Source organism: Bos mutus, chromosome 5 (assembly GCF_027580195.1).
Source record: "Bos mutus isolate GX-2022 chromosome 5, NWIPB_WYAK_1.1, whole genome shotgun sequence".
Classification (NCBI taxonomy): domain Eukaryota; kingdom Metazoa; phylum Chordata; class Mammalia; order Artiodactyla; family Bovidae; genus Bos; species Bos mutus.
The window spans coordinates 51,185,272-51,257,360 of NC_091621.1; positions in this window are offsets into that span (position 1 = coordinate 51,185,272).

Consider the following 72,089-nt stretch of genomic DNA (forward strand, 5'->3'; position numbering starts at 1 on the left):
TGCCTTTAATAGTAGGTAGAATCTGCAGCAGTGTAAGAACGAAAGGAAGGAAAAAATAAGGAAGGATCAGCTCAGTTCAGTTCAGTCGCTCAGTCGTGTCCGACTCTTTGCGATCCCATGGACTGCAGCATGCCAGGCCTCCCTGTCCATCACCAACTCCCGGAGTTCACTCAGACACTCTCCATCAAGCCATCTCATCCTCTGTCGTCCCCTTCTCCTCCTGCCCCAATCCCTCCCAGCATCAGAGTCTTTTCCAATGAGTCAACTCTTCTCATGAAGTGGCCAAAGTACTGGAGTTTCAGCTTTAGCATCATTCCTTCCAAAGAAATCCCAGGGCTGATCTCCTTCAGAATGGACTGCTTGAATTTCCTTGCAGTCCAGGGGACTCTCAAGAGTCTTCTCCAACACCACAGTTCAAAAGCATCAATTCTTCGGCACTCAGCCTTCTTCACAGTCCAACTCTCACACCCATACATGACCACAGGAAAAACCATAGCCTTGACTAGACGGACCTTAGTTGGCAAAGTAATGTCTCTGCTTTTGAATATGCTATCTAGGTTGGTCAGAACTTTCCTTCCAAGGAGTAAGTGTCTTTTAATTTCACGGCTACAGTCACCATCTGCAGTGATTTTGGAGCCCAGAAAAATAAAGTCTGACACTGTTTCTACTGTTTCCCCATCTATTTCCCACGAAGTGATGAGACCGGATGCCATGATCTTCGTTTTCTGAATGTTGAGCTTTAAGCCAACTTTTTCACTCTCCACTTTCATTTCATCAAGAGACTTTTTAGTTCCTCTTCACTTTCTGCCATAAGGGTGGTGTCATCTGCATGTCTGAGGTTATTGATATTTCTCCCGGCAATCTTGATTCCAGCTTGTGCTTCTTCCAGTCCAGCGTTTCTCATGATGTACTCTGCATATTAGGAATAGGAAAAAAGAATGAGGGAAAACTTCTACCCTGTTAAAAAATGGATACCCTTCCCTAGGCAGCTGCTGCTGCTGCTGCTGTCACTTCAGTCGTGTCCGACTCTGTGCAGCCCACCAGGCTCCCCTATCCCTGGGATTCTCCAGGCAAGAATACTGGAGCGGGTTGCCATTTCCTTCTCCAAAGCATGAAAGTGAAAAGTGAAATTGAAGCTGCTCAGTCATGTCCAACTCTTAGCAACCCCATGGACTGCAGCCTACCAGGCTCCTCCATCCATGGGATTTTCTAGGCAAGAGTACTGGAGTGGGGTGCATTGCCTTCTCCACCCTAGGCAGCTAGCTGTTCTCAACTCATCGTCCCCATTGTCTTCTCCTCTCATTTACACATTTGGTCTAGTAGCTTCTTCTGCCCACCCTACCCATCTCCCAACCCTTTCTGGAAGAAGTGGTTGAGAACATTAGCCCTGAAGCCAGAATACTTGGGTCTAAATTCTGCCTCTATCAACTGAGTCTATGTGTAGGTGACTAGATTGCTTTGTTCTCATAAACTCGGCATGAAAGTAAAACCTATCTCTGAGTTGTTGCGAAAGGAGGTAATACATGTAGAGTTGAATAATCCACTACCTTATTACTCTTCTCCAACTCAGAGATCAAGGCAGAAGGTAATCAGAAGCTTTTGCACTCACTCCATGCCGGGCTCTGATGCTAGGTACCTCACCACCCTGTAGCGCTGTTTCAATGAGGACCTGATTCTGAGTTCTAAGCAACTTACACATGAACTCTTGGGAAAGAACCTCATAAGCATGAGATTGCCTATGGATCAGAAACAATTTATACTGCACTTGTCATTCTCATGCTTTGTTGCTGAAGCTGATTATATCTGAGAGTAAAAATCTGGCATAAGCCATTTGCTCATGCATTTTTAATTTATGGACTCAAGAGTTTGGAATAACATTCAAAGTCACAGATGCTTATCTGAACCAAACCCAAAATATTTTGAGGTTTTCATATCAGTCATAACCATCAGAGCACTATAAAAAAGAAAAAAAAAATCTTCTACAAAAAAAAACGGACTATAATTTACTTTTAATATTTATGTTGAGAAAAACTACCTTTAAATCTACAAACTATACTGTATCACATGTACAGATAGGTTTATAAATTACTGTGCTTTGATGAAACTTGGGGAGAATAATGAATAGTCCCCTTAAAAGGGTTCACTCAATTATTTTAGGATACTTATAATCTACAAAATTTTAAAAATTTCTTAAGAGGACATAATCTTTAGGTAACAAAGACAAAACCCCAGGATACTTGGGATGGAACTGAGGATATTGGAAATAAACAGAGGTTTTCCAGGTGTTCTAGAAGATAATTTTGAGTAATTCTGGTGGTAGACCAGAGCAATGGGTAGCATAGAACCCAAAGCTAGCTGTATAAGATAGGTAGATACACATTATGACAAATATGGATTAAAATTAGTGGCAATGCAGTCCACAAAGCTAAATAAATTTTACTGGATAAAGCAAGCAAGAGAGTCCAAAGAATGGGGCTTGATTAAGTACTCTGAAGATTGGTCTGGAAGGCCTGTGGGCTTACCGACAGGTTGTTTTTGTTATTTAGTCACTAAGTCAAGTCCTGCGATCCCCACTGACTGTAGCCTGCCAGGTTACATCTCCAATAATATTTGAAGGTTGCTGCTGCTGCTAAGTCACTTCAGTCAGACACAGAGTCGTGTCTGACTCTGTGCGACCCCATAGACGGCAGCCCATCAGGCTCCACCATCCCTGGGATTCTCCAGGCAAGAACACTGGAGCGGGTTGCCATTTCCTTCTCCAATGCATGAAAGTGAAAAGTGAAAGTGAAGTCGCTCAGTCATGTCCGACTCTTAGCGACCCCATGGACTGTAGCCCACCAGGCTCCTCCATCCATGGGATTTTCCAGGCAAGAGTACTGGAGTGGGGTGCCATTGCCTTCTCTGATTTGAAGGTTAGGAATCATTAACTGAAACTTCCACATATTAAAATAAAATACCATCATGATTTTTCACTTGGTCTTCAGCAAATACATGTTTTAGATTTAAATGTAGATATCATAGCTAAAGTTGACTTGATCTTAGGTGGAAAAACATAAACGACAAACAAACATTAAGACTTGACTAATGTATTAAGGAAGACAGTGCTATCTGTTCTTCATTTAAGATGGGAATTTCAGGAGAAAGAAGCAAAAGACCAAACAAGAAATGATGGAATTTGTATCTGTGGCTACATTAAGCCAAAGTGGTAGTGATGGTGGGAGAGAGCAGTTGATTTAATAAATTCTTTATTGTTTAGTTCATTATAAAAAGATTCCATCAAAATAGATTCTTGTGTAGGCAGAACTATCAATTAACTGGTGAATCTTTAAATTCCTAGTGAGTTGTTTTCAACATGGACAATTCAATGTGCTCTAATTTGTATTTTGCACTAAACCCTCAAAACCAAATCTTTCTGTATCAGCATGCCAACCTCTCCCTCACCGCCTCCATGTCCCACCTCATCCTATTCCCTCTCATCCTGGTCTACAAAGACTTTGCACATGCTGTTTCTTCTGCTTTGAAATCCCTTCCCTCTTCTTAGTCTAATTATTCCTACGTACTCTAATTTTCAATTTAAGTAACTTCTAACTGCAAAGCTTTCCCTGGACTTTCCTCTGACTTTCATCAGAGTTTCATCTATAATTCTTCTAGACTTTATACATAGGTCCATCATCAGTAGACAATGATGTGATTGGTATCTGTTGTACAGGCAACCCTGAGTCCTCCTACCATTGCAATAAATGGTCTAGTTGCTTCCTTCCTTCAATATACGAGGAACCTCCAAGCAATGGCAATTACTAATGTTTCCTGACATGGTGTCTGACATATAGTAGGCCAGGGATGAACAGAAAGTTAGCTTTAGCTCTAATATCAATTCTGTTTTCCTGGTGTGGTTGCCAGGAGCTCTTGTAGAAGAGGATCCTGATGTTGAACTTGTTCTAAGAGGAAAAGAATTCCATGATCAACTGGTGAGGTCTGCCATGGGAGCAGGAAACTGGAAATGGCAGGACATGTGCCTCTTTAGGCATCCTGTAACTATTCAGAGAAGGAACACAGAAGCTAAACAAATTGTAGTAACACCTGGAATTTATCCAGTGACATTATTCAATAGATGAAATATCATTTACCAGCCCTCAGAGCCTCTGGTCTAAATGATACAAAACCCACCGAGTACCTCTTATGTCACTACTTACTCCATTTTAGTTTTGGATACAGGTATTAATTTCCTTTAGAAGGGAATCTGAGTCTGTACAGACAGGATAGGCATGCATAAGACAACTGCTGTCTCCATAGTATCAAATACTCAGGGAGTCTGCTTTCTTCACTGATTTAGTTTTACACAAGCTGAAGATTACATGATCAGTCAGAAGTAGGATTTAGATGCTTTGATATTCGCCCAATAGAGGGACCATATAATTTGTAGTTCATACTGGAACACTTTTGAGAATGAATGAAATGATATTAATAATTACACTGTAATAAGAGATATAAACCAGAACCATTCTGTGAAATCCAGGATGTATAGTTACCCTACCCTATAGAACCATGATTCTCATTCTCTAGTAGGATATACTGACTTATTTGCTTTATATAGACCTAAAATTGTCATTTCCAATGGATTACCTGTGGTTTCATGGGGCACTGTTGAGAAGCCTTCTCAGGCTGCTTCTTGGCTTCACAGAAAATGATGCTCAGATGCACCAGTAACCAAGATGTGTCCTGCTAACCATGTAGCCACCCCTGTGACTCTCTGGACTTCAGATCTGTTACCTACTGCTTCCAGTTCTTAGAGGAGGAAATGGCAACCCATTCCAGTATTCTTGACTGGAAAAATCCAATGGACAGAGGAGCCTGGCGGGCTATAGTCCATGGGGTTGCATAGAGTTGGACATGACCAAGTGACAGAGAACACACACACACACTTCCAGTTCTAGCTGTGCTTCTTAGTATCTAGATTCTTTGTCTAGCCATAATGTCATAATTGTGGACTTCTCTGTTGAGTTACTTACGTGATTTTGTAGCAGCAATTCTGCTAATTGTGGAGAAGGAACTTGGTTAACTATAGAGTGGCTAGGCTTTTGGCCTTGGCGACCATGCCTTGCATAGCCGTGGTTTCTTGTCTTTTACATCCTTTGGCCTTCACCCCTAGTGTCCCAGCCGTGACCACTTTCTCCCTGATACCTTTAACTGATGACATCCTAAGAACTTATGTAACAATTAATCTCAAAATCCAACTTCCAAGTTGGTACTCCTTCTAGAGCCTGTGGTTCTGTTTCCAAAAAGAACAATAAAACATAAGTGCTATAGGTAATTCAGAAAAGAGGAGAACTTGAAAATAAAAAAACCAGAAATATACCTCAAGTATCAATTCTGTTCTGGCATAGAAGAGAGAGCCTGAATGATCACCAAATGCCTCAACTTAGTGTTTATAAACCTTTTAAAATGTTTATTGAATGGAGATTATAACAATGAAAAATCCTTGTGAATGTTTTGAAGAATAACACAAAAAGGAAAATGACTTGCTTTATTAATGCTAAATGATAAACACCTAACTCCTTTATAGGACTTCACTGAAGATCAGATGAAGTAACCAGTAATATCGTTAGAAAATATGAAGTGTGGTTTCTGTATGATTTAAATCTCAGGTATGCAAGAAAGGACTTCTGTGTTATTTTTCTTCAATTAACCCACTTTTAACTCCAAGACCCAATTCCATCATAATGTCAAGGATTTTTGTAGCCTTCTCAAAGTAGTATCAGAAACTGGGGAAGTTTAAATCTCCCTGAACACAAGGAAGAGACTGTCACATCCCAGCTAACATGGTCCCTTTTGATTTTTCTTACTACCCAAGAGATCCCCGTGAGGTCTGATGGCCCTCACATGCTGTCTAATGTTCTCCAGTGGGACTCTCTAAAGAGGCGGGACCCTGGGTGTAGTCACAATTCCCTGTATCCTCCTTACTCTTGGGGGCTTCCAGTATCTAGTGTTGAACTCTGGAGTCATCCTGCCTCTCCAACATTCCTCCAGGACCAGGGCTCTGGTTCCACTGCCCTGAGGCCCATCGTCAATAAGAGTCTCTTCTTAATTATTGGAATAGGCCTGGGAACCAAAGCCAGAGAGGCTTTCCATCTTCTGCTTCTTGCCTTACCACCCTCCTCTCTGAAGAGACGAACCTGAGCCACAGAATCTGTTACTCCTTAGAATGGAAGGCAGGGGTGCAAAACAGAAGGGAAACAAGGGAGGGAAATAACATTTTTAAAACACAATTTATGCAGACGTTCATATAAGGCTTCATATTGATGATAAGTTGAGGAAAGAAAGTGGCTTTACTTTCTGTGAGGGATACTTCTGGCCTGTAAGAAGAGGCGGGAAGGCACTTACTCTGTGCATTTGACCCCAGTGAAAGAATTGCACTGGCAGACAGGGGAGGATTTTTTGCTTTCCTTCTTTTCTCTTCTCTTACAGAGCACCCTGACACAGGGACAGCTGCCAGGGCTGGGGCTTGAGCAACTCAACAGCTGATAGGCACAGGGAGACGAGGCACAGACTGCTCTCCCAGCCTCTTCCACAGCAACCACCCATTCGAAACTACGTGCTGGACACTCCCTCTTGGGTAGTGTAACTACACAGTTGGGGCTGAATTTCTTTAACAGGCTCTGAGCCCACATGATAAAACCAAGACTATAAACCTCACAAAAGTACTGCAAGAGAACAGTACTTTCTAGACACAGAATGCTAAAAACTACATATACACAGTTCTCTGGGGATTTAGTTGTTCAGGAATATAATTTCTAGGTTGATCTTCCCCCATAGGAGACTATTTTAAAGTGAGTACAAAAATGGTATATTACCTCTCTAGTTTTTGCTTTATTTGTTAGGAGAAGAGGATACACCTCTCTGCAAACCTCCTTTCTCCCATCCAGGTTTTATGGCAAAAGATTTATTTAGGCTCCTAAACGCAGTTGGAACCAACAATTAGCAAATGCAATCTTTTAAGACTATGCATTTCCTTAAACAGGTAACTTTTAAAGAAATAATGCTCTCTGATTACACCTGATCACATAATAAAAGTGTAATTCCATTTTACTACGATGTTTGATTTATTTAGGTCTTTTGTGTCACACCAAGAATAAAGGTTAAGCCTTCATTCAATAATCATTTATCAGAAAAGCTATATTGAAGACAAAAATGCATTGAACCTGTGGTTTCTTGGAAAGAGAACAAATGCACAAATAATGTGTTTGCAATCTGTGTTTCCTTGTCAACAATGTTCTGGGCTTAGTAAATAGTACAGGTTTTCTATTCAAGAAGTTAAAGCGTGCATTCTTGTGTATTTCCTACAGCTTGGAGCATCACGCTATCTTTGAATTATCTGCTCAATAAAGCCAGTTTAGAACCTTGAAATGGCTTATGGGTTCCTATATGTTATGTAACATTTCCAGTGGTTACTGTAGCAACACTTTGTCCTGTACATTTCAGTTCCATGTGAAGTAATCTGTATTGCTACAGGATACATGTCCCATGCTGATGATCATAAACCATCCTTAAGGGTTTCAAACACTGACTCCCCACTCCCTTTTGTCCGACCTGAAAGGCATTTACGAAGCCCATTTTTTCCTTTCATTTAGGATTAAACAGAGGAGACGCTAAAGAGGTTCGTCAGCTGTGCAACAGCGACCCCTAGAGGCGAAATGCCTTGCCAGTGGCCAAAACCTCTCAAAGATCAAAGCTTCTGCCTCAAATCGAGTCTCGCTTTATTGTGTTTATCCCAAGAGCTATCACAGTATTAATCCAGAACTGCCTGTATTTTGAGAACAAGAGGTATTTTTGCTGCCTAGAAGTCCAAGTCCAAAGTTTCGAGAGCTTTACTACCTATTCTACATGGCACAAAAATTTTTTTCTTCTCTTTGTGCGATCTAAAGGTATCATGAATGAATTACTTTCTATTTATCAGAAAAATCAGCGTAATGACACATTTGTGCATAGTCAGAACACAACGCCTTTGATTCGCTTTTTCCTTGGGCAGAAAAAAAGCTTGGAAAATAATGTAAAATATCAGAAAGAAAGAAAGAAAAAAAAAGAATCCTAGCACTCTTGCTTTTCTGGGTTTACTGTAGCTCATGCTCCGGGATGATTCATCTCCTGAAAGCCTGAGCGCTCCATTTGTTTTGTAGATTTCACTACCCGCTTTGTTCTGCTTCAAACCTTTCAGAGAGCTGCAATGCATTATTACCTTGTTAAATCTCAACCAAAATCATTTCTGCAGCCTGAAGCTGTTTTGACGTGGGTTGAGCATCTCACACACAAAAGAATTGCTTTTGTTCCCAGAAGCTCTCATTGGCTGGGTGGCCTTTTCACCTAGCCAATCAGAAGCTAGTTGTTAGGCTTGACTGGCTATTTTTAGCCTCACTCTCAAAAATACTTGGTCTTGGAGAGGGTAGGCTGCAGAATGAAAGTAGCATAGTTAAAGCAAACAGCTAAGTACATTTTGCCTGTCGGAACGTGTTTGGCATTTTTCCTTTAATTACTCATACGCTGTTATATTAGCATGTGTTTTGGTAAACAATAAATTTAGGAATAGAACTACATTTTCTAGTTCCAAATTATCCTTTTAATAAAGAGGCATGAACTCAAATAAATAGTCACTACTCCTTTTTTTTTTTTAATCCAAAGCATCTATTTCACAAATACACAAAAATGCCAGTTATCATACACAGAACACTAACACTTTTTTTTTCCTTTGAAGAATTTCTATAAATTATCATTTCAAGTTAATAGAAAATTTAAAGGGCTTGCTCATCATGAGTTTAAAAAGGCATAAAGTCACCCTTTTCCTTTGACCTTTAGAGATGTATATGACTGTCCAGACGAGTATGCACATGGTGTGTAGCAATTAAAATAATAAATATTCAGTGTGTTTTATGCGTGGCAATTAAGCATTCTTTTGATCGTGTTCTTTCATTTGAGCTATTACTCAGTAGGCACAAGAGTATTTTTTCCCAAATGCACTTGAAGTGTTGAAGCATTACAGCACAGATCTTCCTGACCCAGGAATTGAACTGGGGTCTCCTGCATTGCAGGCAGATTCTTTACCAACTGAGTTGTCAGGGAAGCCCAAATAAGTTGTTAATTATGTAATATTATCAGGAAATGAAAATTGTCAAATGAGAAAATTCAGGTTTGAAACCAGTTTTCCATCAGCCATCTATCTAATTAGGCAAGAAGGAGGCAGGGCTAGATTGAACCAAAATTTCATAGCATAAAGCAATTTTATTAACAGGAAAGGAGACTTCCTGAGGGGGGAGGGAGAGCAAATCTATGTCTAATTCTTAAAAATCTGCTGAGGTTGTAGATTTCCCGATATTTATTACTCAGGCTTGGACTGTGAACTCATTTGCTGTTGCTTGCTTGTTTTAAGAAAAATCCCTTTTTACTTCTGGTTGCAAGAGATCAGAATGCCATTAAGACATATAATAACAGGGAATCTGTGATACGAGTATATATATCTGAAAAACTGGAAGACTTCAAGAAGGAGAAAAGATTTAAGATCCAACCCTGGGATTGCATAAGTGATTTATGATGGTCTTCTATGAGCAAGGATGGCCAAGTATGCAGCAGGTATAGGCCAAGTGATGCAAAAAAAAAAATATATATATATATACCAGAATGAATGGAACACAAGACAGTTTTAAAAGTAAACTTTCCTTACTTTAAGTGGTACAGAACACAGTATTGAGGGGATATGTCCCCTGGGTTTATGAAGATGAAACTCAAATAAGGCACTTTGGGAAGGGTTATCTTCTTTTTTCAACATCAATTTGATGCACACTGGGACAGATTTTAAGAAGGCAGCTATACAATGGCTCCCAGGAGTTTAGCTAGGTTTTTGTAGACAACCAGCTGCTAATAGTTTAATATGCAGTCTTAGTAAATTAAAGCAATCTGATAAATTGAGACTCAGTGAGATTCTTATTTGTGTGTCATGGCATAGCATGTGGAAGCCTAGCAGAAATTAAACCATTGTATTGAGAGTTGGACCATAAATAAAGCTGAGTGCCGAAGAACTGATGCTTTTGAACTGTGGAGTTGGAAAATACTCTTGGGAGTCCCTTGGAGAGCAAGGAGATCAAACCAGTCAATCCAAAAGGAAATCAGTTCTGAATATTCATTGGAAGGACTGATTGCTAAAGCTGAAGCTCCAATACCTTGGCCACCTGATGTGAGGAACTGACTCCTTGGAAAAGACCCTGATGCTGGGAATGATTGAAGGCAGGAGGAGAAAGGTACAACAGAGGACGAGATGGTTGGGTGGCATCACTGACTCGACAGACATGAGGTTGAGCAAGCCCTGGAAGTTGTTAATGGACAGGGAAGCCTAGCGTGCTGCAGTCCATGGGGTCGCAGAGTCAGACACAACTGAGCGACTAAACTGAACTGATTTTTCCATTAAGACCTACATTTTATTTTCTCACTTTCTTGTGCCAGGTGTTTTGGCTCCAGACTTGGTCATCTGGGCAATTCCTTAGTTTTATACTTGTCTGCTTAAAAAATAAATACATAAATAAATGTAATAATAACATTATAATCTGTTTATTTCTAATGTTCTCTATGCATTTGTATTTAAACTCCTTTAAAGCAAATTAAATAAAACAAGAATTTGTTACTCCTTTTCTATCATAACCTTCCTACCTAGCATTTGGTTAGTCTTAAACTTGGATGGTATGCATTTTGTTTTCTGTGGGAACTGAGGCACTTGTGGGACTTCCCTCGTAGCTGTTTGTAAAGAATCTGCCTGCAATTCAGAAGACCCAGGTTCGATTCCTGGGTCAGGAAGATCCCCTGGAGAAGGAAATGGCAACCCACTCTAGTATTTTTGCCTGGAGAATCCCAGGGACAGAAGAGTCTGGCAGACTACAGTCCATGGGGTCGCAAGAGACAGACATGACTTAGCAACTAAACCACCATTGTTCCTTGTGGGAGGAGAAACATGCAAGTTTGCATTTAACTGCTTCTCCAGAGGAGTTGTGAGCAGAAAAGGGAAAGGGTCTTGAAAGATACCTAAAGGGCAGAGGAACTATGGACTGACTGAAGGTGAAGTCCCTCAGCCGTGTCCGATTCTTTGCGACCCCATGGATTGTAGCCTACTAGGTTCCTCTGTCCATGGGATTTTTAAGGCAAGAATACTGGAGTGGGTTACCAAAATGTAATATTGCTTATTTTACTTTTCTGTACCTACATGTGATCCTGTTACCTGTGACCATAGTGAATGATTACTCTGTGTGTGTGTGTGTGTGTGTGTGTGTGTGTGTACACGCTCAGTTGTGTTTGACTCTTTGTGACCCCATAGACTCCTCTGTCCATGAAATTTTCCAGGCAAGAATATTGGAGTAGGTTGCTATTTCTTACTCTAGGGCATCTTCCAGACCCAGGGATTGAAACTGTATCTCTAGCAATGCAGTGTGTTCTGCATTGGCAGGAGGATTTTTTACCACCGTGCTAGAGGATTCTTTACCACCGCGCTACTAATTGATAGATAATTGTTGCAATGTTAATTGTGAAAAGCTGAAATAACTGGATTTTACAACTCATGGCTACAAATGTATAGATCCCATAAGCCAAGCACACACAACTATAACAGGTCAAATTCTAGGTTCACCTACAATGAAGTAGATATTTTCTTAGAGTACAGAGTTTCCTGTGTTTTGGTGAAACAGTGAAGTAAGCCAAGTTCCTCACGGGTACTTCTGGCATCTCCTGCTTTCTTCTCACCTCATGAATGCAGTGCTTTCAAGTCTTAATTCTCCCTTCTGTGTAGCCTTACCACAGGCCAAGACTACCCCAGGGCCCCAAACACTCCTTCCCCATCTTCCAAGTTTGCAGGTAGAAGTGAATGGAAAAGCCTTCTTTTTCTCTCATTTAGATTCAATTGAAAATATGGTAGCTGTTTCTAAAATTGTTCTTTTTCAGTTTTGTATGTGTGTCTGTGTATGTTACTGTGCCATTGAACACAAGTTTGTGGAACACAAATGTGTGTGTGTGTGCGTGCACACACATGCCACAGAACACATTCCTTGTGCTCCTGGGTTGTCATCCTTTCAATCTGGTTAATTTGTGGTCTCACAGAAAATCTGTGTGAATTATGTTGGCTGTGTCGAGTCCATTGTGCAGGAAGCTAGTTTATATAAATATACTTTCAGGCTTAACAGTTTCACCATAATAGGCTTAATAGTTGCCTGTCACTTGGCTCTTGATCTTGAAAAAAAATCTTGTGAATGGTTCACTGTTGGGCAGACAATTTGTGCAATATTAATATGAAACCATAAAAGATGAGAAGAAAATTAGAATCATATGTGTGATTTAGTAGATTAGTTGTGAGTGAGGTAACTTTCCACAAAATTTTGAGTATGTTATAGGAAATAGGGATCTTCAGTGACATGAGGGTATCCTAGGTTGGCATCTGGGGAAGTTCGGGGAAATGGTTTAAGTTAAAGTGCAAGGCTGTGCAAGGATGACTGGCATTTGAAAATTTTAGAGGCTGACAGTGCAACAAAGCCTACAAATTGAAACAACAACAATTTTGAAACAAACTGTCTAAATCAACCCTTTAACTTGAATGAGGTAAAATTCTATGGGGAAAATGAAGATTTTATTGTGACAAGTGATATAGGAGCAAATAGATGTCATTAAAATTTTTACAACTCTGAACTGAAGAAAAAGAAAAAAACACTAATCATGGAAACAAGCAAAATATCAAGTTTAAAGTAAAAATAGGACATGTAATTGGAATTTGCTTTGTCTTAATCTTCTGGATTTTATAAAATGATACATTGTATATTGCTAGCATTTACTCAAAATTATATTTCCCAAATGAAAAAATAATTGTATTTACATTACATTGCATATTAGATTTCAAAGGTGGATGTTGAAGAGTGGAAAAACAGACCTCAGAGCAACAGAAAAAAAATCCCAATATTCCTTGTATTTTTAATAAAAACAGAGCTTATCTTTATGGCTTTTTCACTAAGGAAAAATACTGGAAGAAAGTAAATAAAGAAGGTGAGGAGAAACTTAGGTGGGGCAAAATCATGTAAACAATTTTGAAGTAACAATAATTTGAATGAATCTGTAAATAGCAGTTAAACATTCTTTTTCAACAACATCTAAGATCCTTAATCATGTCAAGATTTATCATAGAACTAGATGTGATCGATTCAGAAGGTATGTGACTGGGTGTTGGTCACCCATAAGTATGAATTTGATGAGCCTCAGAGATTACAGAGCTCCTAGGTGAGGTCCTCCTGCCCCTTTGGAAATTGTTCAGAATGAAAGCAGCAGCGTGAATCGACACCATGAATGGTCTTCATGCTAGCTGTATGCCTAAGAGTCTTATTTACAGCTGACCCTTCCAATGGCAGTTCTTTCCTTTCTTGCATTTTGAAAGGCTTTGTAATTTCTAAGTGGGGTTTGTTGGTAGCTACTGACAGAAGTAACAAAAGAATGCTTTTAAAAGACTGTGCCAAGCACGGACTGTTGGGAAAATGCTGTGAAAGTCACTTAAACTTTTTTTTTCTTTTGTTTTTTGTTTTGACTGGAACACCTCTGTCCTTCTGTGGAGTCCCTAAAAGTAGAACGACAACTGTAGCTTGTCTTGACACATAATGACTTAGGTTTGTTTAGAAAAGGGCTTCTGTTAATCTGTTTTCCATTTGGGTGTGAGTACTAACGTCCATGTCAAGGTCCTGCTTTGTTCCTGTGTTTATTTACTGGAATGTCAATGGTCTGCTTCCTTTGATTAAAATAATAAAATGCATGATTGAATATTTTATAGGACCCATCACACTAGGACGGGTGCTTGTGGCGCCAGAATGCAGGCTTCAGATGAGCGCATGAGCTATTCAGCAAATTATTCCTGGAAAGAGACGTATGCCCAGGCTTCTCGAAAATGTCACAGCTGTAGTGCCCAGATGTTGGCTGACATATGCCCCTGGGGTCAGCTTGGGAAAAGGAGTCATGATGCTTTGTGACGGACTCTATATTAAACTTTACATCAGTAGCAAAACACAATTCAAATTGATGATGGATGAGGTGGCTTGAAAGCTGCTGAGAATCACTTTCGTCACCATTGAAAGGAGTTACTCTTTACACAATGGAGAACCCCCATTAACCTTTGGGACTAAATCTCCTTCATTAAAATCATCCCAGACTTTGTGTAAATTTTGCTTTAAAGGTACCCAATTGGTATCAAAAGGCAATGAGACAGCATAGGAAACTGGACACTGAAGTACTTAATGCTGCCTGGCAGAAAATATACAAGGTGTGGTCACTCCACATTCTAAAGGCTGAGAAATGCAAGAAATTAATCTCTAACCTTTCACCTTATGCTAGAATTTGCTGAGCACACTTAGAACTAAGGAAGCTGAAAGAAAAATCATAAGCTTCTAATCCAATCTATTTTAGAATTCTCCTCTTGCCAGTTTATTTTTCTTCATTTAATATAATTTCTCAGGACTCTCAGGAGTCAGGTAGTATGTTCATAATTTGGATTTCATATATTATACTCTCACCAAATAGTATAGTCATAACCCAAGGCTAGCACAGTCCATACAACTTGAAGAACAAGCGAGGAAGGCTGCTCAGAGAGTTATCCTAATACTTAGAACGAATTTGTTTGGCAGGGTGGGTTGGTGGTTTCTAGGAGCAAGTAAAAGGTAAGTCCGTCAGACCACTGGTATGGCTCCTGATAAGGTTAAGTTAGCTAACTTGGGCGGTAAGAAAGATGGCGAATTACCAAGACCATGTAAGGAAATGATAACAGAGCTTTCCCTGCTTAGGAAGGATATCCAATTTCTTGCAAGAGAGGGACATATGAGGATGTTTCTAAACAGAGCCCATGGCGTATGTGTTGCTCCAGATTGGTTTAAGCGCTTGAACTAAAAGGGGGACTCGGAGAACACTCAGAACTAAATATTCCTTCCAGACTATTTCTGACTTCCCTTAGCTTATTTTCAGAACATTCTTTATATGCACTCATTCATTCAACATTGAGGTATCATGTAAAGATGAAAAGGCATAACTGCTATCCTTGAGAATTACCTATGGTTGGGATATAGATTATTGTGGAAATATTTAGAAAATAAAATATCCCATACCTTAATAAACATATGTTTGCTATACACTATGGGCATTAAACGGGAATACTTACATGAGAGAAGATATCGTGAAGCCTTTAAACTAAAACCAGGAAGACAAGTGGATATTTCATAGGGGATAGTTCAGTTGAGTGAGGACAGAAAGGACATCCTGGCAAAGGGAACTCCTTGGGCAAAGGCATTGGTGAAGTATATTCAGAGAAAATACTGTATTAGGAATAGCTGGTGACCTAGACTTGAAAGTGGCTCCACATCCTAAAAAGTCCACTGTGTCGTGCTATGTTTAGGGTGACCAGGTAACTTATAATCTAAACTAGGATGCTTTTGTGAGATATAGAGGGGTGCTATTAGTGTTTCCCCTGATGAGAATGTAAACCGGGAATGTCTTTGTTGAACTGAGACCCATGGTTACCCTAGCTTTAGGCAAAGGGTACCACTGAAGGATTCGAAGAGGAAAATGTTGATATGAGTTGTAATTTTTAGATTGATAACACTCTGATACCAGTGTGAAGGCTGGATTAAATTTCTGGACATTGAGAACTAGCATTTAGAAGGAACTTTTTGCTAGTGACGTGAACCCAAGGGCCCCCTTTTTCCTGGATTGCTAAAGAAAAACTCAGTCGGGTTAGTGAATCCATGAGCCCAGACTTTTCACCCCTTCAGATGCTCAAGAAGTGATATGGCTTTGTTCTTTTACATCCCTCAAAATATAATTTGCTGGTGAGCTAGCTAGTCAGCAGAACAAGGCTTCTTGTCTTGACATTTTACTCAAAGAAAAATATTGGGGAAAGGGCTGAGGAGCTGGCAAATCACTGCTCCTTTTTCTCATTGGTCTCAGACCACTAATATTTGCATAGCTCAGCTGATTCAGCGATGTGAGGCCTGCTGAAGCCCTGCACTACGCTCTCTGCCTTAGTGGGCTGGTGGGGCCACAAAAGGAGGTTGAAAGGGAAGAAGGCGGGCTGCAGGGCACATTAAAATGTCCAGAAAATCACTCTAGTAAAAGTGACTGGGCCTCAAGCAACTGCAGCTGTTTATGCTTTAGCATACAATGTTTTCACAGTCAAACTTTTGGCTTTATTTCCTTTATCTTCTGGACTCTTGATTTGCAATTTGAAATTTTACCAGTGGAGGAATCCTGGGTCATGGAGGCTCGTCCATTTTGTATTAGCTTTTGAGCTCCATTCCCTGTTCCTTAGATAATGACCTGTTTTCCTAATGACTCATTTTCACATCATCTTTCACATTTCTTTTTTTGAGCTATACATTTTACATTTCCCTGAGGCAAAATAACCCTAGTCAAAGTTCTTATAAAACAGTTTTGTGTACATACCAGACCAGTATAAATAACATTAAGCTTTTAGACCCTTAGTCCTTTCTAAATGAGTACTGATTTTCTTGTTTGTGTATTTTAAATTAGCCTTGGTACAACAAGAATTTTTGAGCAAGCTGTTACTCTAAAACATGTGAAGAATTCTCATTTCCATTCATTCATGTATTAAACAGTTATTTGTTGAATATTTATCATGCCCTTGGAACTGTGCAAAATCCTGGGCTCATAGCTATTTGAAAGACAAAATCCTTACTCTTAAAGGGTGTACAATTTATCATAGGTAAATGGGGGAGGTTAATGGAAGGAACCATAAACACAGGCTATTTATCTGTAGCAGTCATTCTCAGAGGGTGGTCTCAGTTCCAGAAGCATCTGTATCACCAGGGAACTTACTAAAAAATGCAGATTATTGAGCCTGTCCCAAATCTGTAAAGCCAGAAACTCTGGGTTGGGGCCCAATGGTCCTTGCTTTAACAAGCCTATGCTTGACTCTGAGGCCCACTCATTTGAGAATCACCAAACTACAATATAATAAGGTATAAGTGTTGGGTGGTATGGGAGAACATGTGCAAAGCGGCTAACTCAATTGTGGAGTCATGGGAAGTTTCCCAAAGAAGTTATTTCTAAATGAAGAATTGATGGATTAGTAGAAAGTGGGCAAGCAAGGGGAAGGTGGGAGAGGGCCGAAATCAAGTCCAAGGAGATATATCCTGAAACAGGCTAGAAGTGAAAAATATCAGAGCTTATTCAGAATTCAGGAGGAATTCAGAGAGGCGGGCACTTCACATAGTAATGGGTTAGGACTGTTTACATCTCTTATCCAAGGGCAGGCAATGCCTACCATCACATCCACAAACAACAGTATAATGAAAATCACAGCTGCTATCAGAGGTAATGGGTTGGTTTTACACATCAGGAAAGTAAGTCAAAATAAAACCAATGAGGAAAGAGGCACAGCCGGGAGCATCGAGTTAGGGAGCCTTTGGGATCTCTCTAGTCAGACAGGAGGAAGGTCAGAAGGAAGGATGATCCAGAAAATATTTGTGAGCTCCAATTAGGACTCCTCAAGTGGATGGCATCTTAGTCCCCAGTGGCTCAGTGGTAAAGAATATGGCTGCAATGCAAGAGCCACAGGAGACATGGGTTCAATCCCTGGGTTGGGAATATTCCCTGGAGGAGGAAATGGCAACGTACTCCAGTATTCTTGCCTGGAGAATCCCATGGACAGAGGAGCCTGGTGGATTATAGTCCATAGCGTAGCAGAGTCCCACACAACTGAAGCAACTAAGCACGCACGCACAGCGTAGCAAAACCCACAAGGCGGCTTAACTAACAGAAATAATGTTCCACAGCTCCACGGGCCAGAAGTCCACGAGCATGGCATTGGCAGGGCTGATTGCTTTGAGGTCCCCCTCCTTGGCTTGCAGACGGCCACCTCCTTTCTGTGTCCTCACAAGATCCTGCCTTGGCACAGACATCCAAGTGTCCTTTTATGCATCCTCATCACCTCTTCTTATAAGGACACTAGTCATGTTGGAAGCCCTAATGGCCTCATTTCAACTGCATTATGTCTTTAAAGACCAGTATCTAAATATAGTCACATTCTGACATACTAGAGGTCAGGGCTGCAACATAAGCATCTTGGAAGGACGCAGTTCAGCCTATAAGAGAGGTCAATAACAAGCAAGACTCAAAGTTCAGAAGAAATGGAGTCCTTTGGAAGTTAATTAAGACATGGATCCAAGAAGGCAGTGTTTGCCAAGAGATGTCACGAGCCTTGTGCCTAGAGTAAACGGGTCCATGTAAGAATATATCCTGGTTTGTCACAACACATCAAGTCCCTATATGGGACTCCTCAAAGTTCCTGCAACTGAAAGGGATTTATTCTGTACCTGGGGCATCATAAACTCACAGGTGTGGAAAATGAAAATGTGATAATATGACATAATAAGTGTGCAGAGAGATGCAAACTGGTTGCCACAGAGGGAAACTGTATAGTAAAATGTCACCACATTTGGAAATCAGAATAGCTGGATTTGAATATGAGATTTGCTGCTTTTCTCTTATGTGATCTTGTTTGAGAAGATCAGGTAACCACTCAATCTTAATTTTCTCAATAGTGAAGGAGGTCTGCTAATACCTACTTCATGGGAGTCAATGAGATAATATGTATTAAAACAACAAAAAATGCAACAGTTTTACAAATGTAAGCTACTGTTATCAACTCCAAATATAACCATAGTTACTTTTTTATTGAGAGTTCTCTATAAATCATATATTTAGATTAATGTCTTCTTATACATGATTTCATTTTGGGAGATTGCCTGGAGCAGGAAATGGCAACCTACTCCAGTATTCTTGCCTGGGAAATCCCATGGACAGAGGAGCCTGATGGGCTACAGTCCATGGGATTGCAAGAGTCGGGCATGACTTAGCAACTAAACTACCAACATATAACTATTATCTGTAAATAAAATCATTCAAACATACCTAAATTCGTAACTTCAAGAGAATTCACAAAAACAAGTATATTCATCCAAAATAATCCTTTCTAAGAAATAGTTTTATCAGTATTAGTTAGCAGGGTGCTTTCTAAGTTCAACATAAGTGATCAGAATTATCCACAGGAACTGTGACTGAAGATGCAGTATTTAAATGGAAAGGAAGCAATATTCCCTTTACAGAAAAATTGTCTTATTTCAAATAATGCAGTGACATAGAGATTAAGTTCTAATGACAATTAGAACAAAGATGGTGGGCCAGAGGTGAAGAAGGGGTTGTAATCATTTGATATGGTTATTGGACTTTCTCTGGCTAACCCACCTACACAGTGGAGGTGACGATATCAGGATGTCAGAGCTGGGAGAATTGGCCAGGAAGGTTGTTCTACAAGGTCTGTCTAGTTTTCTGCACTCCCAAACCACAGTATGTGACTTCTCAGGTGGGCATTTCGACAAAGGGAGAGAGAACAAACCAGCAACAAATGCTGTCTTTTTGTCAGTGAAAACCAAACGGCAGTCTAATCTATTAGACCCCTCTCCTCAATTAAATTCAACCACAAACCTGAAGGACGTGTTGACATAGATTATTCAAAATATGAGAGATTCAAAAATAATTTAAGTATGGGCCTAAAATGTAATGTGAGAAGAGCAATTGTAAAAGTTGGTTCTTAGACTTGCTACTGCCTGTGTAGGCTAGAGGCAAAGACATTACAGAACAGAAGACATCTGAGTTGAGTTACAGAGCTAAACAGGAAGCATTTGTATGAATAAAATAAGAAACATTTAAAGAAGATTCAGATCAAATTATATAAGTTAGAAACCACTGGGGAAGAGTGAGGTCTTCAGGCAGGTTAATCACGTTTGTCCTGAAGCATCCCTATATATCTTGCTTTGTGTCCCACCACCCTCCCCGCTCACCAAGGGGACTGGCATGAAGTAGGCATTGCCGCATCCTAGTCTTCCATCTCCTGTTTGGCATCAGTCTATAGGAAACAGTGGACATCAAGAGCACACTGGGAGAAGGGAGGCAATTAAGCCAGGACTGCAGTCCCCTGAGCCTCTCCCTGCTACTTTTACTACAGGCTGGCTTTATCCCTCTACTAAAGGCCATGACCCCATGGACTGCAGCCTACCAGGCTCCTTCGAGCATGGGATTTTCCAGGCAAGAGTACTGGAGTGGGGTGCCATCGCCTTCTCTGACACTTCTTACCAGACAACCTCAAATCTCTAGATGCTGGTAATGGTTCGTTCTCCATGCTTTACAGAGCCATCGATTTGGGGGTTCCCTTCCCACTGCCCACATTTGAGTAGAGAGTCCCTTTGTAAAACTTCCCTCAATTATCCCACTTAAGCACAACTATATTCTGATGATACCCTGATTGATACACTTATATAACAACATAACTGAGGAAAAATTAGAAGTTCATTGTGCCCAGAGTTGCCAGGCTTAATTGATTTTATTTCCCCCTTGTTTTCTTGTCTCTCCATTCTCATTGAGATGAGTGGCTATTTAATATTACCAAGGATATGCAGAATGACTCTGAAGTTGCCATTTGAAGAATTGGCAACCTTGAAGTGAGGAAATTATTTTACATCAGAATTTTCTTTTATCATAGAATATATTTAATATTCATAAGTCTATGAAAGTCCTCAGAGCTTATCTAATATTGTCCAGTGGTGCCTGAAACTAGTTCATGATCAAAGTCATCAAGGCAGCTCTCTATATTTTTATTTCTCTCTATATATATTTACTTCTATTTATTTTCCAAGCTGACCAGGGTCTCCTACATCAGAATCTCTAGGGGCAGCATCTGGATTTCTATTTTATTTTTATCTTTTTTACTATGAGCTTTCTGGGGCCTATGATTTCCATGTAAGGAGTGGTAAAATTAAGGACTATTGGCATCTTATAACTTTCTCAAGCTCAGATAACAAGACAGAGACACAACCAGAATGAGACCCACTATTCTTCTTCTTAGTTATTGAGAGCAAGGGAATTAAGAAATGGGGAAAATCAACAGGAACTTCAGAGAGAAAATTAATGCCCTAATTTGGACAAAAGTATAACAACATAAATTAAAGGAAAAAAGCTTGTTCCCCAAGCTCCAAGATTTTACATTCACTAAGCATTTGGTTGAACCTCATGTGGCTTTTAGGATTCCCACCATTTCGGTATGGACCTTTCAGGAGTGATGTTTCTTACAACGACTGTGATAACCAGAAGTTCCCCCATCCTATTTACATGCTAGGATTATAGTTCCACAGGAAGGACTCAGTGTTCTGATAAGTGATGGAAATAGTCATTTCATAAATCAGAAGATAACCCTGAGCCTTCCTTTGAAGTCTCACTGTTGTTTCCTGACTCATTTCCTAAGGATAGAAAACCTGCCAAAGTCTTCCACGAAGATAAACAATATTTAGCCAGCAGAAATACGGAGGCTGAAGACAACTGATCAGATATTTTCTACCAAGAAATCATACAAAAATCCTTCAGTTTATAAAAGAGTTTCTCCTCCCACAACTCTTTTCAGCAATAATCCAGTCTCTTCACTGAAGAAGTAAGAACAGACTGGAAAAAGAGAAGCAAACCATTCATTTCACTTTGGATGAACTTCTTTGCCCTCTGATGTCTTACAAAAGATATTTGTTGAATTCTTCAGCTATCAAAAACCAGAGAAGGAAGAAGATTTTCCCACAGCAAAATTAGGAACTAGCCAATTTATCTTATCTTCGGCTGCTTTTCTCTTCATCAGTTTAGGCTGTCTGAGCGTGGCTGACAATGTTGAAGACACATTCCAGGGACTTTCCAGAGCACACAGGGTGGTATAGTCACTTTGCCTTTGGTGAGTGTCTTAAGACCTGAGGTGTCCTTCATCAGTATTGACCAACCTCGCTGTGACCAGTTAGGGCTAATGCTGTTATTCACACTCACACTGTTTTATGAGTTTGGGGTATTGGTTTCTTCTTAGACATGATTTTCAGGTTCACTGGCAACTTCACAACTTATTTGTACAAATGTCTGTCTGGATTTGTCGAAGAACCATGACAACAGATCTTATGAGAACATTGCAATTGCAAAATACTTTGGTTAAAAGAACATAGAAAAATAGAGCATTTTAGGTCAGTGTTTAGCAATGAGCTATTCTGAATATTTGGTTATAGGGTAGCATTTTTTTAAACTTATTTTTACCTACTTATGAAAGAACATAGAAGTTGGAAATCATGTACATTAGTAAACTAAGACCTTAATTTCCTCTTATTTAATTTTCTCAATTTTTACAACTTTGAAATCCCATACCTTTTTGGAATTATCTCAGATACTCATTCTCAAAGACTTTGAGTGGCTTTCTAAGCAATTTTTAATTTTAGTCTTTTAATAAAAAGATATTTGAGTGCTGAAGTCTTATACAGTACATCAGCAGAGGCTGACACAGTGTATAAACCACGTATACTCCCCAAAAAAGAAAATCTGTATACATTAGGATAGCAGATATATCTGTCATTTTTATTTAAGAGTTTGATCAAAAGTTCCCTTGCTGGCCACTTAGAGTCACTAATGTTTTCTCAAAACTTGGGAAATTTGAGGCTTCAATCTTCGGGATTGATAGGGAGGAGATATAGAAAGTATTTTCCCTAAACCATAAAAACACTGAGAAATTTAATGGGCTATTTTAGATGGCAAATTCCAATTCTATGTCATTATGGATCTGGGATAAATGTAATGGGAATGCTTTAACATTTTGCATTCATAGTTTTTCTACAATTTGTCTATTCAAATGACAAGAAGATTTTAAAGTTGTTCTAGGATTCCAAGTTTTAAATGCTTTTCCTCTGGCATTGAAACTGAATCCTAATTTTTATTCTTTGAATCCATTTCTTTCAAATATAAAATCAATCATTAATAATCTCCTTTCTTCAGTGTTTTAGACTGGGTTTCCTGGGAGCAGAACTGGAGACAGGAATTCAGATGGGGGTATTTAATCAACAAACAGCCTTCAAGAGAAGGGAGTTGAGAGAAGCAGGACAGGCCGGAGGAGGAGCTAAACACGGGACACTCGGCTGCAGATACTCCAGCCAGCTCCTACTGGATCTCCGAAGCCTAAATCATACCTCACATTGAGGCAAGCACTCTATCACTTTTATCCCTGGTTGGTCTCAGACACAGGTTTGATCCCTGAGTCAGGAAATTCCCCTGGAGAAGGAGATGGCAACCCACTCCAGTAGTCTTGCCTGGGAAACCCCATAGGCAGAGGAGCTTGGCGGGCTACAGTCCACAGGGTCACAAAGAGTCAGACACGACTTGGCGACAAAATAACAGCAGTCTGTCATTGGCTATGGGTTGCAAAAGGGTAGAGTGGGGTGGGCATAGCCTCTCAGGCTAGGCAGTATGGGATTAAAGAGAAAAATTCTCCAGAGAAGGGGACAACTGTGAGCAGCTACCATCTCAGGACATGAGGCTGAGATAGAGGTGCCACTGCTGGTGAGTGGATCAGAATGTGGTAACACACCACTCAGACACACAGAACTCTTACTTGTTCTGGGCTAAATGAAAAAGTAACCATTTTATCAGTTTAATAGAGTACTGATGGCAAAGCTATTTTTCTCTTTAGTTAATTATTACTCAAATTAAAAGAAGAGCTCATTTTTGCCTGACAGTATGGGGCTGAATTTGACTCCTAGCTCTTTCTACAATGCCCCCAAATCAGTAACTTGACTCTCCTAGGTTTCATTCTTCTAATATATAAGTTAAATGATGTCAATTTTCAAAAGTATAAGAATTAGTGGTTTGTTTCTGATGTGCAACATGGTGATTTGATGTTGGTATATATTGCAAAATGGTCACCACAGTAAGTCTAATTACCATCCAATTAGCTTACAAAGGGGGCTTCCCTGATAGCTCAGTTGGTAAAGAATCTGCCTGCAATGAAGAAGACCCCAGTTCAATTCCTGGGTCAGGAAGATCCCCTGGAGAAGGGCTAGGTTACCCACTCCAGTATTCTTGGACTTTCCTTGTGGCTCAGATGGTGAAGAATACACCTGCAATGTGGGAGACCTGGGTTCGATCCCTGTGTTGGGAAGATCCTCTGGAGAAGGGAAAGGCTACAGATTCCAGTATTCTGGCCTAGAGCATCCCATGGACTGGAGAGTCGGTGGGGTCTCAAAGAGTCGGATATGACTTTCAATTACCATATAAAGTTAATATACAATATTATTGACTGTATTTCTCAAACTGTACATTATATCTGTACACCTTATTTATTTTATAACTAGAAGTTCGAGACTCAAAAAAAAAAAAGGAATTAATTTGATCTCCTTAAATATGAAGAGATAATAACACCAGAAAAGACCCTGATGCTGGGAAAGCTTGAAGGCAAAAGGAGAAGAGGGTGGCAGAAGATGAGATGGTTAGATAGCATCACTGACTCAATGAACATAAATTTGAGCAAACTCCAGGAGATTGTGAAGGACATGGGAAGACTGGCATGGACTGGCATGCTGCAGTCCATGAGGTCGCAGAGTCAGACTTAACTTAGCAACCGAACAACAACGACAGTTAATGTTTTAGGAATTACCAGTTCTGTAAATGGTACTGAGTTAGTCTCCATTTTTTTTGTAGTACAGAAATTCAAAACTACTGGGGCAGAATTGACTGGAGCATTTGCATTTTGCAAGGCGCACTCTTGGCTCTTTACACGTGAAATCACTTTTAACACTCTCAACATATCTGCTAGGTAGAGATTGTGATCCCACGTTCTAAAAGGGAAATTGAGGCTCAGAAATTTTGAGTGACTCACCTGAAATTGCTCAGCTAGCAGGAAGAGCCGAGATGTGAACACAAAGCTGAAACTTCCCACTTGAATCAGGCATCTTGCTCTTTTTCAGTATTCTAATCAGTAAAGTACTTTCCTAATTTAGATAAATTGTTTACAATTAGAAGACTTTCTGGGCACATTCATCTTGGTAACAAGACAGGCATATGTCATATGCCTAAACTTACGGACTTAGAGAAAGTGTCAAAGGAGTATAATGGTAAACGTCCTTTCAGATGTTCATACTTCTGGTTAATAATTGGGTATCATTGGCCCAAATCCTAGTACTCTCTAGAAATTCAATTCCTCTGATTTTTTTTTTTTTTTTCTTAAGACTGCACAGGACCCTAAAAGAATCGTACTTTTAGACACAGGGAGAAGGAACTTGCTTCTCTGCTCATGTCCTCCTTCACTGAATTTTTTTATTTGTTCATTTTTCGTCCTTTTATTCCCCCGGTGGTTGATGATCTCTTCACCTTTTCTCTGGGTTCTCAATATCAGGGGCTAAAAATGAGACCTCATTTCACTTAGCGTGTGTGCCCAGCATGAATGGAAAAAGACACAGGTACAATAGCCTAAAAAGGAAGGATTCTGCTTGAAATGCAAACACTGCCTCTCACTGCCATTTACTTTATGACTCATTAAGAACCCCAGGTCTGTTATTTTCCACATTTCATTACCAGTGTTTTTCCTACTGCTTGTCTTCTTTGTATGCATTTTTCAATTGCTATATTTTACTTCTTCATGCATTCCTCAGGCCTCTTTAATTACTCTTGCCAGGATTATGCTGAGGAAGAGGGTTCAGTTCAGTTCAGTTCAGTTCAGTCTCTCAGTCGTGTCCGACTCTTTGCGACCCCATGAATCGCAGCACGCCAGGCCTCCCTGTCCATCACCAACTCCCGGAGTTCACTCAAACTCACGTCCATAGACTCGGTGATGCCATCCAGCCATCTCATCCTCTGTTGTCCCCTTCTCTTCCTGCCCCCAATCCCTCCCAGCATCAGAGTCTTTTCCAATGAGTCAACTCTTCGCATGAGGTGGCCAAAGTACTGAAATTTCAGCTTCAGCATCATTCCCTCCAAAGAAATCCCAGGGCTGATCTCCTTCAGAATGGACTGGGTGGATCTCCTTGCAGACCAAGGGACTCTCAAGAGTCTTCTCCAACACTACAGTTCAAGAGCATCAATTCTTCGGCGCTCAGCCTTCTTCACAGTCCAACTCTCACATCCATACATGACCACAGGAAAAACCATAGCCTTGACTAGACAGACTTTTGTTGGCAAAGTAATGTCTCTGCTTTTGAATAAAACGGAGTGCAGAGAGGGTTTGGCCGTCTCTTTAAATGCCCTGTCAGTGGTATTGGGCCCCAGGTGTGGATACATAGTTACCTGATGTTTTCTTTTAGTGCGGATACATAATACCTCTTGTTCCTCAGCTTCAGGTTCTAGCAATCAACCCTAGAGCAACAGAAAACATCACAAAATTTTGTCATAAACATATTACCATATTTAACTTCCCTCAAATCTATTTTTCACTGGAAAACTGTAGCTCAGAAAGTTTAAGCAGTTTGTTTAAAGTCACACAGATGGTGCTGGTAGATTTGGTATTCAGGTTTAGGCCTGACTGACTCCAGGCAACAAACACGTTCAACAACTCTGTCTCCAGAGAGGCATACGATTTCCTGGGGCTGCATCTTGGGTAACGTTCCTGTGGATTTTAGTATAATTGGTTAGGTGAGACACCAGAATATAAAATATGCAAAGACATCCAGGTCTGCCCCTATATTTCAGGAGACAGAACTAAGATCACACAGGGACATTTAACCATGCCTTGTCCCCCTTTCCTTCCAAACTTGGCTCTTGAGGTTACACCGTAAGGGATCACTGGCCGTTTCTTAGGCCAGTGATCGTGCCCTTGTACTCATGCTCAGCTGCGTCTGACTCTTTGCAACCTCATGGACTCTACCCCCACCAGGCTCCTCTGTCCATTGAGTTTTCTAGGCAAGAATACTGTAGTGGGTTGCCATTTCCTCCTCCAGAGGATCTTCCTGACCCAGGGATCAAATGTCTCCTGCATTGGCAGGCAGATTCTTTACCACTAAGCCACCTGGGAAGCCCTTCTTAGGTCTGGGGTCCTCTCAATAGGAAGGATCTGGGAAGGGGATTTATGCAAACCCCATAAGCAATGTCAGGGAATTCCAGCAGGGAAATTCAGGGTCCTAAGTAACTGGAGAAAAGTCTAGAAAGATAGGGGATGTGGGTAACAGGTGTCCGGTACACCTTTGCTGCATAAACTCCTATCTGTAGAGAGAAGTGGAGCTAGCAGAGCAGCAGGACAAGCCAGGCCGGCAGCTCCAGAACCTGGGCTCCCGGGCAGGACTGAGTCTGGCGCCACAGGACGCCTGCCTGTGGTCACAGAGCAGCACAGTTTGTGTACTTAGTGAGCCATCAAAATCACAACGCGGCCACAAATTCACTTTTATGAAGCACACCTGACTGTGTGAATGATCCTTCCTCTGTTTGCTGCTGCAAATGTGTGGCCAGGAAAGGATGGCCTCATCAGGGGGTTGGCATTCTAAGAAAGTGCATAGTTAATTAAAAAGGAAAAGAAAAGTGTTCAGAGCATTCTTTTCAGCTGCTAGCTATTACGTGTCTTTAAATGTTTACTCAGCCACTTTGTGCTAGAAACCGGAGTTACATTGGAAACAATAATAAAGAGGGTGATATTAATAGCAGTGTAAAGAAGATAATGTGCTGTGTATTGTGTTCTAGGTACCAGGTACACTTGCAGATACCAAGGTTGCCAACCTAACTGATTTCTGCCCTTATAGAAACTTTCACACATTTAGAATGACTTCTGCATGTAAAAAATTACAGTTGTGATAAGTGCAGTTGAGAAATTTTGGGGTGCTGGGAAGGTTTATGTTATGAGCTGAATTGTGTCTCTTCATTCATGTGTTGAGGTCCTTACTCTCTGTACTTCAGAATGTGATTGTATTTGGGGATAAAGTCTTTCAAGAAGAAAATAGGTTAAACGGAGGTCATTAGCGTGGAATCTAATCCAGTATGACTGGTGTTCTTATAAGAAGAGAACATTTGGATACAGACATGTACAGAGAAAAGACAATGTGATGATACAGGAAGAAGATGACCATCTATTAGTCACGGAGAGAGGTCTGGAAAAACCATCGCTTCAGATATCTTGTTCTTGAAGTTGCATTAACAGTTTCCAGAGAGTCTGTAATCCTTTGTTATGGCTGCTGTAGCAAATTAATATAGCATGTAACTCAGAATCCTTATCTAGTGAGGGACGGCTAAAATCAGACATTGTTGAGGATGCCTTCTAAATACAGAGCCAAAGAAGAGATAAGTCTTTACCCAGATGTAAATCGAAGAAAATAGAAGAAATCTGAATCATGGATGAACTGGGGGAAAACATCAAGGAAGTTGAACCACAATGAGAAAGAGGTGGAGTGACCTTTAAACAGTTACTGGAGTTGGTGCAAACTGAAGGCAGTTGAGATAGAGTGGAAAGTTCACATTCTTAGCCCAGTCTTTGGCCAGCTCTAGAGCCAGCTTCCTTGTTAATGCATGGGCATGAAGACTCTTGAGAGTCCCTTGGACTACAAGGAGAGCAAAGCAATCAATTCTAAAGGAAATCAACCCTGAATATTCATTGGAAGGGCTGATGCTGAAGCTCCAGTACTTTGGCTACCTGGTGCGAAGAGCCGACTCATTGGAAAACACCCTGATGCTGGGAAAGATTGAAGGCAAAAGGAGAAGGGGATGAGATGGTTAGATAGCATCACTGACTCAATGGACATGAGTTTGGGCAAACTCTGGAAGATAGTGGAGGGCAGGGTAGCCTGCCGTGCTGAAGTCCATGCGGCTACAAAGAGTGGGATGTGACTTAGCGACTGAACAACAACAATGCCTTATAAAGTTATAGTGAGAATTCAGGTAGAAGTTTTGTTCTTTGTTTCCTGATATGAAGGAAGAAGGAGAGAGGGAGAGAGAGAGGTCGATTAGGGAGAAAAGAAAAGAAGGAAGGGAGGGAGGAAGAAAGAAAGATTGTGAATATATGATTTACTTGATAGATAAGTGTTAGATAGTTGAGAACTTTTGAATAACTGACTGAGCACATTACTTTGTTTATATAAATATTTGTCATGCCTTAATATTACTTTTACAAAAAAATTTTACATCAGTTATCAGAATCTAGGCATCTGAGGCCTTGTTTTTTCAGTGTCTATTTATTGACCCCTAGTGGCAGGATTCTGCATAGTTCTAGGAAACTTGAAAAATGAGTTGCTCACACAATAGAGATTTCAAGTCATTCTAAACATGCATTTATTCACTTGTTTGTCCTATTTATTGAATCTATTTTATGTATCCAGCACTGTTTTGTGGGCAACTCAACTAAATTGAGCTCTATATCCTAATTTACACTAATTCAATCATTTCAATAGCCATGATTTCTTGAGCACTTAGTATATATTAATACTAATCACCAGCCTGGGCAGTTTTGTACATTATTTCATTTGACATTGACAAGCATTGTTCAGAGTTGTTATTCTTTCCCTCAGGTCAGTAAACTGAGGCTCAAAATTAAAAGATATTTTTCCCAAACTTAGTCAGTTAGTTGAAGAACTGCAGTTCAACCCTTACTTGCTTGGTTGAAAAGTTCATGTTTATTTTACTGTATCACACGGCATCTTAAACAAATCATTCATGAATTTATTTATTTAACATATCTTAACCTGCACTTTCCCCTTTCATGCATTGGAGAAGGAAATGGCAACCCACTCCAGTGTTCTTGCCTGGAGAATCCCAGGGATGGGGGAGCCTGGTGGGCTACCGTCTATGGGGTCACACAGAGTCGGACACGACTGAAGCGACTTAGCAGCAGCAGCAGCAAGATGTATATGCACATATGTTTGTATATAAATGTGTGTGTATTATATACATGCCAGGGACATTATTAGATAAAGATGCATCTATTCATCCGTGGAATATTTATTGAGCAGCTACAGGTTTGCCATGCATTATGTAGTGTGCTGGCAATACAGTGTTTGCCAAAAAGATGTGATCCCTGTTCTCAGTGTGTTTAGGGCCAGATAGAACAGAGGGACATGAATCACACAATTGCACTAATAATAATGTATGCACAATTATAATCTCGGCTTCACTCTGTTAAGAATGACAGTTCAAGTATGTGTATATGTACATTAGAATCTAAATGCTCTTAAAAGTTAATAAAATGGTTTTCCCCAAGGATACACCTTTCAGCTGAGATCTGAAGAATAAACACCTTGAATATATATGTGTTAGAGGAGAAAGTGGCAGGGGCAAGTGGATAGGTGACAGGAGTACTCCAGACATCAGGGACAGCGTGTGTAAATGGCCTGTGACAGAAAAGGGAAATGCAGTTAGAGAAACGTAGCGTGGAGTCAGGTGAGACTGGGGAAGTAGAGGAGTCGGTAGGTAAGAGAGGTGACCACTCTGTTTATGATGCAGTGTATTTTCACCAACATCATGAAGCAGGAACTCTTCATCTGTATATGGCTATTGTAAAGGGAATCCTCCTCCAATGCTGGAGGGAAGAAGTTAGTATAGACCCAGGGCAGATTCTGTGTATGGTCCTTACTGGGGGTGAGGCTGGGTAGTTGGCCATATGCTGAATCAGTTTCCCTACAACCCCTGGGAATACAAACAATGTCCTTCATGGGTATCCCTGTGCTCTGGCACTTTACATTCTGCCAGTGTGGCCCCTACACATGCAATCCCATAAACAGAACCCCAACATTATCAGTCTTTTCATCTCTGCCCTCTTTGTCTTTCCTTCTCTTCTACTATCTGGGAAAATGTTTTCTAAACAAGTGCTCTCCCAATGACAGAAAGAAATGCTTGGTATCTTTCTTACGTTAAAGACACCTCTTTTTCCCTCTAGTTTCTGCCTGATCATACTTTTCTCTAGAAACAGTGGGTTCAACTCCACATGGAGGAGAGAAGAGCAGGAAAATGAATTATTAAGAAAGAAATAAATAGTATGAGGTATTTCAAAATATTATCCCTGCGTATCTCCTGAAAAACAGCACCCCTGCAAAATAGTACAGAGTTCTCTAGATGCTCAACTTTCATTGAGAGTAGGAAAATGTCTTGAATTGGTTTCTCCCAGACAAGGGGGCTTCCCTGATGGCTCAGTTGGTAAAGAATTGCCTGCCATGCAGAAGATGTGGGTTCGATACCTGGGTTGGGAAGATTCCCTGGAAAAGGAAATGGCAACCCACTCCAGTATCCTTGCCTGGAAAATCCCATGGACAAAGGTGCCTGGCAGGCTATAGTCTATGCATTCACAGAGTTGGACACTACTTAGAGACTAAACCGCCACTCCAAGACAATAAATTCCTCTCTCAGAGAAACTTCAAACAGTGTGAGCCCTGTTTCCCCTCTGTTCTCCCAGAATCAGGTGATTGAATGTGAATTGCTCCTTTGAGGATAACTTCTTATTTCCCCAGGCACATTCCTAGGCTAAAGCACCCTCTCCCAGAGTGTTTGTTTGTTTGTTTTTTTTCCCTGCCTTGTCTTCCAGATCAGCACTCTGCAGTGGGATTTGACATCTGGCCATAGGCAGGCCTGCGTCACCTCCTTACAGATAATGCGCCCATCTTCTACTACTTCACTTGGCTTACTAATTCCTTGGTACAGAAGAGTCAAAGGTTCCCATTTTCTTTCCATCGAGCTTCCTTTCAACTCTCTCAGTGAGAACAGTTTATCGTCTAAATAATTTTATTCAGGAAAATTCACCCCCACTCCAGTGAAATTCCTTTACTTGGTCAGATCTATTTTTCTCCTGCAGTTTGACCCTTGGCTAGAAATTAGAAAGGAGGTAGGATTCCCACTGGCAGCTATTTGTCTTTAATCCGGAAGTCCTCAGTGTACAGCAATACTCTGCCCTCTCCTTGCAAAACTGGACACTTTACCCTGCCATCAGAGTGTTGACTGCTGTGGTCTGCATTGCATTAAACTGTGTTAGAGCTTAGAAAGTTCCGTTTCTGTAATACATTCTTAAAGCAAATTGAACACCGAAAAGGATGCTCACATATCACTCTTCTGTCACCCACCTCGAAGCAGAAATCAAAAGCAAACCACCTGAATGGTAACATATAAGATTTTCTTGAATGGCAAAATTGAAGAAGGAAATCTTGTGGCATAATTCCTGGACTCCTTATGAAGATATGCTAAGAGAGCCAGGTGCCCAGAGGAAAATCCCATGGACAGAGGAGCCCAATGGGCTACGATCCATGGGGTCTCAAAGAGTTGGACATGACCAAAGCAACTTACCACACACACACTCTGTCTATCATTGCCATTTGGGAAATTAAGCATTGGTATTTTTGCATGCATATGAATTGTTGTTATGCTATAATTCAAAAGCTCCACCAACATAACTTTCTGTAATGGAAAGATTTTAGGCTAGAAATATTAATCTGAGAAGAGGATAGTATGTCTGATGTTAAAAAAAAAAAAAAATTCCAGATGGTGAAGACTGTTGGCATGCCCACGCTTCTCCTCTGAACTGAAAGCTGCTGCTGCTAAGTCGCTTCAGTCGTGTCTGACTCTTTGCCACCGTAGCCTGCCAGGCTCCTCTATCCATGGGATTCTCCAGGCAAGAATACTGGAGTGGGTTGCCGTGCCCTCCTCCAGGGGATCTTCTGACCCAGGGATTGATCCTGCGTCTCTAGTGTCAGCAGGCAGGTTCTTTACCCCTAGTGCCACCTGGGAAGCCCGAGACTGAAAGCAACTGAAGAACACAGGATTAGTACAGAAGCTTCAGGGAGAGGGGAGAGAAGGAGAAGCGAGCTCCAGCTGTACCTCACCGTTCTTCTTCTGTGAACCCCATGCCCCAGCTTGACTCATAATTGAGAGAAGTCTGAAACCTCCTATAGGAGCCACAACCCCTCTCCCCACATGGAAAACATTTTGTTCCCTTTGATTCATGGGACCAAGCACATTGCTGGACACTGATTTTTTTTTTCCTGATGTAGTGATTTCTCCTTGTTGGAATATTAGACGTACAGTGTTCTTCACAGAGCTTTGCCTGAATTGTCAATCACCAAGGGACAATTTTAAGCCTTCAATTTCAAGGCAGCTGGCACCTTGAGTCCTTTCAGAGTTCTGCCAAGACCAATTATGTCACTAAGTAGGCTAACACGACAAAGTAATTCATATTCCCCAGTAATCTTTTCTGTTAATTAATGAACACTGACAGTGGTCAAACAGCTCACTATGAGCATCCTTTTAAGACTGAGAGAATCCCACGGGGTATATATGTAAACAATTTGCTTGCTTTTGTTCTCCCCTCATTAGTCATACATATTGATAATATCCAGTTTTCAGGATCAGCCTGACAACCAGTTGGTTTGAAAGACCCTGTCCAAGGCCATTTGGCCTCAGGGTACAGTTCCTGGTCAATGTCAGTGAAATTATTCGGTGTAGGAAGATCTCAAATATGTCTGTATTTTGTCATCTTTTTTATGAACCACCATGATGGAGATGCCTGAAAGCTACTGGGTGAAGAACCCAGGCAGTGAATCAGTGTCTGCTGATCAAATCTCACAAATCCTTGATTCCACGCAATACGGTCTTTCTGAGATCCAGCTGGGAACTGGCAAATTATTCCTCTGCATTGTACTGGCCGGAGAAAGTCACAAAGCTAACCCAGATTCAAAGGATGGGGAAATAGACTCAATGGAAAGTGGTCCAAAGTTTCATTTTAAAGAACATGAAAGAGGGTGGCATGAACAACTGGGGCCATGCTTGCAATCAATCCGCCGCAGTGAGACCGTACAAGGTGCCGAGGGAGTGGAAAGAATGTGAATATATTTAGGGAAAAGAAGTCAGGGGATATTTCCCAGAGGATGTGAGTTCCAGGACTCATCTGGAATGAGAGTTGTCACTGAAAAAGTGGAAAGTCAGGGGAGAGGATGGCACTTCAAGCAGAAAGATTGACCTAAGAGAGCATGAAATCAGGACACAGCACCTTGTTGGAAATGATGCTGTTTGTGGTGGGCAAATGAAGAAGAGAGGTTCAAAACCAGATTTTAAAACACAGTTTTTTTGTGTGCAATTTGGAAATGTCCTATTTCCTTGTATGTGTGTGTGTGTGCTCAGTCACGTCCAACTCTTTGCGACCCCCTGACTGTAGCCCTCCAGGATCCTCTGTCCATGGGATTTTCCAGGCAAGAGTACTGGAGTGGGTCACCATTTCCTAATCCAGGGGATCTTCCTGACTCAGGGATTGAAACCTCGTCTCTTGCGTCTCCTACACTGGCAGACAAATTCTTTACCAACTGTGCCACCTAGGAAGCCCCTATTCCCTTAATCAAAGGAAATTGCTTTCTTTCTCTTTTGATCATTTTGTGACATTGATGTTTATTTAATAAAAAAAAATATTTTTTTTTTTTAATGGTTCTCTTTGACATGCAGAAGTGTAGGAAAACCCACCTCTGAAGAATGTAATTGTAGACTTTCACTGTACATGGAAATGTCTTTTTGACAGACTTGTCCTTATTGATAAGTTTTGAAGGACTAATCAACACTTCTTACCCTGAAAGGGCCCAGAAGGGAGGCATTTGGAATGAATGATGTGTGGATAGATGACTGTCAATCAATCTGTCTAGATAGCAATTCTCTGAATGTGAGGAGATGGTGAGGAAGACTAGGAGAGATTTGAAAAGAGAAAGTATGACTCCTAGGCCATTAAGATTTTTTTTTCAAATATTCAGCATGATGAGAGAGAGGGAGGAAAAAAATCCCAACAGCCATGAACACATAGAACTGAAGGACAGATATACAATATAGAAACCAATGAATGATTAGTCTAGATGAACTTTCATGAAATCATGCAGTTCTCATAATTTTCTATTGGCTCTTTAGATTATATTCTATTTCACAATTAAAAATAATCTTTGTTTTCATAACTGCAAACAATGTATCAAATTTTGTTATGTTATGAAACATTGGCTCCAAACCAGATTAATTTGTCGTTCGTTTGGATCCCACCTAAGAGTTATGAAGACATATGTACCAGAACTGGAATGTTTTCATGGCTGTAGGATGATACTGTTCTTTTAAAAATTTTTTTCAGGGTGTTCATATTCCACATCTAGGATTTCTACCTCTCACCTATCCCCATCTATTTCTCTGGAATACCTCTAGTGTTTCTCTTAAACTTAATCCTACTTTATTTTTTCCTATATAAAATGTTTTCTGTCTCTGCAACCGCTCTCTACCCCAACTTAGCTGGAGTGAGTATTCTCATTTTATGAGCAAGCACTGAAGTTAGTACCAGTCTCTACTCTAATATCTGTATGACAACACATTGCATGTATTGATGTCTGTCTTCATTATTAGACTGTGGTTTCCCTCAAGGGAAAAGTCTGTGTTTTCTTGGTCCTGTGTCTTCTTTCCCTATGATGATGCCATAGCAGCCACCCAACATGTACTTGTGGAAGCAAGCTATGAGTACATGAGTGAGTGACTCTCAACTGCAAGAGCAGCTTTGAATGAGATACATCTGTTTCCATACCAAAAAAATTAAAAATATATATTAATTTATATTTATTTTAAATAATGCATTATTTATAAAGCCCTTTTATGTGGGCTTCCCTGATGGCTCAGACACTAAAGAATCTGCCTGCAATGCAGGAGACCCAGGCTCGATCCCTGGATCCGAAAGATCCCTTGAAGGAAAACATGGCAACCCACTCCAGTATTCTTGCCTGGAGAATTCCATGGACAGAGGAGCCTGGTGGGCTACAGGCCTTAGGGCTGCAAACAGTTGGATACGACTGAGCGACTAACACTTTATATATCCTATTATTAGATTGATACTTAGAACAACCACATCATCCGCATCTTAAAAAAACACTCAGGTTCACAGGAGGTTATATAGCTGCATGAAAGAAAATGCAAATACGCACCCACAGTGCCGCAACCTCTATTCCACACCGTTGAGGGAAATAGCAGCTAAGTGGGATAGCATTTCTGCAGATCATTCTCTGTAACATAAAATTTGGGTCATTCCTTTGTTTCAGATTCATTTTTCTTATGTTTAATAAGGAAAGTAGTCAAGAGTTCCCTTCAACTCTACCTGACTTAGGAAACCTACTCACTCACATACTTGTGGAGAACTCTCGACCTGGGCACCACATAATCCAACCACTAGATGGCGATGCAGCTCAACTCAGTGCCTGGGTCTGCACTCCTACTTAATGAAGAAAGCTGTGACCAAGGTAGTTTCCCACAGGCCGAAGTTTTTGAAAGATAGATATGAATTATAGTTGAGAATCCACCACATCCTCTGCCAAGAGAAAGTGTTTTAGGTTGCTAGCCATCCATAAGCAAAAGGCTACTATTATTTATTCATTGCAAGGGACTGTGCCCAGCCCTCTAATAATTAACTACTTAAATCCTTATGGAAACACTACATATTAAGGATTATTATCTTTATTTTACAAAGAATGAAAGGGAGACACAGAGAGATTAAGGAAATTTGCTAAGGTCACTACCAATATCACCAATTCCAGTTTTTACAATAATAAGACTAGGAGCATATTGATGAACGAGAAGCACGTGCCAACAAATCTAACAGATATGACTTCAGAGAGTAACTAGATGTGCCCATTCAGACCACAATATTTGTTCTTGAAAACCATTTCCTTTGGTACAGAATAGGGAAAAAGTAGAATTTCTGATTTGTCTCACCATAGCTGTTGTCTACCAAGTTCTTCATAGCTGGATGGTCTTTAGTTTAGTTCAGTTCAGTCTCTCAGTCGTGTCCGACTCTTTGCGACCCCATGAATCGCAGCACGCCAGGCCTCCCTGTCCATCACCAACTCCCGGAGTTCACTCAGACTCACGTCCATCGAGTCAGTGATGCCATCCAGCCATCTCATCCTCTGTGGTCCCCTCTCCTCCTGCCTCCAATCCCTCCCAGGATCAGAGTCTTTTCCAATGAGTCAACTCTTCCCAGGAGGTGGCCAAAGTACTGGAGTTTCAGCTTTAGCATCATTCCTTCCAAAGAAATCCCAGGGCTGATCTCCTTCAGAATGCACTGGTTGGATCTCCTTGCAGTCTTCTTCGGCTCTCAGCTTTCTTCACAGTCCAACTCTCACAACCATACATGACCACTGGAAAAACCATAGCCTTGACTAGACGAACCTTTGTTGGCAAAGTAATGTCTCTGATTTTCAATATGCTATCTAGGTTGGTCATAACTTTCCTTCCAAGGAGTAAGCGTCTTTTAATTTCATGGCTGCAGTCACAATCTGCAGTGATTTTGGAGCCCCCAAAAATAAAGTCTGACACTGTTTCCACTGTTTCCCCACCTATTTCCCATGAAGTGATGGGACCAGATGCCATGATCTTCGTTTTCTGAATGTTGAGTTTTAAGCCAACTTTTTCACTCTCCTCTTTCACCTTCATCAAGAGGCTTTTGAGTTCCTCTTCACTTTCTGCCATAAGGGTGGTGTCATCTGCATGTCTGAGGTTATTGATGTCTCCCGGCAATCTTGATTCCAGCTTGTGCTTCTTCCAACCCAGCATTTCTCATGATGTACTCTGCATAGAAGTTAAATAAACAGGGTGACAATATACAGCCTTGACGAACTCCTTTTCCTATTTGGAACCAGTCTGTTGCCCCATGTCCAGTTCTAACTGTTGCTTCCTGACCTGCATACAAATTTCTCAAGAGGCAGGTCAGGTGGTCTGGTATTCCCATCTCTTTCAGAATTTTCCACAGTTTATTGTGATCCACACAGTCAAAGGCTTTGGCATAGTCAATAAAGCAGAAATAGATGCTTTTCTGGAACTCTCTTGCTTTTTCCATGATCCAGCGAATGTTGGCAATTTGGTCTCTGGTTCCTCTGCCTTTTCTAAAACCAGCTTGAACATCTGGAAGTTCATGGTTCACATATTGCTGAAGCCTGGCTTGGAGAATTTTGAGCATTACTTTACTAACATGTGAGATGAGTGCAATTGTGCAGTAGTTTGAGCATTCTTTGGCATTGCCTTTCTTTGGGACTGTGTCTTAGGCTGGCTCATTTGGTGATCCTAAACCTAGAAAATTGTAATGCCTTAGTTGCAGTGCTTGCTATTGTGCTTGTACCCTGGGAGATATTATTTCCTTGGGAAGGCTTATCTAACCTATGCAGAGGCTAGAGAAAAGCCAAAGAGACAAGTTCTCAAGGTGATATGATGAGATACCCTTATCTCAGGCTTGAGTTGAATCAGTATTTAAACATAGTGATTTTTTAAAGTTTATATTTCTGGTATTTCTCTAATGGTCCAATGGCTAGGACTTTACGCTTCCAGTGCAGGGGAACTGGGCTCAGTCTTTGATCAGGGAACTAGATCCCACGTGCTGCAGCTAAGTGTTCACACACCGTAGCCAAAGATCCTGCATGCTGCCAAGTAAGACCCTGTGCCACCAAAGAAAAAATAAAACAGTATTTTAAAAAGTTTATATTCCTTCTACCAAGTTGCTAGATTACTTATAAGTTTGGCCTCAATTTGATTGCTTTCTTTTGTTTACACACACATACACACACACACACACGGCTTCCCTGATGGCTCAGCAGTTAAAGCTTGCAAGTCAGAATACCTGGGTTCGATCCATGGGTTGGGAAGATCCCCTGGAGAAGGGAATGGCTACCCACTGCAGTATTCTAGCCTGGAGAATTCCATGGACTGTATAGTCCATGGGGTTGCAAATAGTTGGACATGACTAAGCAACTTTCACCTTCTTGGGTGTAGCATCACATCTCAAATACATATATATATCAATATATATGGAGAGATATATATATATATATATATATTCACATATACATACATTTTTTTCCCTATGTTCCTAGACTGGAGGAAACATTTCTGGAAACAAAGAGGAAGAAAAAAAAGAGAGGTCTTTTGCCCATGTCTTGTAATCTAATATTAACAGAGTACTATAACATGAAACATTGAAGAACTGAAAACACAGCTTTTTGTTGTTGTTTTAGAAAGCTAAAAAGATAGTAGGAATAAATCCAATAAAACAGCCTTGACTCAACAAAGTGGCACTTTTTATGCACACATGGGTAGCAGAGATTTTTCATTAGAATTGTGCCTCTATCTCGCAGGCTAATTCTTTCAAATGACTTCAAAGTAGGGAACACGGACTGAGGGACAGAGGTTGGGGAGAGCACTCGGCCTGTATCTAGGAGACAAATACTCTCAAAGATTGTAAATACACAATTTTAGCTTTACTTTTGACTTAAAGCCCACTGTGGAAGAGATTGCCAATGATCTTTCAGTATTTCTTCGTTTTTAATTCCTTTTAGTAATTAAATGAAGAAGTGAAAATCGCTCAGTCGTGTCGGACTCTTTGTGACCCCATGGACTATACAGTCCATGGAATTCTCCAGGCCAGGATACTGAAGTGGGTAACCTTTCCTTTCTCCAGGGGATCTTCCCAACCCAGGGATCGAATCCAGGTCTCCTGCATTGCAGGCAGATTCTTTACCAGCTGAGCCACAAAGGAAGCCCCAAATAAAAGCCATTAATTTTAAGTGAAGCCTTACGACTGAATTCCCAGACCCCCAGTGGAACATGAGTGCAAGTAACATGCCCAGCTTCCATGCACCCTCTTTCTTTGGATGCAAGGACTAGAAAACAAGCGTTAATAGCAGCTGCCCCTAGCCCTCCACAGCTCATCACTGGTTATGAGAGTGACTTATAGGTTATTGTCTTATAACATCTACTGCATTTAAAAGTACTTTGTTACACAACTAGCTACTATAGAAATAAGTGTCTGGATGTTCCTCATTTTTATAACAAAAAACACATAGCTGTTGATCAGCAGTCAAGCAATGAATGGTAAACAAATAACTATTCCAGCCCAGAGACCTGATGATGCCTGAAGTACTGTGGCAAAGCATCTGGTAAAAACATTGCCTGTGATATTTGAGGCAGAGCTTTTGCAACCAAAACATGTAGCTAACTCCAAATGAACAGCTGAAGAAAAAAAGAAGAGACTTCTCCAAATTCACATGCTTGGACTAGAACTTAAGTCTTGGGTTTATTGTTTCTTTAGTTAGAATACATAAAGGAAGTGCTCCTGATGCCCCATGACAAGAAGTATCTCTCATTTATGCTCTTCTGATGGGTGTTCAGCTCCCCTTAAAATACGAAAATATTACATCATAGTCTGTTAGATGAACACTGTCTCATTTCATTTGCATCATAAAGATACATTTCTCTAGGGATGTTAATAGATAAAATTAAACTTAACAAGTACCTACTCATTAATGACATCTTGTTAGTTGTTCACTATTAATGATTTGAAAGAGAGCTGGAAAATAAGCATTTTAAGAGCCTTTGCTCCCCTAGCCTCCACCAAGGCTTCTCCAATCCCTCTTCCCCTTGTCTTTGCCATCAGTCAACAGACATGACTATTTTATCATAGCAGTATTTCACACTAAGCCTTCTTTTATTCTCAAAATCATCCTCAAGCATCCTCTAGGCACTTTTACTTACTAACAGAGTCAGCATAGGATAGGAGATTAAACCTATTTAACTTGTGGTGGGGCCAGGGGAATTTATATTGAATAGGTACACTACTTATGGTCGAATTTCCAGCATATAAGAAGGCAGGTGTGAACGCAACAATTCCATCATCTTCCCAAAGCCAGCCAAGGACATCCACTTCTTTGTACTGACAAGGGTAGATCTGTTTGATTTCCTGTGAGTACCATTTATTTGAGTTCCAAGAGTCTGAGATCTCATAGCCATTTTCTAGGACCAGAAAAGACTCATTTTAGCAACTAACAGCCGTGTCCTCACTCTGAATTTAAGTAATAAGATTTGAGAGCAAACATTCAAGAATAACTGCTACTTAGGATTTTGTAATTGTTCTTCTCAGCAAGCTTTACATATGGCTAGGTATGCATTCTACCCACACAACGCACTTCCATACTTATTCCCAGGAGCACTGGTCAGCTCATCTTTGGAAAGGAGGGAACCATTATTATTCTTTTCATTTCACCTTGGCATTTGGCATTCACCTTGGAATTTCTTCCCACTGTCTTCTTATTCCAGTTTTTCACTGTAACTGTGGACTGTTAATGCCATTATTTTGCTATTTCAAAGGAAAAATGTTCTGTTGCTTTTGGGGGAGTATTCAGCAATCTAAGCCTATCATTAATATCTCTAAGCATATGCCAGTTTCTATTTTCCCTTTTAATTTTAAATTGGAAGACCCTAAACAGTATTCCAAAATCACTTTCTGTTTTTTCAAGGTTATTTTGACAGTTATGTCAAAATGATTTCAATAAATAATCATAAAAAATATTTTCCTCTAAATAAATCAAAATAGCTAACTTTTGAGATCAAATTTATACTAGCAAACATGTGAAAACTTACAAAGGCTAGAATTATGTAGTTTGAAGAAATATTTTTAAAAACTATAGAATTTTGCATTGGATTTAGATACCAGATAGAGTATTTGAAAAAACAATTTTAAATGTCTTTTACTGTAATACTATAGTTTTAGAAACAGGGAAGAAGAAAAGCAAATTTGATTTAGTTTAATTCTGTGATTTTGATTAATTCAAGAATTATAAATCATTACCTACATTTTATGGCACCTAAAATGAAAAAAGAAATGCAAGATATGTACATAAATTGCAACCCTCTGAAACTGATACCCCAGGTGCTAAGGTACTCAGCTACTAAGATAAGGGACACCAGGAGCCAAGATCCTCTGCCAAGTTCTCCAGGACTGAGCTCCACAGAGCTTTTTAGAAGAGCAGCTACAGGCCACCCTCACGATAAGACATTTGGAGGCAAGGGCTCTGTAGGAGAAACTCGTTTGTCTTTTACTAACACAGCTAGCAGTTTTATTAAGAATGCTAAATCTGTATACCTGATATACATTTTAGATTCGTCTTCCGCTAATAAGCCAATGGCTAGCTTTGGTATACTACAAAAAGGGCCAGGAAAGGATTTAAAGTATCTGGATGCATAACTACTTGCAGTCTTCTGGCATCAGTGGATTTTCTCTCATTGCTTGCATGCGCGCTCAATTTGCGTTGAACACTCTGTGACCCTATGGACTGAGCCAGTCAGGCTTCTCTGTCCATGGGATTTTCCAGGCAAGAATACTGGAGTGGGTTGCCATTTCCTATCCCAGGGGATCATCCCAACCCAGGGATCAATCCCACGTCTCCTGTGTCTCCGGCACTGGCAGGCAGATTCTTTACCACCATGCCACCTGGCAAACCCTTTATTGCTCATGTGCAAAATGCAGAAGCTGGGTTATTTCGATGGTCTGAGAGTGGTTTAGTGAAAATCGCAGGGAGCATTGAATTCAGATAGACATATGTTAGAATTTCAGCTTTGCTGCCTTTGTACATGATGCTTCTGTCTTTAGTTTTTGACAAATAAGTTGGAAGTAGAAATATCTACCTCCAAGAATTTGGAGAATTACTCAAGTTAGCAGTGATAAAGCTGCTAGCACACAGGGAGATAGTGGCAGCTAATATCAGTAATTTTGAACCTCTCTCTGTAGATATATTCTCTCAGCTCTGTTCTACTACAATCATCATAAGTCTAATTTTTCTGCAGTTGAACATTTCTTCAGTCTATGTAGAACTAGATGAGACCCATAGATCCATAAGCTAGAGAAAAGCAGAGATTAAAAAAAAAAAAAACAGTTGAGGAATAAATTGTCGAATGGCACAGAATTATATCCGTACTGGGGGGAAGTACCTCCTATTCTTTATTCACCACGTCTGTGACAATAATCCCATCCATATGCTCATTCATATATCCAGTGAACATCAGTTAAACTTTGACTGTGAGCCAAGTCCTTGTCCATGGTTTGACCTACCTCTTTCTCAAGCTGGTGTAGGCTAAATCTGTTTTATGAGTTATAGAGGTGAATATTTTGATGCCAACTGGTATTTATTTATGACTTTCTCATTTCTAAACACCAAAGCAGCTTTTCTTTATTTATCTCCAGACTATTACATGGCATATGGTTTGGTTTTTGGATATTGTCTTCACACTTTCCTAATGAGATCAACTTTATCTTCAGACTCCTTATTTAGAATATCTCCCAAGACTGTGTTCTGGGTTACTTGTATTCTTAAACATGAAAAGAAATCAATTCAAGTTTCTGTGATTATTTCCACAAGTCAGATTTTATCTCGTTTTACATTTGCTTTGGAAGGTGCTAAAACATAACAGGGGGAGAAGGCAATGGCACCCCACTCCAGTACTCTTGCCTGGCAAATCCCATGGACGGAGGAGCCTGGTAGGCTGCAGACCATGGGGTTGCGAAGAGTCGGACACGACTGAGCGACTTCACTTTCACTTTTCACTTTCATGCATTGGAGAAGGAGATGGCAACCCACTCCAGTGTTCTTGCCTGGAGAATCCCAGGGACAGGGGAGCCTGGTGGGCTGCCGTCTATGCGGTCACACAGAGTCGGACACAACTGAAGCGACTTAGCATAGCAGCAGCAGCAGCAGAACATAACAGGAATTCAAAAGTTTCCAACACTGGGAGAATTGCCACTTAAAAGCAGGGATCCATGTAGAAATACTCTATAGATCATATTTATAAAGTCATGTGCGTAAGACAGGCTAGCAGTGAAGATGGAAACTTCTGGCTCCTAAGTCATCCGTGAGGTGTTATGAAAAAAGATGTGACAGCTCTGGCCCTCAGTTTCCACATCTTGATAATTGGGGAAAAAATAGTATCTCAGCTCTCAATGACAGCTTTGAACAATAAAATTAGATAGATATTAGAGCTTGATAATTATAAAGTACTTTGTAACAGTTGTCAGGAGTCCTGACATCCTACCTGAACTAGGCTGGAGCACTAAAGGTGGTCTGAATTTGAGCATCAGAGAGAATGATGACTTGGAACACAATCGGGTCACTGGTGAATCAGCAAAAACAAAGCATAGAGAAAACACATGGTCAAGGATGCCACTGAGCAGACCTGGTCCAGGGTCCCTCTGTTTACCCTCACAGATGAATGCCTTGTGCAAAAAAATCAGATCCAGCCACCCACATAGAGGGGGGAATCTACCGAAACAGAGTACCCCAGGATTCCTGTCTTTGATATGCTGTTTTCCCTGGAGGGCTGGGGAGGGGAGGTTATTGACATCAGCATGCGGTGTGTCAGTTGCTCAGTCGTGTCAGACTCCTTGCGACCCCATAGACTATACGCCACTGGGCTCCTCTGTCCACGGGATTTTCCAGGCAAGGATACCGGAATGGGTTGCCATTTCTTCCTCCAGGGCATCTTCCTGAGCCAGGGATCAAACCCCTGTTCCTGGTCTCCTGTGTCTCCTGCACTGCAAGTGGAGTCATTACCACTGAGCCACCAGGGTCAGCGTGTGGTGGTAAGCCCTACTTCCATGGAAGGAAATTCTTGTTGCGCCACTAAGATGCGCACTCGCAAAGCATTTCTTTCTGTGCCATCGGGCCTTCTGGAAGGTTTAGTCATCTGGCCGGCTTTATCTGACCACTGTACTCTCCCTCCAGGAACTTCAGAGAAAAAGGAAGGCTTTGGCTTTGACTGAGATAGATTAAAGAATATAATCAATGGAGGGAGAGAAGACAACTACCCCATAAATAAAAGGCATGGCGGAGACAGACACATACAAAACCAGGCCTGACTCTGGAATAAATCAGACTCTAGGAGAGTTGTTATTTATTTATTTATCTCTCTTAGATTCCCCCACCTCTTGAGTCTTTCTCTGATCTGAGCAGACTCTCCGTATCCCAATTTTCCACTCTGCCCTAGAAGTGCCATGGCTGCTTCAGGGACCATATCAGCACCCACTGTCCACAGTTCACACTGCAGGAAACCACCTATTCTCTTCCTGCCTCCCTTTGGAATGTTAATTAGTCTTTCCTATCTCATAGGCACCCTGATCCTTGAAATCAGTCTTCAAAGGTACTGAATACCTGCCTATGAAATGCAAAGCAATAGGATTTAAGGGAAAAGGCTGACCTCAGGATCACGTAGACCTGAGCATGAATCTTGGTTCCATCACTTGCTTGCTGGAGGATTTGAGGCAAGGGTTCTAATCTCTCTGTAAACTGTTGTCTCCTTATCCTTGATCAGGCACGGTGAATCCCAGCTCAGAGGCGGGTGTGAGCTCTACATGTACATTTTATGTGAAATGCACATGGCAGGGTGTCAACAATTCACATCTTCCCATTTGTCCCAATCTGCAAAGTTGGCAATTTCAGAAACAGGACTATGAGGAATACTTTTGATCTAACAAACGAAACTCACTTACTGGTTGCCTGGGTTTTTGACAGCCCCTTGCCTAGCCAACTTCAATTCTCAGCAAATTATGGTCCAGATTCTAAGGAATCAAGTTGGAGGGTAAAGTATCTATATGCCACATTTTCCAGACTGTGTTTTAAAAACAACTCAATTGCTATTTATTTCTTATAAAATATATCTCAGATATATTCACCATTTGCCTCTGAGTAGAACAATGGCACCCCACTCCAGTACTCTTGCCTGGAAAATCCCATGGATGGAGGAGCCTGGTAGGCTGAAGTCCATGGGGTCGCTAAAAGTCGGAACATGACTGAGTGACTTCACTTTCACTTTTCACTTTTCACTTTCACGCATTGGAGAAGGAAATGGCAACCCACTCCAGTGTTCTTGCCTGGAGAACCCCAGGGACAGGGGAGCCTGGTCGGCTGCCATCTATGGGGTCACACAGAGTCGGACACGACTGAAGCGACTTGGCGGCAGCAGCAGCAGAACATAGACTATACCTTTTACTTATTTTTTAGTTTAAATCTAGGAGTTTCGATTTATGTTAGATCTTTTAGTTTATATTGGATCTTTCTCAAATACAATTCTTTTCTTTTTTTTTTTTTTTTTTTTTGAGTGTTCCATGTAGGTAGGAATACATTCATGTTGATAAAAAATATTTAGAGTCACATACTTTGAAAGATGATGCTGTGAAAGTGCTTTGCTCAATATGCCAGAAAATTTGGAAAACTCAGCCATGGACACAGGACTCGAAAAGGTCAGTTTTCATTCCAATCCCAAAGAGGAGCAATGCCAAAGAATGCTCAAACTACCACACAATTGCACTCATCTCACACACTAGTAAAGTAATGCTCAAAAATCCTCCAATCTGGGCTTCAACAGTACATGAACTGTGAACTTCCAGATGTCCAAGCTAGATTTAGAAAAGGCAGAGGAATCAGAGATCAAATTGCCAACATCTGTTGGATCATCGAAAAAGCAAGAAAGTTCAAGAAGAATATCTATTTCTGCATTATTGACTATGCCAAAGCCTTTGACTGTGTGGATCACAATCAACTGTGGAAAATTCTGAAAGAGATGGGAATACCAGACCACCTGACCTGCTCTTGAGAAATCTGTGTGCAGGTCAGGAAGCAACAGTTAGAACTGGACATGGAACAACAGACTGGCTCCAAATAGGAAAAGAAGTACGTCAAGGCTATATATTGTCACCCTGTTTATTTAAGTTATATGTAGAGTATATCATAAGAAACACTGGGCTGGATGAAGCACAAGCTAGAATTAAGATTGCCAGGAGAAATATCAATAGACTCAGATATGCAGGTGACACCACCCTTATGGCAGAAAGCAAAGAAGAACTAAAGAACCTCTTGATGAAAATGAAAGAGGAGAGTGAAAAAGTTGGCTTAAAACTCAACATCCAGAAAACGAAGATCATGGCATCTGGTCCCATCACTTCATAGCAAATAGATGGGGAAACAGTGTCAGACTTTATTTTTGGGGGCTCCAAAGTCACTGCAGATGGTGACTGAAGCCATGAAATTAAAAGATGCTTGCTCCTTGGAAGAAAAGTTATGACCAGCCTAGATAGAATATTAAAAAGCAGAGACATTCTTTACTAACAAAGGGCCATCTAGTCAAGGCTATGGTTTTTCTAGTAGTCATGTATGGATGTGAGAGTTGGACTATAGAGAAAGCTGATGCCAAAGGATTGATGCTTTTGAACTGTGGTGTTGGAGAAGACTCTTGAGAGTCCCTTGGACTGCAAGGAGATCCAACCAGTCCATCCTAAAGGAAATCAGTCCTGAATTTTCATTGGAAGGACTGATGCTGAAGCTGAAACTCCAATACTTTGGCCACCTGATGGGAAGAACTGACTCATTGGAAAAGACCCTGATGCTGGGGAAGACTGAAGGCGGGAGGAGAAGGGGAAGACAGAGGATGAAATGGTTGGATAGCATCATCGACTCATTGGACATGAGTTTGAGTAAAGTCCGGGAGCTGGTGATGGACAGGGTGGTCTGGTGTGTTGCAGTCCATGGGATCGAAAGAGTCGGACACAACTGAGCGACTGAACTGAACTGACTTTCTCTTTCTTTTTTAACATTTCTATTTTATATACTCACTTTGGTCTTTCAGCTGTATTCTGGTCAGCATCAAGCATGATTTATAGTTGCCAACAATTTTTTGGAAAAAATTGAAATTGTTCCTTTACTTAGAAAATGTGTGTATGTTCTTTAAGATAGATAAAAAGAGAAGCACCTTTAATGTGTGTACATTCAGATTCTCTTCCGGAAACTGAAAGTCTTGTAGTTTATTATTATAAATATTATATAAATTATCTTTCACTTTATACCTTACAGGGGGATGTTTCCACTTCTGGGAAATACGTAATATTAAGGATCCCACAGGACTTAGAGGGATGGGAAGAGCAAATCGCCCTCCAGAAACCACTCAGGATCTGTGATGACTGATTTCCTGTAGGTTTGTTACTGTTCCCCAAACTCTTCTAGGCCATTTCTGATGAGCTAATTTATTATTAAATTGAAGGTCTTTTAAAAAATATTTATTAGTTAATAGTAAAGCATTGCTCAGGCACTGAATACACTATAGTACTCAAGACTGTCTACAGAGCTCAGTTATGTGATGCAAGTCTAATAGGACCTGGGAAGTTGATGCACTGGAACATGCCCTGAAATGGGATTTAAAAGGCACATGTGAAAGGAAGAAGTAACATGTAGATTTAAAATAACGCTAGTGGAGCAATAAGAAAAACTATTTAGCAAAACTGTGAACAAGGGAAAATAGTCGTGACAACAAAAGGATTATAGAAAACTCATTGCAGTATTATATGCCTCGATGTGAAGGAAAAATTTTGATTGAACGTAAATGATTTATGTTTAAGTAGTTGCTAAAACAGGAAGAAAATTTTTTTATTTATACTCATGCCAGAAAAACACAGCTAAAGTTCATTCCAATTCTGTGAAACATTAGTATCTTTGACACAATTTCAACACTGTGATTTTTGCCAACTAAACGTCAGAAATATCTCAAAAAATCTACAAATGTTCCCAACTCTAGTGTGTATTGGGCCTTTTGTAATATAGATGGATGATGCAGAAACTAGCATTAAGTTATACACAATGATAGAAATATTATATAATATGGAAGGAATGTAATAGTTTTTTTAATTCATGAATTTCCTAAAAGACCTGAATTATCTGCAATGAGAAAGCAGAGAAAATGCTGGGGCATGCAGAATCCCAAAGAACTGTTTTTCTTAAGGAAATATGTATCCTTGCAACTTGAGAGATGAGAAGACAATTCTAGGTAAGCTTTTTTTTTTTTGGTTATATTCAGAAAACTGAATTCTAACTGAATTGTATTTACTTAAAGATCATGTTGAAATGACTTTGTTTTCAATTTTGTGAGTTAAGCCACATGATTCAATATCCCAAGCTATACCTTCTAAGTAAAGCTAATATAAACATTCAACCCTTTTTAACGTAGAATGGTAAGTGCCGCGTTGACAGGTAGGCCATGTATTAGAGCTTTTTTACTGTCTGGGTTAGGAATCCCCAGTGTTTTTTAATGTGTTTATCCCCCAAATGTACTTTGAATCCACTGGTTATTATGAGTGTTTTAAACAGAAAGTGTCCTAGAGCACGTTTTCTTCATGAAGAAAGACTCATCCATGTAATTAATCTTATTTACTCCTTTATGTTGCTGGCTTTATCTTTAAATGGAAATTTGCCTTACTTCCCTTAACCTTTTCTATCATTTCTTTTTATAGCTAAAGAGTTTCCTTTTAAAAAAAATTATTAAAGTATAGATGATTTATAGTGTTGTTTTAGCTTCTGTAGACAGCAAAGTGACTCAGTTATGTACAGGTATTGTATATATACTTTTTCATATTCTTTTCCATATTCTTTTCCATTATCATTTGTCACAAGATTTTGAATAGAGTTCCCTGTGCTATAGAGTAGGACATTATTATTTATCCATACATATAATAGTTTGCTTCAGTTAATCCCACACTCCCAATCCTTCTCACCTGTACCACCCCTTGGAAGCCACAGATCTGTTCTCTATATCTGTGAGTTTATATTTGTTTTGCAGTTATGTTCATTTGTGTCATATTTTAAATCACAGATGTAAGTGATATCATATGGTATTTGTCTTCCTCCTTCTGACTTAACTTTAGTTGGTATGATCATTTCAACTTCCATCCATGTTGCAGCAAACGGCATTATTTCATTCTTTTTTATGGTTGAGTAATGTTCCATTTTAGTTGTATCCAACTCTTTGCAACCCCATGGACTGTAGCCCACCAGGCTCCTTTGTCCATGAAATTCACCGGGCAAGAATACTGGAGTGGGTTGCCATTTCCCTTCTCCGGGAAATCTTCCAACCCAGGGATTGAACCCAGGTTGCCTGCATTGGAGGCAGATTCTTTACCATCTGAGTCAAGAAAGCCATATATATATATATATATATATATATATATATATATATATATATAAAACCATAAACCATATATATATATATATTATAAAACCATAATTCAGAAAGATACATGCATGTATCTTTTTGAATTATGGTTTTGCCTGAGTATACGCCAGGAGTGGGATTGTTGGATCATATGGCAATGCTATTAGCTTTCTGAGGAACCTCCATACTGTTTTCCATGGTGGCTATACCAATTTACATTTCCACCAGCAGTAATAAGAGAGTTTCCTTTTCTTGACAACTTCTCCAGCATTTGCCCCTAACCCCTTCTTGATCTTTTCTTTTTGTCTGAAAACGTGTGACCAAGGAGAAAGAAATATCATAAAAAAATAAGTCCATGTTACTTATCATGAAATTGATTGGATTAAATTACAAGCATTCCTTTACAATTGGAGATATGAAATCACCATGGATTAAAGGCCGGCCCAGAGCCCGTGAACTATTTGATATGTAGCAAAAACAGAATAGAGGAAGTTTAGTTTTTCAGTGTGGTCGAAACCTAATGTTATCAAAATGTTTATAAACTGTCATATCATCTTTGTGCTTGCTGGTTGTTTACACACACAAAGATCTCCCTTGCTTAGCCAATGTAAGTAATTTGTATGATGTGTTTGTTTTTTTTTCCTCTCTTCCTTGAAAAACACCAAGAACAAAATATTGCAAGAGCTCTTATAAACAGAAGAAAGCAAAAAGTGTATTGTAGAGGACAACTTTTTATGAGGGAAATTCTTCGCTATGTTTTTTACCATTTAGGTTTCACAGTAAGTTAACAGAAGTAGTTATGGACAGATTTTATTTTTCTATTTATTCTTTCAATAACAAGCTTTGCCAGCAATTCTAAACTGACTCTCAAGAAAAGTTTTCCAAAATAAAGCTATTATCTATCTTTCTTATGTTGAAATCCAGCTCTTTCCTTTTATCTACTATTTTTCGGTGGATGATGCAAAGTTGAAATATAAGCCCTTGAAATTTTATGGATTGAATCTGAACATATCAGAGCTCATTTCTATCAGCTGCACCTGTCTTTGCCTTTCCTAGATGGACATGTCCACATAGACATCAAAAAACAGGAAGAAAAAAAGCCTGTGGCAAATACAAAGGGATTTTTCCTACGGTATTAAGTATACCCAAAGATTAAAGACATGTCGAAATTCATAAAATACATGTGAAAAGCCACTGATGACAGGAACTTGAAAGAATCAGAATTTTTGAAATAATTTATCCTGCCAGGTGGTTATTGAATTTAAAGAGAGAGAAGGTAAATTCGATGGGAAGTAGAGGGTTGAAGGACACCTCCAGTCTAAGTTGAGTTTTTGGCATGCTCTACTCCAGCTCACACTGATCAGTGTATTATTCCTTGAATATGCCCAAACATGTCACCGCTTTGGATTTTTTGTCATTTGCTATTCTCCACATCTGGAAAATTCTCCCCCTAAATAGTCACAGAGTCCACTCCGTCAGTTTACTTAGATGTTTGTTCAAATGCTACCTTATTAGATATAAATTTTCTACCCTTTTATTTAAACAGCACATCCCTATCAACCTCTAACTTTCTTCTTTGCTTTTCTTTTCTGTATCACATTTATCTCCACCTAATATATAATCTGTTCTCTGCTGTATCCCCAGTGCCTACAACAGTGCCTGGAACTACAGGGCCCTATGCATATGTGTTGAATAGAGAAATAATTTAAACAATCTTTTCTATCATTCAGGGAAATCTTGTCAATGAACCTCAAATATTATGATACCTGCTGAGTATGTCATTAGATTAAATGGAAGAGGGTGGTTTTGCAGGATTTTTGACCCAGGTTTTAAAAAACTCTCCCTGCCCCAATTTTTTTGAAGATTTCTCTCTTCAAAATGGCAGTGGTATCTTTCTGCTATTTATATAGTTCATTCTTACTGCATAATCCAAAAAGATTAGAGAATTCTGATGAATTGTCTATAGTGTATTTCATTAGGTGCTAATGATGTGTCCTGATACTCTTACTACAAATTTCACTTTGTTCCAGAGCATATTGTTTGGGGATTTAATGTGCTTTATAACCAATAAGCATCTCAAAGCAGCTATGCTATCCAGGAGCCCTTCTGCCTGATGCAGGTTTTGACAGATGAACTTTATATTGGTATTCTGATCTTCCTGACACATTTGGTTGTAGGTGACACCAATTGCCATTTGCAGGGCCTCCCAGTGGTTATGGAGTCATCTACGTAGCATAATGAAGACTAACAAACAGTGACCAATCTAGAGAGTAAGTCTTAGCAGCTTTATTGACCTCTTGCTGTGTATTCATATCAAGGGGATATGTTCTGGGTCCTAGAGTACAACTTATGGTAGAAAGTTTTCACAAACTTTTAAATGAACTGGATCTTTCCTCACTTTTTAGCCCTTTCATAAGTCCTAATCCACACCTATTCCAGCACCATGATAAAATAAAAACATGGTTTATAGAAAAATAAACTGATAGGTTGAATTTCATTAAAATTAAAAACATCTACTCTGGCCTTGTCTAGTGGTCCCGTAGTTAAGAATCTGCTTGCCAATGCAAGGGACACGGGTTCAAGTCCTGGTCCAGGAAGATTCCACATGGCATTGGGCAACAATGCCTGTGCACCACAACTGCTGAGGCCTCCGCACCCGAGAATCCGTGCTCAGTAACGAGAGAAGACACCGAATGAGCAGGCTTCATACTGCAACTGCAGAGGAGCCCCCACCATAGACAAAGCCCACGGTCAGCAATCAAGACACGCACAGCCAATAAATAAGTAATTATATAATTAAAAAATTTTTTTCTTTTCATGAGACATTGTTAAAGGAACAAAAATGCAAGTCACATTCTGGGAGAAAATGCTTGCACAACATATATATATATATATATATGCATGTTTTATATATATATATTTCCATGTAATATACACAATTTATGATATTTGATAAAGGCTATGTCTTCAGAATATAAAGGGTACTTACAACAGAATAACAATGAAAATGAACAATACAACTAAAAATTTGAATAAATAGTTCAGTAAAGGATATATGCTGATGATGAATTTTGGAAGTACAAATTAATGAGATAATACAATGAGCTAACACTGTGTTTCCATGAGGATGGTTAAATAAAACAGACCTACCGTACAGAGTGTTGGCAACATTGCTGGGGATTTAGAACTGTCATGTATTCCTGGGAAGAATGTGAAATGGTACAAACAGTTTGGAAAATAGTTCTGCTGTTCTTAAACAATTAAACATAAATTCAGCTATTTTCCTCCTATTCATTTATTCAAGAGAAATAAAAGCATATGTTTTTACAAAAACTTTTATGTGAATATTAATTATTAGCCCAATTCGTAATAGGTAAAAAACTGGAAACAATTCAAATGTTCATCAGTAACTGAGTGGATAAATAATCTGTACATTTGTAAAATAAAGTATTAGTCATTAATAACAAGGAATCTATCCTACAACATGGATGTAAATGTTAGCAAAATAATTATGTTGAGTAAAAGAAGCTATATAAAATAGGACATAGTGTAGGGTTCTATCCATAGCAAATGAAAATTAATGTATAGTAGTAGAAAGCTGGCAAGTGGCTGCCTTCTATGGCAGGAAGGTGAGGAGGAGCGAGAGTGAGGAATTACAAAGGGGCAACAGGAAACTTTTAGAAGTGACAGTTTCATTCAACATCTCTGTTGTGGCAATGGCCTCCTGGAGATGGATACAGATATAGATATAAATATAGAAATATGTGCAGTTGTTTTATGTCAGTTATGTCTCAATGATTCTTTTAAACACACACACACACAAAGCAATATAAAGGCCATCATCCGTCTTTTGCTCCCGACCACTGCATAGGTGTCACTGACTATATGGATAGGTTGGCATTGGGTAGAGGGCTCACTGTGAATTTACCAGCTGTGGGTAAGGCGTGGAGATGTAGTATCCATATGTTGTCATCTTGAAGACTTCTCTTTAAGAAAGTTGCCTGAGGTTGAAGGGTTGCAGGCTTTCTCAGACTTGGTCTGTTTTTTCTAATGCAAAAGAAAATGCAAATGTCACCAAGAATAGACAGAAAATTAGTGAGTTAGGCTTGAAACATTTCTTACCACTCATTGCCCCTCGGGCTGGTTTGCAGGTCCAGTCTGGCTGTGACCTCGTTAAACTTTTTTAGCGTATCCATTTATCCTGGTAATTTCAAATTTCACATTCCACATTCCAAAGAAGTAGATATTGCTGAGACTTTGAACTTTGTTTGAAATGTAATCCTACACTCTACCAGCCATCTTATTTTACCACAACACTTGACAGCTGTTTAAGGCTATTATATTGAATTAATGCTCAAGGAAGTTTACAATTACTCACTAGGAATAAAATACAAACCTTCTTGTTAGTGTTGGTCAGCAAAGAGATGCCAGTGTTTTGTTGCTAATGAGTTCTTAGATTTCATCTTTCTCTGTCTCACACATTTTGATTTTCCTTTCTTAAAAAGGCTACTCAAGCGAATAATTATATACTTAATATCCCTAGACAGTTGGTGGACAGATTTTAAGAAGGCATTAAGATTATTTCAAAATAGGAGCATAAGAGTTGAGCAAATCACAAAGCAGGTATTGTACATTATTCCTTTCATACATATTCATCAAACATTTCCTGTGTGTTGGGCATCATATTGGAGCTTGATGAACAAGAGTGAGGAAAAAATTGATTGGCTTTTTGCCCTTAAATAGCTTATAGTACAGGAAATGCATTCAATTAGATGTGCAGTTTACTCCAAACTCAAGCTTCTAGTTCTTCATTCCTCATTTCCATCCAAATTATCTTAATTCAGTAAATTCACACTTAAATTACTGAGGTTATGGAACAGCTCAGAGAGAGAAGATTTCGGTATAGATCTTCTGAGAAGGTAAGCCTTTCTCCTCATCTCCCTCCTCTTCTTTCCTCCTTTTTTCTTCCACTTTTTTCTCTTTGCTTTTCTCTCCCACTTCTTTTACCATTTTCAGTGTTTAATTTTGAAATAATTTCAGATGTCTCCCAAATTTTCAAAATTAGTACAAAGAATTCCCATATGCCCCAACCCAGAGTTCTTTTTATCAACATTGCTTGTACTCACTCTGTCTGTCTCCCCAACACACCATGGACATGGCTATGAATATAGACGTTGTTCTTGTTTAGTTGCTGAGTCATATCTGACTCTTCTACAATCCCACCGACTGTAGCCCGCCAGACTCCTCTGTCCATGGGATTTCCCAGGCAAGAATATTGGAGTGAGTTGCCATTTCCTTCTCCAGGGGATCTTTCCGACCCAGGGATCAAGCTGACACCTCCTGCATTGGCAAGTGAATTCCTTACCACTGAGCCACTAGGGAAGCCCTGGATAAAGATATAAGTGTTGGTGACAATATACCTGTATCCAAAATTTTTTCTGAAATATTTCAAGTAAGTCGTAGACATGATACCCTGTACATCTAAGTTTATTAGTATATATTTTCTGCTATGTAATCACATCTCATGAATATAGTCAAGAAACTAACAATTCCATCATATATATATATATATATATATATATGTATAAATATTATTTACCCATAAAACTGAGGAAATCCTACTGTTTGCAATAACACAGATGGACTTAAAGGCATTATGCTAAGGGAAATGTCAGAAAAAGACAAATACTCTTATCATCTCACTTGTATATGGAATCTAATTAAAACATAGAAAAAGAGATTAGATTTGTGGGTATCAGAGGAGAGGGAAACAAGGCCTTAGAGAAAGAGAATTAAAAGGTACAAACTTCCAGTTTTAAGATAAATAAGTACTAGAGATGTAACAAAACAACATGATGCCTATCATTAGCGCTGCCGAGTGATATTTATGTGTGAAAGTTTGTAGGAGAGTAGATACCGAAAGTTCTCATCACAAGATTTTTTTCATTTTTTTCATTGTATCTATATGAGATGATAGATGTTACCTAAATCTATGGTGATAATTATTTCACAATACGTGTAAATCAAACCATCATGCTATATACCTTAAATATATACAGTCATTTATGTCAATTATTTCTCAGTAAAACTTAGAAAATTTTTAAAGAAACTGAAATACTAGTGTCTAACCTGTAAAACATATTCAGATTCAGCGATCTGTACTACTAATGTTTTTAACTAATCCAGGATCACATGTAGTATATTGTCACGTTTCTTTTTCTTCCTTTAATCTGGAACAGATCCTCGTTTTATTAAATTTTGTATATGAATGGTTTTGTTGGTTTGCTTTTTGACTTTCATGACAAATATTTTTGAGGAATACAGGGCAGGTACTTTGTAAAGTGTTTCTCTGTTTGAGTTTGTCTGATGTTTCCTTAATTAGATTCAGGTCGTGCATTTTGGGAAAGAATGCCATTGGGATGATGTGTCTTTCCCAATGCATCATGATATACCATCACTATGATAGTAATCCTGGGTGCACAGCGATAAGGAATCCACCTGCCTGTGCAGGAGACACAGGAGACGCAAGAGATGTGGGTTCCATTCCTGGATCGGGAAGATCCCTTGGAGGGAAATGGCAACCCGCTCCAGTATTCTTGCCCAGAGAATCCCATGGACAGAGGAGCCTGGTAGGCTAGACTTCATGCAGTTGCAAAGAGTTGGACACAACTGAGCGCCCACACACACCACACACAATTTAACTTTGTCCACTTGATAAATGTGGTACCTGCAATTTTCTCCAATGTAAAGTTACCACTTCCCCTTTTGTCATTAATAACTATCTTGTTGAGAGTTACTTTGAGATTATATCATCATCCTGCTTCTCACCATACTTTTATCTACAAATCCATTGATGCTTTTCATTTGATTTGATTATTGTTGGGGTACTAAGGTGGTTTCCAAACAGTGATTTATGTATTTTCGTAGTTCCTTTCACCTTGATTAGTAGGAATTCTACTGTAAGGAAGAGCTATCCTTTCTCCCCTGGTAAACTTCTTTTCTGAGCTCTCCTCATCTGTTAATCCATATATTAATCCACCCATCTCTTTAGTCATTTTTAATCCACCCATGGCATCATTCCATGTAGTACCAAAAAGCTCCATGCACGCGTGCTCTGTCACTTCAGTCATGTCTGACTCTTTGTGACCCTATGGGCTGCAGCCCCCCAGGCTCCTCTGTCCATGGGATTACCAAGGCAACAATACTGGAGTGGTTGCCATGCCCTCCTCCAGGGGATCTTCCCGACCCAGGGATCAGACCCAGGTCTCCTGCATCTTCTGCATCACAGGTAGATTCTTTACCACTGAGCCACTGGGGAAGGCCAAAAAGCCCTATGGTATAGACCTATTTCATTTTTCTCACCTAATTGAATTTTCACAGAAAACTCACAGTGATGATCATACTCAAAATACCATTTCCCTAAGGATAACTAAATATTCATGCTGCTAAGTCGCTTCAGTCGTGTCCGACTCTGTGTGACCCCACAGACGGCAGCCCACCAGGCTCCCCCATCCCTGGGATTCTCCAGGCAAGAACATTGGAGTGGGTTGCCATTTCCTTCTCCAATGCATGAAAGTGAAAAGTGAAAGTGAAGTCGCTCAGTTGTGTCCGACTCTTCACGACCCCATGGACTGCTGCCCACCAGGCTCCTCAGTCCATGGGATTTTCTTTTTTTTTTTTCCATGGGATTTTCCAGGCAAGAGTACTGGAGTGAGGTGCCATCGCCTTCTCCGAGGTTTTAAAAAATTACTATTTTTTCATGGGATTACATCAGAAAACAGGATAAAGTCCATTCTTAAAACTCTGTTGGAGGCTTGTCAATAAGTGAGAGATTCGTACTTTCCAAAATGACCTCACGTCATCAGATGAATCCACATCTATTAAGGAACATGAATTTAGATTGTCTGTAATCCTCGCCTAGTCTCCTTGTCAAAAATAATCACTGATTGGATTTTAGGCTGAAACTGTAAGTCCTGACTATTGTAAATTTGCTATTTTTCTTAGATTGAGTGTCTAATTAGTCCTATGCTTTACACTTGCTCAAATGATTAAGATGTCTTACATCCTCTCATGACATTTGTGACATCTGTCCATTAAACTTCCCAAATTTGGGATATTAGTGAGGTGCTCCATCATATTGCCAAGGTACAGGTTGGAACTCAAGTGATTACATATGAAACCAACTGAGTCAACTTAACCTAAGTGCATGGCCATACATTTCAAAAATTGAAGTGCTAATAAGCTTTTATTTGAAACTACAGAAGATGTATAGTTTTTCATATTTTTAAATACAAAAATTGTGGGGAAATAAAGCCAGAGATATCATTTATACAGTGCCTAAAATGTAGCCCCAGTACCTTACATATAACATTTGAAAGTCTAATAAAACTCTTCAAAGTCCATGTTGACGTCTCAATTTTTAAAATCTGCAGCAGGGGTTTTGAAAAGGCTACATAATTGAACTGAATTCAAAGCTAAGAAGCAGAAGCTCTGGAATACATATCCAAGTTTGTCCTAACTGAAAAGGCCATGTTGTCTCTCGGCATTAGAATGATAATATACCTGCTACCAGTAATAAATATATAGAGGAATAAACTTGTATAGTCTGTGAGATCAGTAAAAGCTGATGAGATTGCGTGGCAGAAAAATCAAATTCTCTCTTATTTTTAGAGTGCACCACAGTACTCAAGTTGTGCTTATTTAGTTCACTTGGCTTTACTCGTTTCATTCCACTGATCTCTTTCCTTCTTCATAATATCAGTATATTTAAAGATATTCACATATGCTCAAACAATACATTAGTTAAAAATCTTAAAATCTGAGAGATAATCATAATGATGGTACTAAGCCAAGCTTTGAGCTCTCCTTTCTGTAAATTGAACTCATTAAGTTGTATTTTCTATTTTAAACAGCAGGTGGCGGTACTGGGTCATTCTATTAAATTGAAATCCTTAATTACAAATCTGTCTGTTGATGAAAAATAATATGTAATATATATTTTGGTTTCTGAACCAGTTACATCATCCTGTTAAAATTTACTTTATAAAATAATATACTTTATGAAGTCTTATATTACTTGAAAAATATTGCATATATATAAATCCTTCAGAAGAAAGAAAATGACTTTATATATATATAAAACACATATTTTTAAATCATTCTACGTAGTTTGGTATGTTATACAATTATTTAAATGATTTTAACATGTTTGGTAATAAATATCGTTTAATATTTTGGATTAATTATTATCTAAAATACACTCCAAATTTGTAATAATTATAAAAACCATAATGTTAAAGGGTCCTTTTCACGTGGTAAAAGAATGGATGGAAAAATAAAGCTTTGTCTCACTCTTTCAATTAATTCTTAATTGAGTACAGTTATTGCTTTTAATAAACTTTCAATCAACCTTATAATGCACCATATACTTTATGTTATTCATCAATCTATATTCCTGTTCCACTCTATTTAATGTCTTTAAATAATTTATTTTGAGTTTTGGCTATATTTCTGCTCTTTATTGGTTTTTAGTGAAGCTTAAAAGTGTTGGTGTTTTTCCAGTTTTCATTCCAGCTGTGTATTTGGTTGGAGTGGGAAGGAGATAAGGAAAAAAGAGAGTATTGTACTTTTTAAAAAGCCATTGCTATTTTTGGTGAAATGATATTTGAATGTTGTAGTTTATCAGGCCATTGATGATAACTATGATGTCAAATTATTTGAGCCAGTCTTTCAAAGGTCCCAGGTCTACAATGCAAAGGTAATATTTATAATCTTGAATGATTCATAAGCAATTATTAGGTAGCAGATGGCATCTCTCAGATTTTAATGACTGTTTCACTGCAGTGACTGCTTCATGGCAGATGGGATGGAATTGTGGAGTGGCTGAGGCTGGGAACTGTTGGAATGAGGTAGAGAATCAGTTTGTTGGCAGAAATTAGGGATCTTGTGGAAGGAACAAGGGTTAACATAAAGACAGCAGTTAAAGCGAAATAAGGTGACTAGGACTAAAACTGCTGTTAAGCAGAGTCTGCAAAGTGGAGATGTGGCAACTATTTACATTTTATTTTTAGGTCAATCTATACTACTTCAGCACCCACTCCAGTGTTCTTGCCTGGAGAATCCCAGGGACGGGGGAGCCTGGTGGGCTGCCATCTATGGGGTCGCAGAGTCGGACACAACTGAAATGACTTAGCATAGCATAGCATAGCATACTACTTCAGCATTTTTATTGTGATTGCTGTGAAATTGCAACTGGAGTTTTAATGGTGTTCTGAATGATCAGGTGTGTCTGTGACAGAGTTCAAATGAGTAGAATCAATACCCCCAAATTAGTGCTCAAGGGCTACTTTTGGAAAGAGTGCTTACAAATTGAACCTTCTGCCCCCTCCCTAGCACCTTACAGTTGTCGTCATTTCCAGATAAGGAAGTCACCCAACAGAGCAGCAAAAACTTCAGCTTATTTTTAAATGAAAAATGTCAGTAGAAGACAAATTCTGGGGCTCCTTTCAGGTTTAAAAGTCTTAGCTTATATTTGATTCTTAACATGTGATCCAAAGATAATCAGGCTTAGCTGGGGTGCAGATATTTAGGTATCATAAATACACATACACAAATATATTGCATATAGTATGATACATATGATCCTATGTTATACACACAAATATATTGCATATACATCTTATAGGCAATGTCCAACTCTTTGTGACCTCATGGACTGCAGCATGCCACACTTCCCTGTCCTTCACTATCTCCTGGAGTTTGCTCAGACTCATGTCAATTGAGTCAGTGATGCCATCTAACCATCTCATCTTCTGCCATCTCTTTCTCCTTTTGCCTTCAATCTTTACCAGTATCACGGTCTTTTCCAGTGAGTGAGCTCTTTACATCAGGTGGCCATAGTACTGGAACTTTAGCATCAGTCCTCCCAATGAATATGTGGGGTTGATTTCCTTTAGGATTGGTCAGTTTGATCTCGTCACTGTCCAAGGGGCTCTCAGGACTCTTCTCCAGCCCACAGTTCAAAAGCATCAGTATTTTGGTGCTCAGCCTTCTTTATGGTTAAACTCTCACATCCATACATGACTACTGGAAAACCATAGCTTTGACTAGACATATATTGCATATATAGCACATCTAATATTCAACGTATAGAAGGCAGTGGCACCCCACTCCAGTACTCTTGCCTGGAAAATCCCATGGATGGAGGAGCCTGGTGGGCTGCAATCCATGGGGTCTCTAAGAGTCGGACACGACTGAGTGACTTCACTTTCACTCTTCACTTTCCTGCATTGGAGAAGGAAATGGCAACCCACTCCAGTGTTCTTGCCTGGAGAATCCCAGGGACAGGGCAGCCTGATGGGCTGCCGTCTATGGGGTCTCACAGAGTCGGACACGACTGAAGTGACTTAGCAGCAGCAGCAGCAGATGGTTTTCAACTTATGATGGTTCAACTTAATGATTTTTCAACTTTATGATTGTACAAAGGTGATTTGCATTTAGTAGAAATTGTACTTCAAATTTTGAATTTTGATCCTTTCCCAAGGTAAGATACTCTTGTGATGTTGGGTAGAGGCAGTGAGCCACAGTTCCCAGTCAGCTACATGATCACGAGGGTGAGCAAACAATACACTTACAACCGTTGGTTCTCATTTTCAGTGCAAAATGCAATGGGCTCTCCAGGTGGCTCGGTGGTAAAGAATCTGCCTGCCAATGCACGAGACACAGGAGATGCAGGTTCAATTCCTGGTTTGGGAAGATCTCCTGCAGTAGGAAACAGCACTTATTCTAGTACTCTTGCCTGGAAAATTCCATGGGCAGAGAAGCCTGATGGGCTACAGTCAATGGGGTCTCAAAGAGTCAGTATGCAATAAATTTCATGAGATATTCAACACCTTATTCTAAAATAGACTCTGTGTTAGATCATTTTGCCCAACTGTAAGCTAAAGTAACCTTTCTGAGCAAGTTTAAGGTAAGCTAGGCTGAGCTTTAATGTTTGATAGGTTAGGCGTATTAAGTGCATTTTCAACTTAGGATATTTTCAGCTGGGAACCTGTCATAAGTTGAGGAAGATCTGTATTCTTAAAATTGCAAACTAGACTACTGAAATATAAGCTCTTTAAGGTAGGAACTTTGGAATCATATTTGAATCAATTCTCCAGATAAATATTATGCACAGTATAGCTGAGAACCACTGGTTTGGATATTTTAAATACAGTTGCTAAAAGCATTATCTTCATAACATTAGTGAAAACAAAACAAAAAAGAAGCAGCACAGGTCTAGCAGAGGCTGATCAGGTTTACATGGCTTGAGACCCACACATATTGGGATCTTTATGGGATAGAAAATTAGAAAACTTGTTATAGTGTCTTCAGAGTAAATCAACTTCTGAGGCTTAAGCACTGAGGCCAGCTTCACTTACTGTCATCCTGGGGATGTTTCTGGGCCTTTTTGAGTTGAGAATAATGGTCTCATGGGGTTGTCAAGATCAAATAAACCAACATGCATGCTTAGTTACTCGGTCATGTACAACTCTTTGCAATTCCATGGACTGCAGCCCACCAGTCTTCTCTGTGGAATTTTCCAGGCAAGAATTCTGGAGTGGGTTGCTATTTCCTATTCCAGGGGATCTTCCTGACCCTGAATCAAACCTGAGTCTCCTGCACTGGCAGACGAATCCTTTACCACTGAGCCACTTGGGAAGCCCCAAATAAGCCAACAGCCCTTCATAAACAGTGAAATACCCTACAGTTATGGAGGTATCATCCTCTTCACATATGATTACTTCATACACAAGGGTGTGAAATGAACAGAGGGAAGCTCAGAAGACTTGTGTCCCTGCTCTTCTTTATCTTTTCTAGAGAAATCCAACGCTTCTACACACCCAGATCTTAGTATTTAATGTTTAAATGGCTGATTGAATGATGAAGAAATGAGTGGAAGGGTGAGGGGAAAAATAAAGGACCTATGGTCCCCTGTTGCTCGTCAGATATGATTGGGCAGAATCTCAGAAGTGATTTATTCTTTTGAAGATTTTAAATTAATTAACTTTATGCTGGAATGAATGAGACTAATTGAACTGGGTGGAGATTATCTATACGGATCGCCTGGAGGAAGAGCCTTTTTGCAAAGCTTTAGAAGAAAGGAGTCTGGGTTTGCAAAATCCAACAAGAAAGCCTTTCTAAAGGGCTTTTTTTCTCATTTCCATTTCAGCATTAGCAAACCAATGATGCTCATTTACCTTATATATCAGGGTGGTTTCACTGAAAAGTATTTAGACTTTTAAAGTAAGCAGAGTTAATATTTACTAAGTATCCCTTGTGGAAAAGGCACAGGAAATTGCACTAAATCCTCCCCATAACCCACAAAGTCAGAATTTTCTTACTTGAAAACTGGGGCTTCAGGAGCTTAATAACTGCCCAAGATCACAAGATCTTGACTATTACACAAGATATTGCAAATAAGTTTCAAACCCCAGACTTTATGGTTTAATACCCATGTTCTCCTATTATATAATTTTAAGTAACAAAATATTGCATTTTGCATTTTATAGAAGTATGAGTAGCCAAAGAGCCTCTATTTTAATAATTTTCCTGTTGAGAATGTGAATAATTTTTAATTTTGTGTATTCATTTTATAACATTTTCTACTTGGGTCATAAAAGGCTCTACATTTTCCCCGAACTGTCTATACCCCACCCTTCCTACATACAGCATTGTAAAATATGAGGAACTCATATAACATAAACACACTCCATACACACCACACACACACATACATACATACAAATATATACACATCTATTTCTATATATATGTGAATATGTGCTCTGCTTGGTCGCTCAGTCCTGTCTGACTCTTTGCAACCCCAAGGACTGCAGCCCGCCAGGCTCCTCAGTCCATGGGGATTCTCCAGGCAGTAATACTGGAGTGGGTTGCCATGCCCTCCTCCAGGGGATCTTCCCCACCCAGGGATCAAACCCAGGTCTCCTGTACTGCAGGCAGATTCTTTACTGTCTGAGGCTCCAGGGAAGCCCATATGTGAATATATCTCTCTCTACATGTGTGTGTGTGTATATATGTGTGTGTACATTTTATTTTTTTAACTGAGTTTTAAAACGAAATATTAAACATGATTTTTGACTGCTTATTTACTCAAGTACTGAAACATATGGGCTAAAGTACTTGAAAATTAACTACAAAATAGACCAGTTTCTAAGCTAAGGTGAAAACAATCAGAAACATTCTGAATATTTTGGTTGAAAGTGCAAATCCTTGCTTCTGTTTTATTGCCATGCCCCCTATGAATTTTAATAAAACATATATCAGAAGAAACAGGAACTTGGTGGAAGCTGCACATTATAGAGGAGAAGGCAATGGCACCCCACTCCAGTACTCTTGCCTGGAAAATCCCATGGATGGAAAAGCCTGGTAGGCTGCAGTCCATGGGGTCGAGAACAGTCGGACATGACTGCACAACTTCACTTTCACTTTTCACTTTCCTGCATTGGAGAAGGAAATGGCACCCCACTCCAGTGTTCTTGCCTGGAGAATCCCAGGGACCGGGGAGCCTGATGGGCTGCCGTCTATGGGGTCACACAGAGTCAGAAATGACTGAAGCGACTTAGCAGCAGCAGCAGCACTTTATAGAAAATGAATTTATCAAACAGTTATAAGTAGTTTTCTCTTATTTTATTCAGGACATCATCATAGTCTTGCAGTCTTAAAGAACCCTATCTTAGACTTGCTTATATAAACAAATATGCCTCGATGTATGTGCTTGAGTGTCTGTGTATGTCTGAAGAGGTAAAGCACAGACTTTTAAGACCCATCCCCTTTTCTTGATGTCAAAAAAACAAACTTCAACCATCCTGATCTTACTCTTTAAATATTTAAATCTTCTTTTATTTCTGACAATTCTTTGGCTTTCCTGATGATGTGACAGAATCAAAGGACACCGATTTTTGATGCAAGCGCTTTGTGACTGTTTGGGATGCAAACAGCAAACCCCCGAAAGACTTCTATGTGGCCAAATTACAGAGGTTTATGTACCCAGCAATGTTGCTGCCTAGTCTCTAAGTCCTGTCTGACTCTTTTGTGACCCAGTAGACTGTAGCCCACCAAGGTCCTCTGTCCATGAGATTTCCCAGGCAAGAATACTAGAGTGCGTTGCCATTTCCTTCTCTAGGGAACTTTCCGACCCAGGGATTCAATCCATATCTCTTGCGTTGGCAGGTGGATTCTTACTTCTGAGCCACCAGAGAAGCCCAGGTAGTGCAGTAGTAAAGAATCTGCCTGCCAATTCAGGAGATGCAAGAGATCCAAGTTTGATCCCTGGGTTGGGAAGATCCCCTGGAGTAGGAAATTCCAACCCACCCCAGTGTTCTCGCCTGGAAAATCCCATGGACAGAGAAGCCTGGCAGGTTACAGTCCATGGTGTTGCAAAGAGTCAGACATGACTGAGCAACTGAGCACACACACACACACACACACACAGAAACACACACATACACACACATATTAGTAGAGACCAGATATAAGGATTCTAATTAGGAAAATGATAAATATATATTGCTCCCAGAAGCTCATTAAAAATATTACATTTCCTTGGAAGGTCTTTATATTGACTTTTAGTTTGAAATTACAAATAATTTTTGCAAAAGTCAGTTGCAGGAGATACTGTTACATGTCTTCACTTTAATTTTTCAGAGTTCAAGGCTTGTGGATGTGTACTACTGATTCAATTCCCAAATTCTGGTAGTTGTCCCAATAGAAAAAAAAAATGGATTAAAAAACCCCAGATCTAAAAGTGCACATTTGTTAGCTTCGAGCATGCCAAAGTTGTCAAGTGATATTACAGTTATGGTCTTTAAAGCATTTGAAAAAAATTGGATAACACTATGTAAAAAGCTGGATTTTATGGCTTTGTCTATGCCAAAGAGACTGTCCAGCAGAAAGCACCCTGGTAAGCCTAATTATTACTCCACATATGGTACGTGGCATTATAAGCTATTTTGAGGTTTTTCGGAAAGGGAGAGATATGAATGACAACCACAACAGGGCGTGCCGAAGAATTTTAACTCCAACTCCTAACAGTCTCATATTGGCAAAGCATAAAACCCAAAATGCTGTTTTAGTAATTTGTTTAGTATTTATTTTCAGGCCTAATAATTTTGTTAAAATTTACAGGGCAGAGTGGAGAAGGAATTGATACAAAAATATAGGACATATATTCAGTAATAAATTGCTCTTCAGAATATTATGGCGGTTTAGAAGGGCAATTTTCATTTCTTACTTTAAATTCACAGCAGCTTTTGTGATACTTGATTTAGGGAATAACGTAGAATCTGATTTGGAGTATGACTTAAGGTAAACATTAAAAACTTGTATGCATATTAAATTTGTGTGAGTAGGTGGTTACACCAAGAAAATAGTTTGGGAAAATAAACTCAGACAAACATGGAAGCCATCAGCCACGTATCAGATTTACCTCTATGCCTTCAATAGCTTATGTCTGAAAAGTGCTTCACTGACCCCGTGTGTCTTACATCTCCTGCATTGGCACGTGGTTTCTTTACCACTAGCGCCTCCTGGGAAGCCCTCAGAGAAGAAGATATAGAAGGAGGGGTGCTTTACACTGATGATTTCAATATATCAGTAAAATGAGAATTATTGCTAAGTCAAATTTTGGGATATCTCAACATTGCTTAAAGCAAAATTCAGACATCCAAGGTCAGCCTCATCTGTTTAGTTGCAGCATCTTGTGCTAGACAGTCATTGTACCAGGGGAGAGCACGCCCAGATTGCTCAGGATGTGTGAAGGCTGTTTGCACAAATTAAACAATAAGTATGCTTACATCCTCTACAAGCTTTATAGGATTTCAAAAGCTTTCACTATCCAAGTCCAAGAAACTTAGCAGATTCCTGGCACCAATTTTTCCTTGTTTTGGATAAAATAAATAAGAATTCTCTGCTTCTCTGGTTTTCTCTTCTAAACACTAAAAACAAGACACTACGTGAATAACGTTAAGGATTACCTAATCTAGGGCAGAGTCATTGGGTGCAAGCAATGAATATTCCCAGTAGATCTCTATCCATGATCAAGCCTAAAAAAAAATAGTAACATCAGGATTTGGGGTAGCATTTTGTTCTTTTGTGGTTATCTCAAACATTGTTTTAAAATAGAATCTGGTATGCCTCATTACCATAATTCAAAGATGAAGAAAACCAAAGCCAGAGTTTAATTTAGCTTTTACTCTTATTTTTTGAATCAGATGATTTAGAAACTCTTAGATAAAACATTATTATAAGATTAAAATGATATTTACAACTTCATTTTTCCCTTTGAGAGTTCAATAGAATTAATGTTTTAAAATCTGGCATCTGCTGCTATTGCTGTTTTCTCCAAAAGATGGCGCTTGTGTAATCTTTTTCTTTCTCAGGGTGCAGAGAACCAGGGGAGCCAGAGGGACCGGAGTGAATTTTCAGAATTGTTTTTCTTTAACAAATTCCAAATAGCCACGTCAGAAACCTGGGTTTTTGCAACTGCAGCTACTCTGTGCTCTTAAAAACTCTTCAAATAAGAATGAGTCTGATTTGGAGAAAGAAAAACATGCTTCCCGTCTTAGTTTGATTTAAACTTTGGAATTTTTTATCCTAAGTTTGTTTTATAATGTTTTTCTTCTCCTCTGATCTTTGACTAAGGTTCTAATTCTTTTTTAAGATAACCTTGATCCATTTGAAGTTGTCCTTCTTAATTAGAATGCATAAGCAACACATGAGTATGTCTGGATTCTATCTAAACAAGCCTTTCTGACAGCATAAATCCAGAAGGATAAATCATTCTGACAGGAGAAGTCTTTTGAACTGTGAACAGACAAGAAAGGGTGAGAGGCATAGAGGGAAAGGAAAACATATTGGAGAGGTTCTGATGATGAGACAGAAATTAACAAATGAGACTTAAACTAGCAGATTCTTTCCAACAATTCAAGCAAGTTTGCTCCCTGTCCCTATAGATGAAAAGAATTTCAAATATGATCTAATGAAGTCCAACCACCTCATTTTACAGATGAAGAAAATGAGTCCCAGAAAGCTAAAGTGTAAGTGTTCAATGCAATGCAACTGAATTTTGTGTGTTCTTCTGGTGAAAGAATGCAATGACCTGTCAAAGAGATGTGTTAAGTCACAAGCTGTAGAAAACAAAATCTCAGATAGTTTTGAAAATTGGAATCTGTTTAACCATGGTTCTTTTTTTTTTTTTTTTTTTTTCGGGCACATATAATTTTGAGTCACAATGCTATCTTAGAAGCCTTTTCCTTCTCCAAGAAGGAATCAGTTCAGTTCAGTCGCTCAGTCGTGTCCGACTTTTTGTGACCCCATGAACTGCAGCACGCCAGGCCCCCTTGTCCATCACCAACTCCTGGAGTTCACCCAAACCCATGTCCATTGAGTCAATGATGCCATCCAGCCATCTCATCCTCTGTTGTCCCCTTTTCCTCCTGTCCCCTGTCTTCACCAGCACCAGAGTCTTTTCCAATGAGTCAGCTCTTCGCATCAGGTGGCCAAAGTATTGGAGTTTCAGCTTCAACATCAGTCCTTCCAATGAACACCCAGGACTGATCTCATTTAGAATGGACTGGTTGGATCTCCTTGCAGTCCAAGGGGCTCTCAAGAGTCTTCTCCAACACCAAAATCAGAGTTCAAAAGCATCAATTCTTCAGCGCTCAGCCTTCTTCACAGTCCAACTCTCACATCCATATACGATCACTGGAAAAACCCATAGCCTTGACTAGACGGACCTTTGTTGGCAAAGTAATATCTCTGCTTTTTAGTGTGCTATCTAGGTTGGTCAGAACTTTCCTTCCAAGGAGTAAGCATCTTTTAATTTCATGGCTGCAGTCACCATCTGCAGTGATTTTGGAGCCAGAAAAATAAAGTCAGCCACTGTTTCCACTGTTTCCCTATCTATTTGCCATGAAGTGATGGGACTGGATGCCATGATCTTCGTTTTCTGAATGTTGAGCTTTAAGCCAACTTTTTCATTCTCCTCTTTCACTTTCATCAAGAGGCTCTTTAGTTATTCTTCACTTTCTGCCATAAGGGTGGTGTAATCTGAATATCTGAGGTTATTGATATTTCTCCTGGCAATCTTGATTCCAGCTTGTGCTTTCTCCAGCCTAGCGTTTCTCATGATGTACTCTGCATAGAAGTTAAATAAGCAGGGTGACAATATACAGCCTTGACAGACTCCTTTTCCTGTTTGGAACCAGTCTGTTGTTCCAAGAAGGAATATGATCATTCATTAACCATATAACTTATTAGATCTATCATGTCTAGTACAGTAGCCACTAGCCACATGTGACCATTTAATTGAAATTTAAAATTATGAAAATTGAGTACAGTTTAAAACTTAACTCCTCAATTATACTAGCCACATTTCAAGTGTTCAACAGCTCCAAGTGGCAAGTGGCTACTAACAAGGCAGGGTACACATAGAGTTTCATCCTTGCTGAAAGTTCTCTTGGACAACACTTGTACAGATCATTAACTGTAGCAAGTATGAAAAGAGTGCAACAGAATGTCAGGTACACAGTATCATGGGGTAATCCAGTGTGTAAAGGCTAAAGGCATTTGTTACATGGGTGTACAAGCAGATTTACAACCAATTCTTGAAAATTAGCAGGTTTATGTATTTTTAGGTCTTCCATCCCTCCCTTTTTCACTGTACTTTTGCCTTCACCAATATTCTTCACGTTAGTGTTCAAGAAAACTTTGTAAGTACTATATTCCTTTTCTGTGCATTATTCAATTACATTTCACCATGTTTATTGAGTACCTACTGTGTGACAAACTTTGCACTAGGTAACTAAAAAGGAAGACTTAGATGCTCTGTGATAATGAATCAGGCAGGAGGAAAGTACATTTCCAGACTGATTCAGATATTGAATGAGCTATTCTAACTATCTGAATTAGCAAAAGCAAGTAGTATTAGAATAATTATGTGGATTAAGAAATGGAAGCTTGGACTTGTCTGATGGTACAGTGGCTTGGAATCCACCTGCCAGTGCGGGGGACATGGGTTCAATCCTTGATCTGAGAAGATTCCACGTGCCTTGGAGCAACCAAGCCCTTGCTTCACAACTACTGAGCCCATACTTTAGAGCCTGGGAGCCACAATTACTGAGCCTGCATGTTGGAACTACTGAATCCCGTGCACCTAGAGCCTGTGCTTCTCCACAAGAGAAGCCACTGCAATGAGAAGCCTGTGCAGTGCAATAAAGAGTAACACCAGCTCACACCAACAAAGACTCAATGCAACCAAGAAGATGCCTATTGAAAACTGTTTCACAGTCCTGGGACCTCAGACTGTGCTGCTTCTAAATGTACTTGTCCTGAAGTATATTTAGTATAGCTTATAAGTTCAAACTAGGCTTCCACTAATTTATAAAAATAAATCCCATTTCCATTGGACTGATGCTGTGACCTGATTCCATGAGGACTAAGACCACATCTCCTGGACACCATTTTTAGCTCAGAACCTGGAAAATGGCCATGCATCTAGAACATATTCAGTAGTTATTTGTTGACTAAACAAGCATTGAATGTTACCTTAACATTGTCAAATGTTAACACTGAATTGTTGAGGGAATATCTAAATACCTCACTGGCTCCTTTGCAGAGAGACTGTCTTCTGCCTCAGTGTTTTCAGTTTTCTTTAAATTTATTCCTTTTGGTGCAATACAACTAACATGAAACAAAAGTTATATGTTCTGATAAAATCTAACAACATTGTAGAATATATGGTATTACCAATGCAAAAGAAAAAAGGAAGTAAATAATTTAAAAAAAGAGAGATCGAAGCTTATTATGAAAAGTTCAGTGACTTGGCCAAAATAATACAGGTGGTAATGAAAGTTATCCTCTTACTGGAATTCATGTCTTTTTACACCAAGTCTGTGCCTTTTCAAATCTATGACCAACTCAGAGATTGATTTATGCCAGTTCAGTTCAATTCAGTCACTCAGTCATGTCCAACTCTTTGGGACCCTGTGGACTGCAGCACGCCAGGCTTCCCTGTCCATCACCAACTCCCAAAGCCTACTTAAACTCATGTCCATCACATTGGTGATGTCATCCAACCATGTCATCCTCTGTCATTCCCTTCTCCTCCCACTTTCAATCTTTCCCAGCATCAGGGTCTTTTCCAATGAGTCAGTTCTTCCCATCAGGTGGCCAAAGTATTGGAGTTTCAGCTTCAGCATCAGTCCTTCCAATGAATATTCAGAACTGATTTCCTTTAGGATGGATTGGTTGGATCTCCTTGCAGTCCAAGGGACTCTCAAGAGTCTTCTCCAACACCACAGTTCAAAAGCATCAATTCTTTGGTGCTCAGCCCTCTGTATAGTCCAACTCTCACATCCATACATGGCTACTGGAAAAACCATAGTTTTGACTAGATGGACCTTTGTTGGTCAAGTAATGAATGTCTCTGCTTTTTAATATGCTGTCCAGATTTTCTTCCAAGGAACAAGTGTCTTTTGATTTTTTGGCTGCAATCACCATCTGGAGTGATTTGGAGCCCCCACCCCAAAAAAAAGTGTCTCACTCTTTGCATTATTTCCCCATCTATGTGCAAGAAAGTGACGGGACCAGATGCCAACTTCCTAATTTTTTCTGACATCTGCCAATGAATTCTCAAATAAGTTGTGCCTTCCATACATCAACATTCTCTTAAGTCCAGTTTTTATGATTCCTTTGAATAAAGTCATAATTATATTTGTGTTTTTATATAGGCTTCTTTTGGGAACTCTCAGCTAAGTGGTTGTAGAAGGTCCTTGTGTGGAATTGACCTGTGCTTGATGTTCTATTATCAGTAATACTTAGAACTTGTAAGGGTTGAAAGAGCTTAAATATAGATTAAACAAATGTTCTTTCTTAAGGGAAAAAAGAATGTATGTAATTCTTATAAATTGGCAGAGGAAGAAAAATCACACCATTTGCAGGCAATCAGGACAATATCAGTAATATTCAACGTTTGAGTTTTGGGACTTCCCATGCCTTTCTGCATAAATGAATGATTCAACCTAAATCCAGATGTTTCCCAAAATCTAGGTCTTACATAGACTTTGTCTTTCCAGTAGTCTTTGCTTGGAATGTGATACCACTATCCCATTGTTGTAGTGGCTTGGTAGTTGGCTGTAGCAGCCCATTACTAACCATCTCCACACCATAGTATTGGCAAGGTTTTACCTACACATCATGTCACTCTGTATGAAGACTAGTATAAGACTTTCCCTCATACATTCAAGTTATCAGCCAAATCTTACTTTTTATGTTTCAATGGATCTCATGGTACCCTATGTTACTTGCAATTATTTTAATCACAAATTGTATGACAGTGAGATAGGACTACATTTATTTATAAAAGAAACCTAGCTAGAGATTGTCCTTATCTTCAT